The sequence below is a fragment of the Mangifera indica genome, chromosome 13, assembly GCF_011075055.1.
Source record: "Mangifera indica cultivar Alphonso chromosome 13, CATAS_Mindica_2.1, whole genome shotgun sequence".
Lineage (NCBI taxonomy): Eukaryota > Viridiplantae > Streptophyta > Magnoliopsida > Sapindales > Anacardiaceae > Mangifera > Mangifera indica.
Genome location: NC_058149.1, coordinates 6792471 through 6864559, shown reverse-complemented (window position 1 = coordinate 6864559; position 72089 = coordinate 6792471). Strand labels below are relative to the sequence as shown.

Genomic DNA, 72089 nt, shown 5'->3' with positions numbered 1-72089 from the left:
TATTATTTTATTAGTTTTATAAATAATAAATTAATAATAATGTAATAAGTAATATAAATGGTACTCTGATTACCATATCTAGTTTATGTATTAAAAGATTACTGAAAGAATTTTTATTTTATTATAATTATATCCTTATTTATTAATTTTTTTAGGTAAAAATATTCTTATTTGTAATTAATATAACAAATAACATAAAAAATATTTTAGAATAATTATACTCAAGTATATTTAAGTAAAATAATATATTAATACTCTTTTTTTACCTTTTATCAACACAATAATTATTTATACTTACCTAAGTTTATCAACTTTTATCAAATATAATAATAATTTATACTCAGTAATTTTTAAAGTAATGTATTTTTAAGATAATCTTCGAATTTTAACAATAAGATATTTCTCAAACCAAATGTCCTCTAAAGGGAATTAAGCAAATTGTTCAAGCACAAAAAAAATCAATTATTAAAAACAATTTCTAAAATATTCAACAAGTAGCAAACACATGTTAAAAATTTTCTGATGTGTGCTAACATTAATTATATTTTTCGTTTAATAAAATTGGATAATTGAATAGTCTAATGAGAGTTTACAAATAGACTTATATAATCAATAAAGATAAGTTCAATACACTTAAAAATTATTATCTGGGGTGGACAATATAAGTGTGGGCATTGAGATTTATTAAACTTTGATAAGAGGTCAATTAATCTACTACATATATTGGATAGACCCCCATTCCAAAATCTGATACAATATAACTATAGTATAGCTTGCCCCATTGAAAGTTTTCATCCAGGGAGATTTCTAAAATAAAAGATCAAGTCATATCGAAAGGTGATCTCGATAGATAATCTTAGCAACTTTGTGAATTCAAATTACATAATCATCTAGATATTCTTATAACTCTAAACTTTAATTCATTATTTTATAAGATGTGCATAAGTCTTGGAATTAGGGTTAATGGATTTATTTTATTAAGTTTGTGCAAAATAAATATGACATGTGGTATCACAGCAGTATGTATTAGATTATAGAATTTAAATTCAATAATTGAAATCAAGATTTGAAATTAGGGTTTGATTGAAAATCCAATTAGGTTTATTTCAACTAGGGTTTGAAATTTGATTTATAATTTAGGGTTTTCAATTTAGGAATCAAACCTTCGAATTGAAGAACAAAATTCAGAAATTATATGAATTATATATTAGAATTCATTCCAAGTGAATCAAATTTCGAAATAAGGATGAACTTTTCGCTCAATTGAGCCTAGAACTATCAATGAACGCCCTAAGCTATTAGTCGCAAAATTGCGGCAAATACAAGGGGAGAAAACGCCTTATCTACTGCCAACGAGAGACATAAGCTCACGCCTAATAATTCCCTCGTATCAGTAGTGACATAGGTGGCCAAGGATGGTTCTGGAAGTCCTTAACTTAGGTTTTCTTTATTGTCTTTGTCATGATTTCGTGGCTAAATTCTGACGTTAGAATGGACTATAATGCCATATATTTGGCTAGTAAAGGACAGTAATTGCAAGTGGTAGCAAAGGATAGCTCCATCCTATTTACAGTTTGGCTAGCAGACATTAGCCCATAGAGTTTTGTGGTGGTGTAAGGATTGGATCAGTTTAAACTGAGGAGTGGCAAGAGGCCATTAAGGAGGCTATGGGACATTTTGAGATGACAAACTGTGAGAAGGTCTAGTATGACAACTACTTGTTGAGGGCTAATGCCTAAATCTGGTGATGAATATTAAGTAATACCTGTCATACCAATGTGATGTCATGGGCCTAAGTTTAGAGAGGTCATTGAGAGGGAATATATGTCAACAGATATCTTTTATATTCGAACACAAGAGTACTTTAATCTGAGACAAGAGCACATGACAATTAAGGAGTTTTTTTTACTAAACTCAATGCATTTGCCCAATATACCCTTATTGTAGCCAATAATGATAAAGGTAAAATGAAGATCTTTATCAATTGGCTAAGATCAAATGTTACAAAAGATGTGTTGACTAGAGACAATCCTCCCAAATCTTATTCTAAGGGATTGAGCAAAACCTTTAAATCAGAGGTCATAAGATAAAGGATTATCAAAAAGAAAAGAGAACAACCCAGATCAGTAGCCCTAGCTTCGAGGTATGATCAGACAGTTTCAAAAAGTAGTCAAGATAATAAGGGCAAAAGGAACTTCTAGTCAAAAAATTTTCAGAAAAGGTTGAAAGAGTTAGAGGCCAAGGCATGATAAGTGGCCCTAAAGAGAAGAGCAACCGAGGCATGATGACTTTTCTACTTATAGTAAGTATGGGTTTAAGAATGTTGATAAGTGTGTTGCAAGACAAAAGGTTTGTTTCATATGCAAGCAGCTGAGAAATTTTGCCCTTGAATGCATAATAACAACACTAGCCCCTATTAAATAGAGTATCAGGGGAAGACAGGTGAGAGTATATGCAATGACCCAAACTTAGGTTAAGGTTAGTTCAACTTCTATTATAGGTCAATTATCTTTTCATTCTTGTTCATTATATGTTCGACTAGATTTTAGTGATACTCATAACTTTGTTGTTAGAAAAATAATTGAAAGGCTATGACTCTAGCCTAAACTTGTTGATAATATTAGCATTAAGATGCTTGATGGAGATAAAATATTGAGTAACCAGATATTGCTAGGTAAGACAATGTTCTTAAGAAACCGAGAGATGATCGTTGACTTAATTGTGTTTGACATGTTCAACTTTGATATTATTTTGGGTATAGACTTCCTGAGTCATTATGGAGTTAAGATTGACAGTAGGAAAAAAAAAGTTCGATTTCATTTGGATAATGGGGAGAAGTTCACTTTTAGTGAGGCCCATGTGTGGAGTATCATGGTCAGCAGTGTGAAGACAAGAAAAAATGTTGAGTAAAGGATGTATAAGATATTTGACATATATAGTGAGTAAAGTTGATGAGTTAGTCCCAAGCTTGAAAAATACTCCTATTGTACGTAAATTTTAGGATGTGTTTTCAGATAATCTATCAAATATTACAACTTGTAGTATCGAATGACTCTAATCTAAACAATATAGACAATAAATAGTTTCAATATAAAACATCGCTGATCATACAACACCAAGACTAGATCGAAGACAACCAAAGAGTTTTCTCAATGAACAATAAAACCTAGTAGAGAACAAAATAGAGCAAAATGAAGAGAAACAATTAGATAATGGAATTCTAGAGAATTCCAACGACATAGCTTGGTTTATATACCAAGGCCTAAAATATCTAATGCTTGTAACAACCATAATTCCAAAGTAAACAAAAAAAACTCTTATGCCTTTATATGACAATTACAAAACAACACAAAAGTGAGATTTTCATTTATGTTATGAACATTTTCACATACAAACTCTCCATACATGAATCTTTTAAGTTCTTTCTTAAGTTCTCTTTTAATAGATATATACAAAAAAGGTGGAAAGTTCTACATAATTATTTTTGTCTAAACAAAAGATGAGTAGGTCCGAATGCATTGTGAAAATTTGCAAAATCAAAATCAACCCCAGAATCAGAATCGACGATTTCTAAAATTGAAATTAGATCCTAGAACCTGGAACCTAGAATCTACAAAGTCAGACCGACCTTACAAATTTTGGTTAAGTTCCGGTTCCTATCTAAAACCTGTACTATGTTTCAAATTCCATTATTTAAAATATTAGAATTTTTTTACCTCTTTTAAATTTAATGAATATTTATAGATATAAACATAAGTATATCTATCTAGTTTTAAAAACCAAATATGTTATAGCTGACTATCTATTTCTTCTTACTGTTAAGGGGCAAACTTAGTATTTTTAATTGTAATACTTGAATAATAAAACTAAACTTGATGGGGTAATTATATTAACTAAGTTATTAAATAAAAGAGATACATTGTAACACTCATAGGTATGTTCAAGGTTATTTTTGTCTTTTTACTTTTTGAATTATGTTATATACATGCCTTGAAACACTCTGCATGCCTTGAAAAGACTATCAATAATTTTAATGTTATATACGTATTGATGAGGAAATTGAACATGTGTTGTAATGCAAATTGATATCTTATGGATTGTCATATTGAGTACCATAAAGCAGAAACATAGAGTAGGGATTTGGTAGTATATCAAGATAATTCAGATGTTGGTTTTGGTGTTTGGAATGTTGGAAAAAAAAAAAAAACATAAGAAGACTTAGTTTTGAAATCCACAGAACATGACACACGTCTATATAAGGTTACATAGGGGTGTTAATTTAGGAAATGAGACACATCTGTGTGGTATGAGACACAAGGTTGTGTGTGCTAGCTTAGGTTGCATGCTTGTGTATGATAGATGCATGGTTGTGTAATTATAATAATTACACCCTCGTTTATAGAAGATATAACCTCATGTATATTTGGGGAAATTTGGAGATAAAGTTAGTAATGCTTATGTAAAGTTGTAATGTTAGTAGACACGTTAATTGGGTCGGGCCTCTAGCACAATAAAGCCCGGCTCGGCACTGTAGAGTATCGTGCTAGGCCCATGGGCTTATCGGATCGAGCTTAGGGCTTTAATATTAGGCCCATGGGCTGGCCCAGCTCGGCCCGATACTATTCATAAAATTAAATTTTTTATTTTTTTTCTACTTCTGTCGCAAGGCAGCAGAAGCAAATGCCTTGCAACAGAAGCAGAAATCTGCTTCTGTTTCTGCCAGGCAATTGGCAGAGTGGCCTTTACTTTATTTTTTAATTAATTTATTTTTTTAAATAAATCTATTCTATTTTTCTCCATTTTCACTTTTATTTACAAATTTTTTAATCTCTCAATCTCAATTATTTCATTATATTTTCAATTTCATTTTTTCTCATTAACTCTCTTTCGAAAAATATCTGAATTCGTAAATAATAATTCTTTATATTTATAATTTTATTTTTATTTTAATTTTATCATTACAAAATATTATAAAATATCTAAATTCACAAATAATAATTCTTTATCTTTGATGAATTCAGAAATTTAGATAAAGAAGATGGGTAGATAAATATTATATAATAGATATATTTTATTTATGTTTTGTAATTTATACCGTATATAAATTAATTTATTTGTACTATGTTATCAATTTATAATATTTTTTATCATGTAACCACAGTATTTCTCTGTCACAAGTGAGGAATTATAAATAAAATATTTAGGATACTGTCATCGGTTTTAATAATTAAAAAATAATTTGTGTTTAAAAATTTTAATTAAATTTTTTTTAAAAATATTGATTAAGTGGGTCGAGCCGACCCGATTAAAGCCCGACCCGACCCAACCCGATTAAACCTCGTTATTTTATGGGTCGGGCTTTGGGCCTTTATATTTCAATGGGTCGGCCCGACCCGAAGGCCCATTACTGTTTAGGCCTTAGGCCCGGCCCGACCCATTGACATCTCTAAATGTTAGCATATGGTTATGAAAATGATTACTTTACCATTGTGAGGGATGAATATAGGGAAAATGAATACTAAAGCACTAACAAAGGCTAAAAAACTAATGGCAAATTAATCCTAGAAGGTGTGAATAGAATTATAAAAAAAAATTAAATATCAAATTTACCAAATGAGATTTTCACTCAAAATTCCACAAACAAAAAACAAATGAATAACCAAAGCATAAAGTGAAAGAGTATAGTTTAGAAAATGCTTAGGATTTTTAGAGTGGTTTAGAGTTTTTCGTCTCAAGCCTCTTACGTTCACTTCTTCAAGCAATTGACTTAAAGTTTCCATTCGAATCACTTTTGGATTATACTAGTTGAATTAAGATTGCACCCTTTTACATTAGTGATACGAGATTTTACCCAAATGTAATTAGAAGGAAGATTTGCAAGTAGAATGTGCTACTACGAAGCTAATTTTACTTAATTTGTACAAGTGTTTCTCTTAAATATATAAGTTTTTGGTTTCTAGAGAGAGATAAAGAGCTTAGAGATTGAGATGATGATTCTTGAATGCTTTAGAGATGTTTTCTAACTCTTTTAACTGTAATCCAACTTGTTTATATAGCTTTGAGACTTGAAAGATCCATTGGATTCATTTTAGTAGTTGTTGACTTGTGAAAATGACATTTTGGCCTTGAAAATATGATTGGATGAGTGTCTTATATTGAAGAATAGACGCCCTATATTGAAGAATAGGCATCCTCTTACATATTGGCAGCCGTGAAATAGTCGTTCAGTGTTTGAATTCTTGAAACACACCACTCAAGGGATAAGTGTCCCTTTTTCCAAGACAAACATCCTTTTTTTGCACCTTAAAATTCAAGAAAGCTTTAGACATGAGAGGACGAGTAATGGACATACAAAGGGATAGGCGTCTTAGCATGTTGACTTTGTTGATCATCTAAAATTTTCTTTTGAATGAATTAGAGAAGGACAGACATAACATGGTCATCTTCTAATATGGGATGGGTGTTTCTATTTATTTGGCAAAAATTCTCGAAAGCTCCAGACTTCTAAAGATGAGCATGAGAAAAGTAAATGAACTGGTGTGCCATTGGGGATTAGAGTTCCACTTATAGGGATAGGTGTCTCATACTAGAAAAACTAAACATCTACATTTTGCTCATATTTCAGTCATAAGAATTTTATACTATGGATTAATTAGCTTAATAAACATTGATTAATAACTTTAAATTTAGTTTTGACATAATCAAAACACTTAGGGATCTAAGAATCTCCTTATGATAAAACTTAAGTTTAAGTATTGAAAAATAGTTTAAAGAGTTTGAAAAACTCCAAAAAGAATTTAGAGTTCCCTCTCACTTGAAAAACTCTCCCTTACTTAGGCAATACAATGTAATTTGGTTCTTAGTTTGTCATAACTAAGATCAATCTTTCATAATCATTTAATCATATAATAAAATTAACCTTAACCTTTAAAAACTCAGTTTATCAACCATTTCAAAAATCATTTCCAATTCATTTTACTTAACCATTTAAAAAAGCTTTATAAAACTTAAACTTAACCAATCTATTCCCCTTTTTGTCATAAATAAAAAAAAAATCGATAGAGTTTCATCTATTTTTTAAAAATCTCATAATTACAAACAAAAGAAAAGTATTTCCAATATCAATCAACCCAACTCTTCAATAACATTATCAACAACAAATCCAATCCATAATATCCATAATGTTAATAATGTGAATTATAGCATAGCATTATCAAAAACATTTTCAATACTAATATGCTATTAAAGAAGAGATTTCATAGAATTGAGGCGATGATTATAACCTTGCTTATCAATACAAACCTCATGTAAATCACTTTGTAACCCATGCACGTCATGAAGCAACCCAAGTAGTGATTTATTTATAAAGCTCATTAACATGAGCATATGGTCTTGAAAAGTAGAGGACTCAATATCTGAAACTAACTCTTGGTAAGGACACATCCGTTTATGGCTAAAGATAAGCTAAAAATGACCCAAACGATAAGAGTGTGTTTCATCTTCTTAAGAAACAGTAGGTTGAGGATCCAGTTAAACAAGTGGGTCAGGCTAAGGCTAAGCAAGCTACCATCCACATTGAGGAAGGTGGTGGATCATGTTCATCTGAGAGAGGGTGTCAAAACCAATGTAGTCCCTCCCTAAAATCTTTTTACATATGGTTGATCATGTTCTTCCAAGAGAATTCGAAGACCCTTAGCAATCACAATAACAATAGTGCCAAATTCAATAACTCTCCCCACAACATCTTTAATCGAACTAATCTTGGCAATAACCTAATGAGTCGTATCCATCTGACGATCATGGAAGGTCAAATCCAATAATGCAAGATCTTTGTCACTTGACCATTGGATTGATCTCGTGCATTTAAGGTATATGCTATCATGCAATAAATAATTCGCATGGTAAGATTTTGCAATGCACTTGACTTAACATTTTTCTTATATCTCTCAACGCTGCCCAGTGTTTTCTAAGTGATTTGAGCATCAAAATCAGTAGGAATATTCAATAAACCCTCACAATCATAATCAAGTTATGATGTTAAATATTCTAATTTCACTTTAAAATACCTTCCCTTTAACTGAAATTTTAAAATGTAGTCAACGAGTTCACCCTAGGATTCTTTAGCTAATTTTAAGCTACTATAATATTCATATACCCATGATTCAACATATTAAATGTCGAGTCTAAACAATTTAGTCCACCTATGAACATAAATAAATTCAAATATTTCATCCCAAAAATTGAAAGCTTGTAGACTGGTTCATTGAAAACCTTAACTAAAAGAATGCATAACCTTTGAGCATAAGAATGATATCCTGATACATTGCATTTCAAATTATAGCTCCACAAAATTTGGTCTAGTGGCTTCCTTGGGACTAACTTTTTGGTGCCATGGTGGATAAGAGTAGCTTGAAAACAATTCAAAACTTGGATATCCCAACAAGCTTACACCAACAACAATAATGAATGACGATCAGATCTTGACCAAGTGAATGAAAGGCAAAATGTCATGCAAAATGTAAAGGGGATGATGATGATGCTATGTGAAATAATGATGTAGGCAAGATGTCATCAAAAAAATGGAGTTTAGCGATAGTTGACACCGAAAACATCAAAGAAATATGACGATTGAAGGAAATAATGGTCAAAAAAGACGCTAGGGTCAATGGTAATGCAAAGTGAGTAGATTTGGGGTGATGACAGTGGTCGAACAATGCTTTTTAGGTGATGAAAAGTATAAGGAGACAGGAGTCCTTGGATGAGGGTCCTTGGACAAGGGGTCTTTAGTTGAGGGTGGTCGGAAAAATGTGGAATAAAAATTAGGGTTTTCTTTTATATAACTTGAAGGATAATAGTTCCCTTATATGGGACGGGCATCCTACCTACTTTTTGTTTTTTTAAAAAACAACAGATGGGACAATTGTTACACAAAGTGGGACAAGCGTCCCAATATTGATATCCAATTTTTATAGAAATTTGTGTGCAAAACATATGCAATTATAATCAAAACACCTCAAGAAATAATTCTAGGATATTTTGATCATCTTGAAGATATTTTTAATGTGTTCCACTATTCAAATGACTTTGAACATGTGCTTGAATCATCAAAACTTGGATATTAATGAAAGTGCATAGTATAGCATATGTATCATAAACACATATTGCAACCCAAACATTTATACCTATATACAAAAATGCCAACACATTCAGAATCATCAAAATGATATATGACATGCAACTAAATGTCATAAATATGTAATATCATACAAATCCATATCAATATACACAAATATGTATTTACTCATGTCATGAGTATATATATAAATACACAAGTGCAAAGACATATCAATAACCACCAAAACCATCCAAACACATCATAAGCTACATGTTAAAATATACATGTATAAACAAACACAAAATCACAAATACTCATTTTTAAACATATTAAGTTTCACAACCCAATTACTTAACTCATGTAAATAAGCAAGTTCCATAGCTCTTGTAAAACATCATCATATCTAATAATCATAATAAAATCAAACAAATGTATTATCACAAATGTCATTTCAGTCATATTTCATCACAACTTAAAAGTTATGCGCTTACTTGACTTGCGTTGATCATGTCAAGCTCTCTTCAAATATAACAAAATCTTTCCTTATCAAAAGGTTTAGTTAAAATATCAACAAGTTGATGTTTAGTACTAATAAATTTGATTTGAATATCACCCTTACTAATATGATCGCACAAAAAATGATGTCTAATATCTATATTTTTTGTTCTAGAGTGCAAAATAAGGTTTTTGGAAAGTTGAATGACACTTACATTGTCACAAAATATAGGAATATTTTTCATTTCAAATGCAAAATCTAAAAGTTGTTTCATTCATAAAAGTTATATACAACAACTAGCCATGAAAACGTATTTGGCTTTTTTAGTAGATGTTGTCATCGAATTTTGTTTATTTGAAATATATGAAACAAACATATTTCCTAAAAATTGGTAAGTAGCACTTGTGCTTTTCCTATCTATTTGACATCTTCCAAAATCAACATCTGAAAATGCTCATAATTTAAACAAAGATACTTTAAGGTGCCATAAACCAATATTTAGGTTCCTTTTGGTATTTTAAGATTTGTTTCATGACATTTTGATGTGATTCCCTAAGATTAGCTTAAAAACATACACATATGCATACACTAAACATGATATTAGGTCTAGATGAGGTTAAATACAATAATACATCTATCATGTTTCTATATGCTTTGATTTTGGCACTTTTACCTCCCTTATCTACATTTAATTTTAGTGAAATATTCAAGGGAGTGGGTTAGCCCTTAGCTTCTTGCATGTTAAACCTTTTGAGAAGGTCTTTGACATACTTGGTTTGGTTAAGCAAAATTCCTCATTGTAATGCCTCATTTACTCATAGGTTATTCAACATAAGCCTCATTTTGAATAAAACCTTTTAAAAATGTACTTTTAACATTCATTTGAAAAAGTTTGAAATCAAAATAACATGTATATGCAAGTAAAATCCTAATTGCTTCTAATTTAGCTATGGGTGCATAAGTTTCATTGAAAGTACCTTTGAGGATTAACTTTGTTTTAAACAACAACTCTGGACTCATCGAAAAAGTTTTTTGTGCTTTTAGTTACTTCCCTGAACTAATCAAAATAGTCGCCTATTGCTAGCTCAACCCGAGCAAGTCTTACATTCAAGTCTGCCATGGTTTCCCTTGTCCTGCCCTATTGCTACTTCACACTTTTTTGAGCCCAATGCTCTTGCTTCTAACTCACGTGCATGGTTACTTTACTGGTGCCTAACATGTTTCTTGTTGCAATAATTGAACCTCGCAATTAACCTTCTGCTAGAATGAAAATAGAAATGCTGAAAATGTGTTGCCTCTTAGAATAACACAAACTCCTATTGGAATGTGAAAATCCCCTCAGATTAACACATAAATGCACATGGTCTTCTTCTTTGAAAAATTTGGCACCACAAGCAAACTCCCTTAAACCTGCTCTAAATAAACTAGAACCTGGAAAAGATATGAACCCTACTCCCTATGAACATAGGCTCTAAAAACACCTTACTCAAATGAAGAAATGAACTCCATTTTCGACAAATGTAACTCTGATACCACTTATCACAAGCCAAACAATCCTGTTGTTGACCCATATGACACTTAGCAACACCTTACGCTAAGTCAACCTTAACCCTAATACATTCGCCCAAACTTGGAAAAAACAAATTTAATAATGGAATAGTAGAAGCAATTTAAGAACACACGAAAATAGTCAACATAAAGATATATGACAAAGCAATATATTTGGGAATTATTAGTTGTATTCCTTGAATACTTACTTAAAGATTTCTTTTTATAGTGGGCTACCTTTATATAGGCATACAGTGATATTTTAAATTTAAATATATAATAGTTACAACTCAACTACACAACCACTACATGGACGCTCCACTACATATGCATTTCTGTATGTCTTCTCCATTCTGCACAATAACCTATGCATTCCTACATGGCTACTTTTTTTTAACACTGTTACCCCTTAGATGCATGCTCAACTTTTCCTGCACAAGGCTCTGTATGGCCTGACTTTTCTCTATCACTATTGCTCTCTGGCTACATAGCTCTTATTTCTTGTAGACTGCTACCCACCTAACTACATAACTCTGTATTGTTATTATGGTGTCCTACAAGTTAGCTCTTTGACACCTGGATTGTTTTCCATTTACTGGTATATTTGGATACTAAATTGGGTTGGCTCTCCTCCTAGCTTAGACCTTGCCTTAGCTGCTAAATGGTTGGGCTAGACTCCTCAACACTCTATTGCAAGCCTGTTATCTATTTGCCCTAGACTGGACCAAACCCCTTGGCTGGCCTATCTACTACTTATGTGTGTGTGCTCCCTTACTACATGTATAGATTGTTGTGTAGCACATACCCTATATGCTATTGTTATGGGTTTGAACCTATATTCCCATTGCATTTTAGATCGATATTCACATAATGATATGCTGAACCTATGTTCCTTCTGTGGTGCACCCAATTACTACGCTGTAACAACCTCATGTCGTGCCTACCAAAATTAGCCTATGACAAATGTCCCTTTTTGGTTTTACTTCCTCTTCCTTTGGTTTTCTCTTCATTTCATAGGTTAAGAGACATCCTATGAGCTCATCCATTTGCATCTCCGTAAAGTCTTTAGATTCCTCAATTATCATTACCTTTATGTTCCATGTCTTTGATAATGACCTTAACACCTTTTTTACTAATTCTATGGTTTTGAATCTCTTTCCAAGACCTTTCAAGTCATTTACCAAGTTTGAAAATCCTTTATACATGTTCGTCATGCTTTCTCTATCTTCATTTCAAACAACTTGTATTTACGAAAGAAAAGCTCGATTTTCGACTATTTGACTTGGTTTGTGCTTTCGTTTGTTGTTTGAAGGATGGTCTGAACTTCTTTTGTTGTTTCATAAGTATAAACTCTATTAAATTTGGTTAAGTCTAACACACAAAATTGTATGTTTATGGCTTTAGTATTCAAACTCAACAATTTTTCATCTTCATCATTATATTTTATTTAATCCTTAGACTAATTAGTTATGAGATTCCTAGGTACACAGTCACCATGTTCAATGATTTTCCATAACTTATAATCTATTGATCTAATGTGTAATCTCATTCTAATCTTTCATTGAGTGTAATTTACTCCACAAAATAATGGTAGTCTAGTAGTGCATTATCCTTCACTAAAAACAGGTGTAAAGATGTTTGTCATCATCAAATGATCTTAAACTCTAAAATTTGTTACAATTTATAAACTTAGAGTCCAAACTCTGATACCAATTGATACTAATTGAAAAACCTCTAATGGCAAATTAATCTTAGAAGGGGGTGAATAGAATTATAAACAAAAAGTTAAACACCAAGTTTACCAAATGAGATTTTTACTCAAAATTTCACAAACAATAATCAAATGAACAACCAAAGCATAAAGTAAAAGAGTAGAGTTTAGAGAATGCTTAGGATTTTTAGAGTGGTTCAAAGCTTCTTGTTTCAAGCACCCTATGTCCATTTATTCATGCAATCAGTTTGAATTTTTCACTCAAATTACTTTTGGATTGCATTAGTTGAATATAGATTGCACCCTTTTACAATAGTGATATGATATTTTGCCCAAGTGTAATTAGAAAAAAGATTTACAAGTAAAATATGCTTCTAATAGGCTGATTTTACTAATGTGTACAAGTGTTTCTATTAAAGATATGAGTTTTTGGTTTCTAGAGAAAGATTAAGAGCTTATAGATTAAGATGATGATTCTTAAAAGCTTTTGATATGTTTTCTAACCCTTTTAACTTCAATCCAACTTGTTTATATAGTTTTGAGACTTGAAAGATCCGTTAGATTCATTTTAGTAGTTGTTGACTTGTGAAAATAATGTTTTGGCCTTAAAGATACGACTAGATGGGGCGTCATATATTGAAGAATAGGTGTCCTTTTACACATTTAAACTTTGCCAGCCTTGAAATAGTTGTCCAATGGTCGAATTCTTGAAATATGCCACTTAAGGGATAGATGTCCCTTATTTTAAGATGGACATCTTTTTTTGCACCTTAAAATTCTAGAAAGCTTTAGATATGAAAAGACGGGTAAGGGATAGACAGAAGGATGAATATCCCACCATGTTGACTTTGTTAACCATCCCAAATATGCCTTTGAATGAATTGGAGAAGGGATAGACATCACATGATCATCTTCCAATATAGGACGAGAGTCCATTGATTAAGGACGAGCACCTTGTTCATTTGGTGAAAATTCTTGAGAGCTTTAGACTTCTAAGGACAGGTATAGGATGAGTAGAGGAATTAATGTCCTATTGGGGATGGGAGTCCCACTTATAATGATGGGTGTTCAATATTAGAAAAATTAAACATTTGTATTTCACCTATTTTTCGATCATAGAAATTTTGCGCTATAGATTTAATTAGCTCAATAAACATTGAATAATAACTTTAAACTTAATTATGACATAATCAAAATATATGGGGGTCTAACAAAGGCTAATATGAATATTATGACACTAACAAAGGTAGCATATGATGATGAGTATTTACAAGTGCTTGACTATGTAGATGATAGCACAGATCTATATCGGAGCAATTTTGAGTTGAAAACTAGAAATGATGTATACTTACTCTTATTCCATCGAGTTATGTGTAGTGTGGACACTCCATTGGACTTTGTGTAGTGTGATTTCACTACCAAGCTCTGTGTAGTGTGGTCTCTCTACTAAGTTTTGTGCAATGTGGTCTCACCATTGAGTTACATTTAGTGTGGCAATGAAAACATTATGACTATTCTATGTGACCAAAGTCTAACTGAAAATTGTATAAGGTGTATTATATATTTAACATATGAGATGTCACATACTTTTATCAGACGTGCAAACGTTGATATACATCATTTTAAGTTAGTCATTTGGGATGACGCATTACTGAAGTATTAGACACTAGATACCAAAATATTCAGATAAACATTCGGGATGCTGGTGAAACATTGGAAAATACCACAACGAGTTTGAATATGAAACACTATGGGATTATGGATATTATTTTTATTGTTGTGTGTTTGGTGCCAAGAGGTCACTTACTTATTAAGTGTGTCTCACACACTGTTTTATTTTTGTAGTTTTGCAAGTAGGTTTTTAGAGCAATGAGACAATAGGAGAGCCAGCAAGTCAACATAAGATGTTGCATGAGGCAAGGGCATTTTAATCATTTAGGACATGTGGATATTATTTGTGTCTAACCTTGTCTGTATTTTTACTTATGCAATTGAGATTTGTATTTGTGAGTTTTAAACATGTTATTTATGGACTTGAAATATTTCATTAATATATAATAAGAGTATCTTTTTGGTATGTGATGTACCATGCATTTATTTAGACTAGACAAGTCAATTGGGTCGGGTCAAATAGAGACTTGACTTGAAGCACAAATTTAAAGTCCAATCTGATAAGACCCGATTTGATACTGTAGCATGTCAGGACTAGCCTATAGGCTTTTCAGACTGGGCCATAAGCTTTAATATTAAGCCAATGGGCCGACCTAGTCTGACCTATTACTATTTAAAAAATGAAAATTAAAAAAAAAAAATCAGAAGGCAATGACTTTTGCCAAAGTAAAGTCGTTGGCTTTTGCCTTTGTGGCAGAATTTGGCTTCTACCACAAAGACAGAAGCCTTTAACTTTATTTATTTTTTTAAATTTATTTATTTTCCTTATATAAAGTAATTCAACTCTTCTTTAATTTTAATTTCTCTCAATCTCAATTCTTCTATTATATTTTTAATATCATTTTCTCTCATCAACTCTCTTTTAAAAACTATTTAAATTCACAAATAATAATTTTTTGTATTTATAATTTCATTTTCATTTCAATTTTATCATTATAAAATATTATAAATGAATTTAATGTCAAAGGAATTCAGAAATTTAGATGTTAAAAAAGAGTAGATAAATGGTATAGTATATATATTTTATTTATGTTTGTAATATATACAGTGTGTAAATTAATTTATTTGTATTATATTATAAATTTATAATATTTTTTATCATATAACTACAATATTCTTTCACTACAAGTGAGTAATTATAAATAAAATATTCGATGTATTGTCTTCGATTTTAATAATTGAAAAATAATTTGTATTTAAAGATTTTAATTAAAATTAAAAAAATTATTTAAATAGGTTGGGTCAGGAGGCCTTGTTGGCCTGACTTTATATATATAAGGTCGAGCCTTGGGCCTTCACATATTAATGGGTTGGTCGGACCTAGAGGCCCATTATTTTATGGGTCTCGGGCCTGATACAGCCCATTAGCTTGACGGGCCAAGCTAAAGCCGGTCCAGCCCGACCCGACCCAATGACACCTCCAATTTAGATTATAACAAAGGCTAATATGAATATTATGGCTTTAATGAAGGTTGTATATGATGATGAGTATTTAACAGTGGTCGACTATGTGGATGATAATACGAATCTAGACTAGAGCTATTCTGTGTTGAAAATTGGAAACGATGTATACTCTTACTCTCATTCCACCAAGCTATGTATAGTGTGGACACTCTGTTGAGCTTTGTGCAGTGTCATCTCACCACTAAGCTTGGTGTAGTATGGTCTCTCTATTGAGTTTTGTGTAATGTGGCCTTGCCACCGAGTTATGTGTAGTAAGATTGTGAAATAATTATGACTTGTCTATGTGGCTGAAGCCTAATTGACAAGTGTAAATGGTGCATTATATATTTGACATCTTTTATTAGATGTGCAAAATGTCGATATACATTATTTTAATTTAGTTATCTAGGATGACACCATTACTGAAAAATTAAACATTAGGTATTGAAATATTTGGATAAGTATTAAGGATGCTAGTGAAACATTAGAAAATTCCACAACAAGATTGAATATGAAACACTTTGGGATCATGGATATTGTTTTTATTGTTGTGTGCTTCATGCCAAAAGGTCATGTACTTATTGAGTGTGTCTCACTTATTGTGCTCTTTTTGTGGTTTTGTGGGTAGGTTCTTGGAATAGTGAGGTGGCAAGAGAGCTAGCAGGTCAATATGAGATGTTGCATAAGGTAAGAGACATTTTGGTCATTTGGGACCTCTAGATATTATTTATGTGTAATCTTGCCTATGTTTTTACTTTCGCACTTGAGATTTGTATTTTGTGAGTTTTAAACATGCTATTTATGAATTTGAAATATTTTATTAATATATTATAAGAGCTTTTTTTTTTGTATGTGAGAATTTAGTTGTACCATACGTTTATTATATTGTTATGTGTGTTTGAGAAAAGTTTAAATTAACGTCTCTTCGAATGCATATTATGGGTAATAGTATGTATTTGAAATGAGATGTTACACATATTCATTATATGTAAGACTTTCTTCTTTATGATAAATTTAGTCAACAACTAATTATCATGCTCTAAGTTAGTGCAAAATATATTTCTTCTTTAAATCTCCCCCTTTCATTAATTTTTCAAATGACATGTATATAAATGAATAGAGAAAACTAAAAGTCATGTCGTTATTCCTTCAATTTCTTTGCTTTTGCATTCCGTTTTCTTAGATATTTCTAAGGCCAAATGACTGTTTCACAACCACACAACCACAAAAACCACCCCCTCTCCCCCTTCCCCCCCACCCCCCAAAAGTTTAGGTGCATTCTTAGAATCATACTTATGAAATTTGAAATTTCAAAAGTCTCATCCATCCATTAAAAATTTCAATAATGGTTAGAGGTAAAAACGTTATTTAATAAAAAATTTTAAAAATCTAAAGTTTTATTTTTTGTCCCCCTCAACTTGAAAATCTCACAATTCTCTCACCTGAAGTTTGAAAAATCAAAATTTTTTCTCTTGAATTTGTAAACCATTGCTGGAGATGACCATCTCTGATGGCATTAGCTCTTCCTCTCGGCTTGCCTGCCGATCACTTTCTAGCCACCGATGAAGCCTATTTCCTCCAATGAAGATGAAATCTTCTTCGTCGAAGTGTCTTCATCTTAAAAGAAAATGATTTCATCTTCGTCTAAGATGAAGACGATCATTAGAGATCTCAAACGAAGACAATATGACCATCTAAGACCTTTGACAATCGTTTTTGTCTCGAACAAAGACAAAATCGTCTTCATCCGAGCCGAAGACAATTTTGTCTTTGTTGGAGGAAATAGACTTTGTCGATCGCTGAAAAGTGATCGGCAGGGAAAGTTAAGCTAAGAGGGAGTGAAAATTCACCATCTTCAACGACAGTTCGCAAACTCTAAGAGGGAAATTTGATTTTTCGAACTTCAAGTGAGGAGAATTATGAGATTTTCAAGCTGAGAGGGGCAAACTTAATAAAACTTTAGTTTTTGTTAAATAACAGTTTTACCTTTAACTATAATTGAAATTTTTAATGGATGAGTGAGAGTTTTGGATTTTCAAACCTCACGAATGTGACTTTAAAAACATACTTAAACTTGGGTGGAAAATAGTCTTTTGACCTTTTTCTAATCAAATGAACCTTACAACCCATTCCATATTTAGGTTCTGGTTCTGGTTCCGGTTTTTTTACAAGGTGAAATCAAAACTGAAAATGGAACTTATAGGGCTTACAAAATTAGAATAAAAACTTATCAACAGTAGACTAGGTTTGCATAAAAATAAGAATTAAAAGTTGAGTACCCGCGATTCCGATAGATGCTTTTGCACATCCCATCATAAACCTTTTAAAATATTAATTTTGATCAATATTGCTTCAATTTAAGTGAAAGAGAGGACTGACCTTAGGGATGACAACGGGGAGCGGATATCAATCCCCGTCCCCATTATGGGGATAACAAAGAATCATCGTCCCCTCACCGCGAAGGAAAATCCCCTCCCCATACTCATAAATATAAATTTTAATTTCTTCCTATATTTCAATAAATAAAATAAATCATATTTTCCCAAAATATCACTTGCTACAAGAGCTACAAAATATTCATTGTTATTTTAGTTCAAATACAAAGTTTTCATAAAATCTAACAATATGCAAAATCATAATGTAAAAGTTTCTAGAACTTAATAATTCAGAAATTATTATATTAATATATTAGATTTAGGAGGTGAGGTGGGGTGGGGAGGGGACGAGACAGGGCGGGGAGGGACGAGGACATATGTATCCCCGTCTCCGATTACGAGGATTTTTTTCGTCTCCATCCCTGCCCATTTCTTCATTTTTATTAGAAAATCTCCTCCTTGTTAGAGCCGGAGCCCATAAAATCAAGCCCAAATTGACATTCTTAACTGACTTTCACATTATTTATTTATAATGAGGTATTTCCCCCGACCGAATCACATCATTTCATTCCCCTTTGAGAAACCTATGGACTTAACACACTCCACTGTACCATGTTTGCTGAAACCGAAGCTAACTCCGAAGCCACTTCTTGAAGGCAATCCGTCTATGAGAAGGATAATGCGAGACGTTTCTAACTCAAAACCATCAGCATTTGGTAACGTTTTCACGAATTTAGTCGTCAAAGCGAGAAAAGAAACCGACTTTGAAACCGCTGTTATTGAGAAGCCGAAGCAGCGGTTTAAGGTATCACAGGGTGATCCGACGCCGTATGGAGCAACTTTTCGAGACGGTGGAGTCAATTTTTGTATATTTTCAAGTAATGCAGTTTCCGCTACTCTTTGCTTGATCACTCTCTCTGATTTGCAAGAGGTTATTATTTAACTTAATTTAATTACTAGTCATCTGATAATTAAGTTCATTTTCTTGTGATTAATTTTGTGTAATTATTTGATTTAGGGGAGAGTCACTGAAGAAATCTTCCTTGATCCTTTTATCAATAGAAGTGGAGATGTGTGGCATGTATTTGTCAAAGGTGATTTTAAAGACATGTTATATGGATACAAATTCGATGGCAAGTTTTCTCCTGAGCAAGGACATTACTATGACTCCTCTAAAATTGTGTTGGATCCTTATGCGAAAGTTAGTTGCCATTAATAAAGAGTTTTTTTAAACATTTTTTACGGTTTATCCATGGACTGATTTTTGTTTGATTTTTATAGGCAGTTATCAGTAGAGGGCAGTTTGGTGTTCTGGGGCCGGATGATAATTGCTGGCCTCAAATGGCCTGCATGGTGCCTAATTCTGAGGATGAGGTGGTTGCTTCATATACTTATATTATCTCTTAATAGAGATGTCTTGTGTTTCAGTTACAGTATAAGATTTTGGGACAATCTAATTGTGTCCATATCCCTGAGCTAAGACTAGAATAATGAGCTTATAAGCACTCAGACACTGTTTACTGTAAATATGTTCTTCTTATTCTTAGTTTGAGTTAGTTTTAGACTTTTAGTCCTTCAAATTTCTTCTTAGTGTAAATATGAAGTATTGATTTCTCATTCTGTGGTAAACTTATGTTTGAGTTTTAATCAGTTGTAACTTCTGATAAACATAGTTTGTATTTTAATCAATTGTAATAAATTATTTGGGCATTGTTCCAACATCCTTGTGGTTAATCAGCCATTTGATTTTCAGTTTGACTGGGAAGGAGATTTACCTTTGAAGCATCCACGGAGAGATCTTGTAATATATGAAATCCATGTTCGAGGATTTACAAGACATGAATCAAGCAGAACTGAATTTCCTGGCACATACCTTGGTGTAGTGGAGAAGCTTGATCACTTGAAGGTAGTGGTTAGAGCACTTTTTTAATTACTGTACACATTTTATATGAAGATTTATCTAAACTGAGATGAATAGTAGAATTCTTTCACTCTCACTATTTTGTGATTTGTACACATATGTTTTGTACAATGGCCTTGTGTGAAGAACCAAGAACTAGCGAAGAAGACAAGGGATTTTACCAGAGTCCAACCGTTGGGGTTGACATTCTGTCCCTTTTGAAATATGATCACTTAGTGGATGTTTGATCCACTATTGGTTCTTTTTTTTTTTAAATCTTTGTTATTATAAAGTCCTTTATTCTTTACTTATAAAACAAAGTACATCAGAATGCATTGATATAAACAGCCATGGTGGGAAACAGTTAGCAGATAAGTTATTATAATTGTGGTATCAACTCGCATCAAAAAAAGAATTTTTGTTTTTTGACATTAGAATCTTTGGGTGCTATGCGGTCCTCGTTGCAACTAGAAATGTCATAATATAATATTTGCTTTGTGTGAATGTTATCTACTGCCTTTCATTCTAATCTTACATGGTTATGATCGTAGTTAATTTTCAATTTGGCATGGCTTTTAGTTAGACAAACATGATACCACTGAGCTAAATAATTTTATCAATGCTGAGTTATCTTTTGTAAGCATTACGAATTTTATTTTGGATTATTGACTTTGTTGATTAATGTTGGAACAAATGTTTGGGGAAGTTTCTTATAGGGAGATTGAATGAAAACTATAACTATTGAGTTGTTTCATAAATTGTTTATGGATTGAATTGAAAATCTCAAACCTAATTTTCTTGAGTGATAAACAAGATAAAGTCATTGTATATTTATCACTTTTTTCTAGTGCATGATTAATATTATCTCATCCAAACAATTTGCTGCCCAGGAATTTTTTATTATTTCCTTTCACTGGACTACTAAGATCCATAAACTTGTTTATATTTATTTGTTGTGATCCACCTTACTACAACTTATCTCTCTAATTATGCTCAAGTTCCACTTTCACAATATGTTAAATATGCAACTATTTCTTCACAGTTGTGATGATCTTTTTCAAGACCTAAAACAGTGTATGGTTAGCTTTTTTAAGCACCATAAAGTTTGTGAATGGTCAAATTTTATTTTTGTAATCTTATGTTATTGATTCTTGTAAAGTAATCAGTATCATCTATTTATTTTACAGGACCTTGGAGTTAACTGTATAGAGTTGATGCCATGTCATGAATTCAATGAGCTGGAGTATTTCAGCTACAATTCTTTCTTGGGCGATTATAAGTATGAATTTTCACCTTTTTTGTTGAACTTATTTTGGTATTATGCAAAAATTTAAAAAGATTTATGATAGGAATCTAGAACATAATAAACTAATTGACTGCAGGAAAATTCGTTTTATTTCAAATAGAATTGGGGGACTTGAAAGGTTCCTATCACACAGGAAATTATAAAACAGAAAACACAATTTTCTGGTAGTTTGATGAGCAATAACACTCTAAAATCCAATACCTTTAGCTGTGTGTTTACATATAACTTTATCGTTTGAATGTTATAACTTTCATGTTGGAATTTTAAAATATAATGTTGCTAGTTGGTTTATCAAAATGTTACTAGTTTATTGTTCAGTAATACAAACTTGTCATTGTTATAGGACATTATGACATGGTCACACGCGCACATAATAAAACAAATTTTTAAGTATGGATGTCTATGATAGAACTTCAGGAATTGAAATAAATTTGTAGAAGATATGAAGTGAATATTGAGAAAAAATTTATTTTGATGCATTCGATTAATAATAATGAGTGGTTGAGTTCTAGGTGCTACGTTTGGATTGAATATTGGTAGTGCTACTCTGTATACAAGATTTCCTGAAAAGCCAAATAATCTTTCCCCTCTACACAAGATTGTTTAAATAGATAACTTCCTAATCTAACATATATTTATGTCTTTTTTTAGCCTTTAGCTTCTAATCTAATAGGTAAATCCTTGGTTAACCTTATTTCTTATCACCTCATAAGTAGAATTGGTGTCTTGCTTTTTTGCTAAGTCTTCTTGTCCTCTTATTGGAAACCTTCAGCACCTTCACTTTCTACAGCCTTTTATGGTATGTTGCCACAATTGAGAGCCTAACAATACCTCCTTCCTCAGCAACTGTATTGATCTCAAGACAAAATGAAGGAATTACTACTAAAATCAACTTTGTCTCCCCTTCCAACCTCTTCTAGTTGTAGCCCCTTCCATTGGATTAATACCTGTGGAGAAGCTAACTCATCATTCAGTTTATCTGCTGAAGTGAGCATGAATGTTGATTCCAAGATTGTGGGAAATTCCTCCTTCCAACTTGATGGGTAGTTGCTTTGTTTGGAAGTTATCTTTTATCGCCTTTTTAAGCAAAGAAACATGGAAAATTGGATGTACACAGGAACTTTCAAGGAGCTGAAGGCAGTAAGCAATAGGTCCAAGCTTGGCCATGATTTGAAATGGTCTATAAAAGTAGGGGGATGGTTTCGAGTGTATACAATGAGCCATAGATTGCTTGTGTAAAGGCCTAAGTTTCACATTAGCCTAGTGACCTACGTTTATAGAAAATAAACATTGTCTGGAATCAACTTGCTACTTCCTTTGATTTTGTTTTCGTTCCAGGTTATAACATAATTATTTCAATATCTCATCATGATCTTCCAATTCTAAAGCCATTGCATCCACTGATGACTCACTTGGAAGAGTGTCAGTGATGGCCGATTGTACACAATTTGGAAAGGAGCTATCTTCATTGTTGATTGGACGATGTTTTATATACCAATATTCTACCCAATGAACTCATCAACTATGTTTCAATACACCTATATATCACCTTAGTCTAGCCATTGATTTTTGGGTGCTACGCAGAGCTCATGCATAAGATTGTCCTTTGGAGTTTGAAGAATTCAAAACAGTGGGGTCTTGATCACTCACCATCCCATGGAAGTTGGCGATTTCCTTGGCATAGATTTTTGCCTACTTTTTGGCTATATAGGGGTGTTTTAGCAAGATGAAGTCCATACTTTGAAAATTTGTCAATGATCATGAGCACTGTATCAAATCCTTGTGACTTGGATAATCTGAAAACGAAATCTAATGAGACATTCCCCCACACAACAGTTAGCAAGGCTAGAGGTTGGAGTAGGCTTGCTGGTGTCGTTGTTTGATACTTCTGTTGCTGGCAAACCTCACAATTAGCCACATAATCCATCATATCTTTCTTCAATCCTATCCAAGACAAGCTATGGGCTATCCACTTCTTTTTTTTTGGGGTAAATTATGGGCTATCTAGTTATGCACCCAAAGGAATCGCAAAGGGCCACTGTGGGCATGGCATGAAATTCATAGACAATTTGCTGAATCCATGGAGACTTTCTTGAAATTACTAAATGGCCTTTGTAAATAAGCTGATTGTGAGAGAGTAGCATGAAATAGTTGGTGGGTTGTTCTCAAGAATTGTTAAGACGGTTGATAATGTGCGGTCATTTCTGATTATTGTTGCTAAGAAGTCTACATCCATCCACTACATAATATTACTGTGATCAATTCTGTATTTGCTGATTTGGACTCTATATTTGCTGATTTGGAGGCTAATTCTGTGTCTTGATAAGTTCCTTTGCTAGAAAAGGCATCTACTATTTTGTTGTTTGCTCCTAGCTTATGGTCAAATTTGTATCCTAATAATTTTGTCGATTACTTTTATTGATTGGGCATAGATTCATTGATTAAGCAAGTACTTGAGGCCTTTTTGGTTTGTTTGGACGGAAAATGGTTTGCCTAAGAGATATGGTCTCCAACGTTGTATTGCCAACACCCAAGCTAGTAATTCCTTCTTGTTCGTGGATTTGCTTGTTGCTTGCTCCGAGAGGGCCTTGCTAATGTTGTATCAATACAATGACTCCTTTTTCCAAATGCATCATGTTCAACCAAAAATGACAATGAGAAGTCCGACATGGCTAAAACAGAGTCGATTGTGACAACCTTCTTGAACTCTTCATATTTGATAGGGGCTTCAACATTCCACTCAAAGGAATTCATTTTGAGTATATTTGTCAAAGGACAAACTTATACACCATAGCCCTAGATAAACTTGAGAAGATATGTAGTCAACCCCAAAACCCTCTAACTACCCTAACATTCCTTGGAATTGGCCATCTTACTAACCCCTTAACCTAGGTAGGATCTATGGCCACTGTTGTGGTTAATATGAAGTGGCCCAAGTATTCTATTTGTTATTGACTGAAGCTACACTTCTTGTTGGCAGAGAACTTGCTTGTTTGCAAGGCTTCTAACACTTCTAGAAAATGAATAATGTGTTGTTCCTTGTTATTAATGTAAACTAATATGTCTTCAAATATTACCAATATGAATCTTCATAAGAAAGGCTGTAATAAATCATTCATGACATCTTGAAAGATTGTTTGGAATGGTTGCGTCGTTTAGGACTCTGTAGTTGACATAAAGCCTCAAACTATTTTCTTTTTCACTTGAATCACTGAGCTAAAAAATGGCCTACAACTAGTTTGTATGATCTTTATGATTAGCATTTCATGGACTAGAAGGTTACACATTTACCACTTCAGTGCTCAAATTGAACTTTATGGTAAGTTGAGGTGGAGGTAGCCTTATTGGTTTTGGAATATTGACTATTATTACTGCAATGCCATTCTCGATTCAACCTTTTGCTGTGACATCAGGTGTTGGTGTGTGGCCAATTCTTCTTCTTTGGTTCCATGGTTCATAGACAAGTACAATTTTTTTGATCATCGACTTTTCAAATTGATTTGAATAAAGCATGTGATTTGCTTCAAGTTGGATCTGCTCACAATTGTTGAGTGACACCCTGGGCTTCAAAGGACATTGTCAATTTTGCTGATATACTCAAGGTTTCCAACAAAGTGATTCCTAAAATAAAGTTCACTACTAGTGGAAATGGATAGCAATTGATAGTGATATGAAGGCCTTATACATTGAGTTTGACTTCAGAACACACCCCACGACATACAATTTGGTGATCATCTCCCAAATTTACCCAAAATCCCCATATGAGTGGAATTACTAACTCTGGGGCTTGTACTACATCAACCAAGATGAAGTTATGATTGGCTCTATAGTCAATTAGGATCACCATTGGAGTTCCTCGCAGTTCACCATGAAGCTTCATGGTGCTAGGTTGTGTAATTCCTATTGTAGAGTGAAGATGCAACTCCATGGTGTGACATTCCATTGGTTTGACTTCCTTCTCTCCTTTTCAGCTTTAAACGACTTTGTTTCTGTATTCTTAACAATGATTAAAACTCTTCGATGTCCATTTGAACATGCATGATTGGGTGAGTATTGTTCATCCCATCTGAAGCATTGGTTTCGAGCTTGTTGAGCTCACATTTTGATTGGTGATAAATGTTTAGCTCTTGTTGGAGGCAAACGAGCTAGGTTAGGTGGTGGTAGGAGAGCAATTAGGGATTTCATTTCTTTCAATTAAAAATTTTGGGTATTAGTTGATAGGCCTTAGGTCAATCGGCATACCCGTGGACCTATGGATCTCAAGTCATTGGGTCAGAGCACCTAAGAAGCAATTTGATCCTACGTCTTCCCTTTTATTTCTTCTCCCATGTCTTTGGCTAATGCCATTGTTCGAACAAGATCTTACATATTGTGCACCCACATCCTTCGTTTAATCTCTTTTTTGACTCTGTTGATTAAATTTCCCAAATAAGCTTATTTGGCCAATCCAAGTACCATCCCAACCATGTATTTGAACTGTTGGATGTATTCCTCCATGGTGGTCGCTTACTAGGAGTTGCCATCTTTTGAATTGGGTTCCCAGATTTTCCTCCAAATTGCCGCATCAACTCAGTCATCAATGTTTTTTTATAACTCTATTATTAGAATGTTCTCGGTTCCTGTATTGGAATGTTAATTTTAATTTAATTTTATAATTCTAAGCTCTATTTATAGAGTTGCTTGGAGTAAAAAGCAAAAGATAGTTTTATAACCAATTTTTACATAAAAGAGTTATGGTCCAAAATTTACGGGGATGTAAATTTTTAACAGAAGAATAAATGTTGTCAAATATTTTTTCTCTAGTCCATTTCTTTTTATAACTCTATTATTAGAATGTTCTTTTACATGGGAATATAGATTTCGATGTTAAATGTTTAGTGTGAGGCTCAAAAGCTTTCTAGACTAAAATCATAGTTTCTTTCTTCTCTAAAAAGGAGTGATAGCTGAAAAGAAAGGATTTTTTAACTTTTGGGCATGACTATAGTAAGGGCTGTGTTGGATCAGACCAGCTATGTTTCTGATGTCACAAATTAATTAAGTCAAATGAATAGACCAATTTATTTTAAAAATATGATCTTCTCAAATTTGAGGAAGTTGTTGATGCATTGTTGACATATCTTGTCTGATTATTATTTCTTGCCAGGGTTAATTTTTGGGGGTATTCCACTGTCAATTACTTTTCTCCTATGATTAGATATTCATCTAATGGCACACATAATTGTGGCCGTGATGCGATTAATGAATTCAAGCTTCTTGTCAAGGAAGCACATAAACGAGGAATTGAGGTGATATCTAGTCTCAGTAAGAAAGAGCATTTCTTTTCGGTGATTAAAAGTTTTCCTTATCTAATTTTCTTTATCAGGTCTTCATGGATGTTGTGTTTAATCACACAGCTGAGGGCAATGAGAAAGGTCCTTCTTTGTCATTTAGAGGTGTTGACAACAGTGTTTATTACATGTTGGCTCCTAAGGTACAATTTTTGACACATTGCCCCAATATATACACCTTCACTTGATTCGGGTGTTGTTTTATTTATTGTCATTCCATTTGAAGTGTATGTTAGTTCCTAAATAAGCAGGGTTAATTTAAATGGAAGATATTCTTTTAATATTTTCATAAAAACTGATGATTTCTTTACTTGATTCTTTGATGTTTTGTGAGTTTTCCTATTTTTTTACTTAATGTAAGGCTGATGTAGAATGGTTGGACAAAAGATAAAATAGATGAAGAAATGCAGAAAAATATTGAGAAAGAGGAAGGGTGATTAAGTTAGAATAACCGGAGAAGGGAGAGAGCCTAATTTTTAACAATCTATTGCTAATAATATCTGGCTGAAAATCAACCTCCATTGTTAATGTTCCATCTAAGGTTTCGCAAAAATATGAGGCCCTATATGTGGTGACCGATTACACTATAATAAAACCTAATCACACTAACATAAACAAATAATAGAAGTATGAATATGAAATCCAATTCAGTTAAAAATAAGATTTTTATATCTTAATGCAAAGTACTCACTAACATGATTATAAAATTAAATCATTGAATTCTCTTCATTGTCCCTATACAAAAATAAAATAAAATGAAATAAAATTTGACTTTTGGGGAGTTTAGTAGGATTGAAAGGGAGAAGATGAAACTTCGTCATATTAGATGGACAATTTATTTATTAGTAGAAAAATAAAACTTTGTTGGACAAAAAGGTGGAAATTTAATAGATTTAAACATTAATTGATGTAAAATAAAGATTATAATTAATTTTTTATTTGACATATCATTTTTGGTCAATACAAATGGTATTTTGGTTTGATTTAATCAGTTTTTTGGTTTGAACATTTCTGCACATTCTATTTAGGAGCTTGTGGGGGATTACTTTAGGTTTTAGGAAGCATTTGAAAGTTATTCAATGGGAGTTTGGGCTCTAAAACCAAATTGAAGTTGTACAAGCAAGAATAAAACTGAGATGCATAAGGGATATATAGAAATAGGTCAGAAAGAAGACATGGATATAAGTTAGAAGTACTCATGAGTGGAGGAAAGGAATTAGGTAAAAAAAAAGGGAAAAGACTTAATTTTCTTTTTTTTTTTTTTTAAATTTTCTTACTAACAAATTTAAACCATACCCTTTCCTAACTTGATGTGTGTAGGATTTGATCCCAAGATCTCTTTTATGATTCTATGACATCCAATCAACTAAATTATCTAGTACTCATAAGAGAGAAAGTAAAGAGATATAATATGAGATTTGAAGCCAGTGTTCATTGTTGACTATCCACTTAATTCTAGAGGAGTAATTTTTAACTTAAGTAGACAATCATAATAGAATGGTTGCCTTCATTCAATATAGCTTATATTGACTTACTAGTTTCTGGGCTTTGGTGACTTCTAGTATTATAGTCAAAGTTGTTTGATAGGGAAGAAAGTAAGAGCATGACCCCTCTTCTTTGTTTCTAGGGTTTTGTTATGTTCATCAAATCCAATAATTTGAGAACTTGTTGGTGTAATTTTGTTTTTTACCATTTCCACAATTAAAGCTTTAGATTGAGATCATACCAAGTATCTTCCTGTTTTACTGTCTGCTTGCTACAATTTAACTCATGAATTTTGTTGCTCTGGAATTTGTGGTTATTGTTCTATGCAACTGAGATAATATGATCACATATTAATAGCGACCCTTCTGCCATTTAATTTCAATGCCTCTTTTCATTGTTAATGCTATTAACTTTCATCATTAATGCTTAGCCTTCACATCTAGTTATACATGTAAACCAAATTATCAACCAAATGGTTGACGTTACCATACTAAATGTGACAAAGAGTGTTTGCTTTAAGCTAGTAGTTTAGTTTTTTTACTTGTCTTTGATATTGTATTCAGCTAGTCCAGGTTAGATTTCTGTTTAAAAACTAAAATTACAATTTTATGGTTGTATGTTATCCTACTTCCACATTTCTTCAGATATCAAGCACGATGAATGAATTTTGCATTATGATTTTACAGGGAGAATTTTATAATTATTCAGGCTGTGGGAATACATTCAATTGCAACCATCCTGTTGTGCGTCAATTTATAGTTGATTGTTTGAGGTCAGATTCATTATTTTCTACACTGATTATCAATCTTCCATCTAAAAAAAGTTTTACAGTTTGATATACCTACAAATGCTGTAAAATCGAGCATAATTTTTTTTAGCAAATTCCTTTAAAGTTTTTCGAGGCAAGAATGTTGATTATGTAGCTATTTAGATTCTTAATAACTCATGGATTTAGCAATTCAATAGTATTTGGGAAACATCTTATGGGATTTGTCAAAGCTTATACATAGGACAAGGACAAGGATTCAAGACGCACTTTTAATGTATGTTGTTGACTGTTGTGTTGTAAAAAGGCAAGTATAGGCAGGCTATTTATTCCTAGGAGAGTAGTTGACTTTTATTGTATGTAGTCGACGTTTATGTGAGCAATTGGTAGTTAGAACTCGTCAAAATTCTTGGTATTTGTTTTGCTTTTTTACTTGTATCATATACAAGAGAATAATGAAAAGTGAAGAATAAAAGTTCTCTCAATGTACATCGTATCAGAGATCCAATCCAACAAATAGTCAATTTTCCAGGCTCTCCAACAAAGGACAAACTACTCATAAGGTTCTCAACATAGGAGCAGGAAAATCTTGGTGGGATCATGACTTCATTGTTAATATTGTGATATTGTCGGCGATTTGTTCCACAACTTTTATTTGTGACATTGTGACCTTGTTAGTGATTTGTTTTGAAGCTTGGATCTTGTTGGCGATATTGTGATCATCATTAGGAACTGAGGAGACTTTGTCATCCTATTGGTGAAACCCTAACCTTATAAGTCAGATAAAAACTTGTTGGCGACATTGCAATCTTATCGGTGATCTTCTCCACATTTTACAACTTGCTGGTGAGACCATGAGCTTGCCGACAATCCTTTCAACACCTTTCCCACATCATGGATTTGTCAGTGAGACCGAGAATTCATTGGCACCCTTCCCAGACCTTAATTTTATTAGTGACGTTGCGTATCTAGTCCAAACTTGCTCATGATACTAAAATTGTATTGGTAACAATCCCTATTAAACTTGTGAATGATATGAGGGTTGGATTCAAGTCGTGTTCTTTGAGCTCGAAAACAAACTTGGCTCGAACGAGCTTGAAACAAGCACAACTCAAACAAACTCAAGCTCGAGTCTGAGAGTTAAATATTTCCAACTCAAGCTTGAAAGGTGTTCAGTTCGCCAAGCACGTAGACCTGGAAAAATTCGATACAACTCAACTAAAGTGATTTCGTTTTGACCAATATACATAAAAAAAGTGTTGTTTTAGTCATTTATTGTTCAGTTACAATACCAAACCAAGTTTAAAGCTCAACATAGCTCGGTTGGCTCAAACTCGAGCTCAACACCTCTCAAACTGAGTCGAGCTTGAGTTTAGACAAGCTCAAGTTCAACTCAGCTTGAATCCAACTCTAAATGATACCATGAACTCAATAATTCTTCCTAGACCTCAATTTTGTCAGGTACATCGCAAATCTTGCCGATGACTATCCCTACAAGAGATTTATGCTATTGTAAGTGCTTAACCATAGATCTTCTTTTAGATAGTGATGACAATCTTTCTCTTCTTATTTGTTTGGAGAAAAAAATGTGGAGGGAAAAAATGATTCTTGATCATAAAAAATTTGTTTGGAGTGAATAAATAAAAGACTAGAAATAGGATTGATGATCTGGTTTTTTCAAAGGATGAATTCCTTACTCTTCAACAAGTCATTGCCAAAGTCAAGGTGGAATCATCTTCCTCCACTCCTAATATTGTCCAAAAAGGTTTTTTGACATTGCTCTTAGTAGTTTATGTAAAGATCAATTTTGTTCTTGGATCATTCATTCTGGAGCCTAAAATCATATGACAAGTTTCTCTTCCATTTTTCCTCATATTTTTCTTGTTTCAAAAGAGATGAAGTTCGTGTGGCTGGTGGAACACTTTTTGTAATATTTAGAAAGGGTTCTACTAGCTGCACTCCACTATTAAAAATATCATTTGCACTTAATGTCCCAATTTTTTAATAATTTTTTATTTGCTGGCTCACTTACAAAAATCTCATTTGTAAAGTGTTTTTTTTTCTCCCAACTCATGTAATTTAGGATCTGAATTTTGGAGCAATGATTGCCAAAAATCAAGGTGGAATCATCTTCCTCCACTTCTGATATTTTCCAAAAAGGTTTTTCGCAATTGCTCTTGGTAGTTCATGTAAAGATCAATTTTGTTCTTGGATCATTCATTCCAGAGCCTAAAATCATATGACAAGTTTCTCTTCCATTTTTTCCTCATATTTTTCTTGTTTCAAAAGGGATGAAGTTCGTGTGGCTGGTGGAACACTTTTTGTCTAACTGCTCTCCACAATGAAAACTATCATTTGCATTTAATGTCCCAATTTTCCTAATAATTTGTTATTTGCTAGCTCACCTACAAAAATCTGATTTGTGAAGTGTTTTTTTTCTCAACTCTGTAATTTAGGATCTAATTTGGGAGCAATGGTTGGCTATGGTAGAGTCCAAAATGGGTTGTATTTGCTTTAACTAAGTTGTGGGAAGATGAATATATTCAAACTCAAGCAGAAGATGAGACGAAAATGGAAATTGCTAGATTGCGTGAAAGGCTAGGACATTTTTTTTTTCTGTTCTTGAGGAATTGTATCTTAGCATGGCTAGAGTGTCTAATGTTAAGAATCTGTTTTGTGATGCTTGTGAGCTAACGAAACTTACCTGAACTTATTATCCTTCAATCAATATTTAAAGTTTGACTTGTGATAATTCATTTAGATGTATAGTTTGTGATAATTCATTTAGTTGTGAGTTTGGATGGATTTACATAGTTTGTTAGCTTTATGAACTGCTTAGTTTGAAACACTTTAGTGTACTTAATAAACTCCAAGAGTGAAGTGGTAATTCTTATAAAATGTTTCACAAGCTGATCACAACCCAATCTTATTTGAAAATCTATACCTTGAGAAGTTATATTGAATTGGAGTATAAGGAAAAAAACTTTTAAGGCTATTAGATGGAAAATTAAATTGTTCATCAAATGAGTTGTGTAGATACTCGTGGTCAAGGGGAGAAGGAAGAAAATTAGGGATTTTTGGGTAACCTTAGGGTTGCGGTGGCCAGTCTTAAGGTTGATTGTGGAGGTTTCTGTCTCCTCAAATGGTTGAAATGAGAGGCTTTGACTCCTCAAATTATCTGGTTTATCCATGCTATTACCCTTTGATGAATAAAATAGCTTTTGTTAATGTTTTTTTATTACTGTTTATGTTGAAATTGGGATGGCCTGGGTTCCTAATAGAGATCTGATTTCTTTATTTTACCACAGATACTGGGTAACAGAAATGCATGTGGATGGCTTTCGCTTTGATCTTGCTTCTATAATGACTAGGGGCAGCTGGTTCTTCCTTGAGCTATCTACTAGATATTCTATGTCTTTTAAATTTATTTGTGAAGCTGATTTTGATATCTGACTTATGATTTTCCTGTTATGGCAAAGCCTTTGGGATGCAGTCAATGTATATGGGATTCCGGTAGAAGGTGATTTGTTGACTACTGGCAGCCCTCTCAGCAGTCCACCACTAATTAGCATGATTAGTAATGATCCAGTACTCCGTGGAGTGAAGGTATTCTCCTTAAATTTTCTAATTAACCTTTACAGATGCTCACGGGTGTTCCTTCATGGAGTGAGGGTCGTACTAAATCCTAGAAGGGTTCTTCTGAGACTTGTTGTTTCAAATTCCCCTTCGAATTACTTCTTTTAGATTTAGACTTGCCCACAAAGATCTAACAATCCAGATCTTTCACTGCTGTCCTATAATCTCTTAAAATTTTTAACTTGTTGGGAGTAGTACTTGTGATATTGTTGAATATCATGAGGCTATGGCATTTACAAGTGCCTTACTACCAGTGATGTCTTAACTACACGATATTTGTATGCGTTCCAACTTCCTAGAACATTTCTGCTCTCTTTGTATTTATTATTATTATTAAATTAAATTAATCTCCCCAGCTTATCTTATGCTTTTGATTACTTGCTTTTCTGTGTTATATATAACAGATTAACCGGCTAGTTTTTTTTCATTTTTTATTAGCTTATAGCAGAAGCATGGGATGCAGGGGGTCTATATCAAGTTGGCATGTTTCCACGCTGGGGTATTTGGTCAGAATGGAATGGGAAGGTCAGTCAGATTTTAAGCTTTCTAAGTTCATATAGAGAATTGTGAGGCTTGTGACTGGCTCATGGATTAGTAATCATACACAATGCCATGGCCATGTTATTCATCGACCTGATGCTAATTCCTAAGTATGTTGTAGGAAGGTTTACCTTAAGAGTCTTGAATCTTCTTGTAACTGGCCTTCTATATGTGTGTATCTATTCTACAAGCTGATGGAATAGATAATTATGGATTGATTGATATAGTATGTATTAGCTTCTAGTTTTATTTAGTTTTGGTGTGAGGTCTACAGCTGTAAATATCAGTGCCTTCTCTCCTTTGCTTTGTTAAAGCCCTACATTCATGTACTCTTACATGTTTAGTTGAGTAATCTTATAGGTCCTAGGAAGAAACCTACTTGCATTAATGTGTCTTGATTTATATTTCTTCTAGCAAAGGGCTTCAATTAATTTATTATCATTTTAATTTCAGTATCGTGACATAGTGCGACAATTTATTAAGGGTACTGATGGCTTTTCTGGTGCTTTTGCTGAGTGCCTGTGTGGGAGCCCCAATTTATACCAGGTATATCTTCTGTTGTGTGCTTCTTTTGAATGCTGAGAGCCTGAGACCTTATAACCTTTTATGTGGTATTTTTTAGTTTCAAGTTTTGCAGGCAATCTCTTTTTTTTCCTTTTTCTTTTGACAACTAAAGTGTTGGATCTTTCTGATTCCATGCTATTTTATGAATGCTGAATTGTGAGTCACATTTTAAAGCCTCTTAAATATATGCTTAGATCTGATATTTCGAAATGTTTTATTAAGTCAGGATGGAGGAGGAAAGCCGTGGAACAGTGTCAACTTTATATGTGCACATGATGGTTTTTCCTTGGCTGATTTAGTGACCTATAACCACAAACATAATTTGGCAAATGGGGAGAACAACAATGATGGAGAGATTCATAATAATAGCTGGAACTGTGGACAGGTAGATTAATATTTTATTTTACTTTGATACTTGCTCTTTTTATTAAGTAACCTTATAGATAAACTACAATATCTAATCTTCATTATAAATGTACAATAATTTCTCATGAATTATGAGATTCTTTCACTAACATTTTCCCTATAGTAGGCTGCTGTGAAATCTCCCAGATTTTTTTCTCTGCCTGTATTAATAAATTAATTTCTGAGTCAAAAAAATATCTTAATTAACTGATTGATGTTTCAAAGAGCAAAGAATCTTGAAGGATCTTGTCTATCCCACCGTAGTCAATAAATTTTGCTGTCTTGACTCTTGATCACTAACCAAATATTTTGGCATTTTCATCCAATTTAATCAATATACAAACAAAAATAAAGAAATTCTGAGGAATGATTTATGTATTTGATAATCTTCACAGTTGTAACTTTAGCTACACAATATCTTTATCGAATGCAAATTATCTTCCAATTTATTTTCAGTTAAAACTTTTTCCTGAATAAATTCCAATTTATCAAGATAGACTTCTTCCATGTGCGTCTCAACTAGGTTGTTTATACTAATTTGCTACACTAGAAATTGATGTCTAGGCTTGTGTGGGAGAGAGATATAACTTTTTCCACAAGGCATTGATACATACCCATGAAGCACTTCTAAATTCTTCTTTTGTTTGTGATTGTTAGGTGTGTCTGTAGGTTTACTGCCAATCATTCCTATTTCTTTTAGTAAAGCAATCACTTACTTTTGTTGAGAAATTGTGGTTCCCATTTTTGAATGAGCTACTTCCATTCCCATGGAGTATTTAAGATTTTCCCTAGTCCTTGGTCCCAAACTCATGAGCAAGTAATCTCTTAGGCTTGCTTATCTCATCCTCATTAACTCAATCGACAGACTTTATCAATGTTCATTTTGTTTTCCAAACTTAAGAAGATCTCCATGTATACTTATTCTTCTAAATTGTTATTAAGAAAGACATTTTACCATCCAATTGTTATAGTTGCTACACTCGGTTAATTGCCTGTAACAAAAGTGCATGGACGGTGTTTAATTCAACAACTGGGGTCAAAATCTTCTAATAGTCGATTCCATAGGATTGTGTAAATCCTTTAGCTACTAGTCGAGCTTTGAATTTGTCAATGTCTCTAATAGCTTTGTACTTGATAGTGAAAGCCCATTTACACCTATCTTCCTTTCTAGTTGATTAGTAAGTTTTCATGTGCTATTCTTTTCAAGGGCATGAATTTCATCTTCAATGGCTTTCCTTCACTCGGGTTTTTGCAAAGCTTCATGGACTATAAGGAATTTGCATATGAGTGAGCCTTGAAGCATATGTTCAGCATCTATGAGATAGATTCTCATAGGAGATAAAGTTATAAATGGGATCTTTTGTGCATGAACGAACTCCTTTTGTAAGGCTATTGGGATATCAAGTTCATCTAACTCAAGATTAGAATTTGTGTTACCCGAGAGAGTTTCTATTGGAGTTTAGTTTGAATCTGATTCTTGAGTAAGTTTTGAATGTGTTTGGTGCTTTTTATCCTCAATTGTTTTGTTGCTTTTTTTTTTTTTTGTGTAGACGATGAACGTATTATCATTAACAGTCTAAGAATAAATTAGAGATGAAGGGTTATTTTGTTTAGCATTGTTAGGGAAAGGATTCACGAAGAGGAAATAGGTTGGAGTATTATGTGAAGTCATGGATTTGTTTAAGACATGGATTGTGTTTGAGGTCTAGACAACTAATCTGATGTGTCCTAAAATTGAAGATTTGGATTTGTCTGAGGGTTTGATAGTATTGGAATCTAGGCAACCGATCCCAATGTGTCCCAAAATTGATATTCGACAATGTGATTCTCCCCTTAATTATCAGTTTTGGGGTAATAGGGTTAAATTTCAAAATATGTTACTTATTTTGAATTGTAGAATTATTTTTTTTTGGTGATAGGAGAGACATTGACAACCCTTTTGATTTGGGGAATCCTAAGAAGATGCGTTTGTTGGCCTTGGAAATCAAACTTATTTCAATGTTGTTGGGATATATGGAGAAATAAGGAACAACTAAACACTTTGGGCGGAAGAGAGGAGATGAGTGAGATAAGATTTAAGGAAGAGTTGGCTTGATATTTGGAAGTTCAAGACACGGGAAGACATTCTATTGATAAGGTAAGTTGCTATGAGAACTTTTATCCAAAAAATATTGGAATATTGGCGGAGAACATGAGGGCTCTTACTACCACTTCAAGCAAGTGTTTGTTTTTCATTTCAGCCACCCATTTTGTTGAGGGGTATCAACACTCAAGCTTTGATGAATTATTCCCTGTTTTTGCTAAAGTTCCTTGTGAAGAATTGAAGTAATTTCCTGCATTATCTATTCTTAATATTTGGATTTTGGTTGGAGTTGGGTATGAATCATGTTATTGAATTTTCTTAAAGATTTGGCTCACTTCTTGTTTTTCTCTTATGAGGAAAATCCAAGAGATTCTAAAGTGATCGTCTACAAAAGACACAAATCATCAAGTTCCTGTTATAATTTTTAATATAGATGACACCCAAATTTCGCTATGTATCATGGAAAAGGGATGAGAAGGTTTATATGGTTAGATTAGATAAAAAGGGGTTGCTTCCTAATTTGTTGCATTCGTGGAGACAAAAAGAGGTAACAAGACTTTGCAAGTTTTCTTCCTAGTCCTTGTTAAGTTAGAGTTTTCTATTATAATTAGGTTAATTATGACACAAACTTTTTGTAAACTTCATTCATTGGTAGTCATTCAACTATAACAATATTTTTTTATCTCCTTGAATTATTGCTTTTGTATTCTTGTTTTTGGTCCTGTGTTGAATGAGATCAACATCCTATTTTTTATGTAAAAGGTATCACGACCCGTTCGATGCTTGTCCTGCATCACATTGGAAGCAAACATTAGTGACCTAGCAATCTCTAGTAGATGGCTATTCTTTTTTCCAACTAAACCATTATGTTGAGTTGTGTATGCACGAAATATCTGATGAAATATGCCATGATTGGAGACATGTTTTTGAAAGTCATTTGAAATATATTCGTGTCCATTACTACTGTGAAGAATTTGAATAGATTTTTAAAACATGTATAAATTTGTAAAATTAATGAAAGATATAATTTTTTTGAAATTTTTCTTTCAAAGGTATAAATATCTAATAAACTAGTCTGTGATCATTTATAAATGTAATGAATAAGTCCCCAAATGTCACTATGAATGAGATGAAATGGTTTTGCTGATTGATATGAGTGCAAAGGGTAAGAATGTCTAGACTGTTTAGCATGAATACAATCTTCAAATTGAAAAACTTTTATGTCATTATTAATGAAGAAATTTCGATGCAAATGTTTCTAAACTACTAAAACAAGGGTGTCCAAGTTATTGATGTTAAAGAAATACCTAATTATTAGATATAATAGAATAGAAAAAAGTTGGAAATTTTCTTAACCTAAAGGAGATGTAACACCGTTGAAATAATATAGTTCATTGCATTCCTTAGCACTGCCAATCATCATCCCCAAGGACTGGTTTTGAAATTCATAATGAGAATGAAAAATGTTACTACATAATTAAAGTCTGTAGACAATGTACTGATAGATAGTGAATTACGAAAGAAATTGGTAGCATAAAGAGTTGAGTCCAACTCCAAATTAGACACTTTGATAGTCCCACAACCAACTGCATAGCAAATGGTTCCATTTTTATTATACTTTAAAATCAGCAGTACAAGGAGAAAAGTGAACGTATAAACAAAATTAGTCAAATGATTTGAGACACCAGTATCAACAATCCATACTTCTTGTGTCAATGTGTGAGACACGAGGGTGGAATTAAGAATACCTCTATGAGCAACTGATTCTGTAGAAGTAGGAGGATTGGATGTTGTTGGTAGCTTAATTTGACTCAGAATAGCTTGTAGTAGTTCAACTCGTGAGGTTGAAAGTTGAAGATTTTGAGTAGGAATAAGAGTATCAACAACAGAGGCAACAACGGGTCGAATAACAAAGGAATCGGGAATGGTGGCAAAGGAACTAGTTGTTGAGCTTTAGAAACTGGTAGTATTGGAGGAAGAAGGAACTGCTCAAATAAATTGGAGAGAGAGAACAGGTGAAGACATCTGATGAAATAACTGGCTGATTTCCTAGAAGATTTTTTGGTTGATCTGATGAGATCTAAAACTTCAGATTGCAGATTTTCAACTTTCAATGACTTATAATAGTAGATTGGTAGCTTTCAACAGCTTCTGACAGTAGATTGGCAACTTCTAACCTTTTGCAACGAGATTGGAGGTTTTGATGGTGTCTTTGCTTTTTCGGTAGTTAGTGTAGACTTGTGGTGACTTTTGTGATGTCTAAGAACTCTGGTGGCATCTAAGGTCTATAATGCTTTCCAGTATGGTTCTAGCAATGCTTTAGCAGAGTACACCCTTTTTTCCTCTGAAAGTGTAAAAAAAGTTTTTAGAGTCTGTGCTCTGATACCATGAATTAAGAACTGAAAGAGATTGATGAATTCTTATTTCATTTTATTCAATAGTGAATAGGTGAATTTATATTTAGTTTACAGCAACAAACTTGGAAAGCAATTAGAACTAATTCAGCCTAATCTAGGGAAAAAAAAAAAAGGAATATGCAATAACTAAATTGGAATATTAATTTTAGAGTTTAAGGATCTTTTCCTGGTTTCCTATAGTGACAAATCACTAAGCTTACCACTAAATAAACGTTGCACTAGTTTAATGACTATTTTATTTGAAACTTGAATAGATGTGCATTTATTTGTTTTTGTGGATTTTGGGTATGCAATTTTTGACATTGCATGTTTTCATATCCAATTTTGGATTTCTTCTAAACCTTTTTAAACATAATAGAAATAACTACTGATGTACCTGAATATTTTACCATTTTAAGTGATAATGTGGACTGTCAGTTATTTTTTAGAAACAAGTATTCATACTGTTATGCCAAAATATATATAGGAGGGAGAGTTTGCAGACATTGCGGTGAAGAAACTGAGAAAACGACAAATGCGGAATTTCTTCCTCTGCCTCATGGTTTCCCAAGTAAGATTTGGCATAGTTTTTGCATTATCTTTGGACCATATGACTTTTGGCATAACCAGCAATTGTTAAGCCTGAGCACCAAGCAGCATAAATAGCAAGTGGTTTGCGGTAAATATTCAAGATATGTATTCTTTTGTGATTTGGTAATGTGTTGTGCTCTTGTACACACTAAGATTGAAATTATTTTATGAATATGTTAAGTAAAACAAAATTTGCTATAGAAGTTTATTTCCACTTGATGAATTAGGGAGCAACTTGGACAATTTACCTCAAACCAAACCTGACTTAAGGAAGTTAGGGGTAGGGAATGTCAACTGTGGTTGGGCATAGGTTGGATACACCAGCCTAGACCAATGTGAAACTTGAGTTATTCATACATATGGAGATATATTATTTTTATGCTTACTGAATTTTTTACTTATATTGTTAAATCTATAAAATTAGCAAATTTGATGTCTCTTTTGCTTAATATGTTATCTTTTGGTGTATTATAGAAGTAGCTTGAATGAAAGACAATAATTGTGTTATTGTCTAATTTTATGAAATGAAAAAAGAGTATCATTATGAGAGGATTAAAAAATAATGGAATTGAAATCAAAATAAAGATTATGATAATATTATGACTGAATTAGCTTGAGAGATTTAAGGAATTTAATAAATTTAAATTAGGATAAGATTTTAGAATATGAGAGGATAAAGGGGGAACAATAAAAAGGAATAGTGGAGGAGGAAAATATGGTTTTTGGGTAGCTTAGGCTGTGGGCAGCCCTTTAGGCCTACTGGGAGGGGGAAGACACCTTTAATTGTCTTTGGGAAGAGTTGACACTTCTTGTTACCAACATTATTTTTTTTCAATATTAATAAAATCTAAGTAGTCTCCTATTCAATGGTATCAAAGTGGTGAGATCCTTGGCAAGGGAGAAGGCAAATTGGCAAGATATGGTGCTAAGAAGACAAATTGTTATAAGAGGAAGCATAGAAGTATAAAGGAAAGGGAAAGGGAAAAAATGAAGGGGAAGAAAAAAATTACTTTCCAACTTACCCACCTTGAGGATAAGGTGGTTCCCAAAGGGGCGGATAATGATAGGATTATGAAATAATTATAATAAAATTATGATAGGATTAGAAAATAATTAAATTGAAATTAAAATAAAGATTATCATAATATTATGATTGAATTAGCTTGAGAGATATAAGGAATTTAATAAATTTAAATTAGGATAAGATTTTAGGATATGAAAGAATAAAAAGAATAGGGGAGGAGAAAAATATGGTTTACAACTTAGGTTATGGGCAGCCCCTTAGGGCTGATTGGGAGGGGGAAAACACCTCTAATTGTCTTTGGGAGGAGTTAGAACCTTTTGTTGCCAACACTATTTTGTTTCAACATTAATAAAATCTAAGTAGGTTCCTATCACATTACCTGATCTTTTCTTTTTTGGTTATTACGGTTTTGGACTTAATGTTATAATCAACTCTATGTTAGATTTCAAATTTGGCCATTTTTTAATTTACATTTTAATTATTATTGTCTTCTGCTATAAAAAATGAAAACAAAAGTCATTGATGATATTAAATGTTTTTGATCTTCAGTTCATTTATAGTTTTACTTATCTTGATTTTGTGTGAAATATTATGTGATATTATTCTTTGCTAGATTAACTTAGTAGTTTTTGTTCTTATCTAAGATGAAATAATGGCTTTTAATGAAGGGCAATACTATGTGTTCCTATTTTGGATATACAATTGTGTATACACTTATATGTGTTATCATATGATTGAATGTTACTCTATCTTTAATTTAAAATCACCAAATCATGTGATGATATATATAAGTATGTACATATTTGTGTATTTAAAATGGGTATACATAGTTTTATTGTTTAACAAAACACCATATAGCATACATATATCATATAACAATTATCTAACAACGACCTATATAATTATTGCAAATGTATTAACAAACACCCACCTATATCAAATATTTTAGTTCCAAGTGTCTAGAAAAGTTTTATCTATTTAATGCTCAATATTTTAACCATGGGATGTTAGCAGTGTCACCTTATATATCTTACCAGCATTTTGTTTCATTTTTCTTCTTTTTTGCATCATCTGACTACAGAGTGATATATATCTTACCAGGGTGTGCCAATGATTTATATGGGCGATGAATATGGACACGCAAAAGGAGGAAATAACAATACATATTGCCATGATAACTATGTGATCTTCTACACCCTGCTGATGTCTGGCACTTCTATTGATCCCAGTTGTTGATTGTGGTGACTAATTGTCAGTCATGGTGCAGATAAACTATTTTCGTTGGGATAAAAAGGAAGGCTTATCATCAGACTTCTTCAGATTTTGCCAACTTATGACCAAGTTCCGCCAGTAAGTGCTAACATCTTCATTATGGTTATTTTTCTTGTGTGTAATATGTATATTTTGTTTCATCTCTGGTCATTTTTATGTTTGATCTTTCAGTGAATGTGAGTCACTTGGTTTAGATGACTTCCCAACAGCGGAGAGGCTTCAGTGGCATGGCTATGCTCCTGGGATGCCAGATTGGTCAGACGCAAGCCGTTTTGTGGCTTTCACATTGGTAACTTTTTTACTGTATATTCAACCTCATTTAAATACTTAAATGCTTATGTTCATAAGTGGATTAGTTCTTTACTGAGATATATATTTATTTTATCTTTCATGACTATATCAAGGCTTCTTAGGATTGCCTTTGTAGTTTTAAAAGCAAGTTAATGTGGATAAATTGGTAGGATACTCCATTTTCCTGCAATAATATGCTCTGAATCATTCAAAGCAGATATGTAACATTGTATGTGTGGGTATGGAATTCTCAGGTTACCTCATTTGTTTAAAACATATTTTACATGCATGCCCTTGTGAAGAGGGAATATATAAATGGAAAGAAAACTCCATTTTTTTCTACTTTAACACAAGATGCTTACTAATCTTGTGAATGTTACTTTTTGGGAAATTTGAGTGAAGAGATTGTTATAGTTAACAATTAAAGTAGGAAACACAATCACACTAAAGGGGTTTTTGTTTTGGGTAATTTTTTATTACTCTGATAATCTATCTTTTATTATTATCATTACCTTGTTTGTTTTATAAAATAATAAAAAATTTCAATAATCTTCTATTACCAATAGTAATATGACAAGTAATAAAAGAGATAATCTGATTACTAAGTTAATTTTAATTTTGTTACTATTGTATTCTTACTTATCAAACTTTTAGGATAAAAATAACTTTAATTTTCAATCAAAATAATAAGTAATATAAAAAATATTTTTTTAAAAAATATATTGACAAAAAGATGACAACTAAAAAATAATTTTATTTATTTATTTCATGATTTGACAACATGAAAAAAATTCTAATATATTATTAACATGGAGAATATTTTAAAAATTACACAAATCAAATATTTTCACGTAAGGCATGTTAGTTTAACTAAATACAATGCTAAGTTAATAGAGTAATCTTTTAAGCTTATTTAAGTAAAATACTATGTTAGTATTTTTTTTATTACTTCCAATGAAGTATAATAATTATTTATATGCACAAATTTTACTACACATAGTAATAAATTTATTTTTAATAATCTTTCAAGTAATCTACTTTGTGAAAATCTTTCTTTTTTAATATTAAAATATTACCTGAATGACACGCAACCTAAATGTTTGTTTAGGGTGTAGAGAGAAAAATTTCAATCTCAAGTATTTTTAATTTAAAGGCAAGGTGTGCCATTATTGAAGTATTTTTTATTGGACCTTGAATGTTGGAAATCAACTATTTGACAGGAAAGGATATAATGATCTATCTTTTCATCATAATGAAATTCAATGGCATTATTCCCAAAATTTTCAACCATATAACTCTGCAGTAAACTACCTTGGGTTTTTTGACTATGAATGTTTAACGTTTGAGATTAGAGAGGAAGAAGTTGATATTATGGTTAATGTTTGTCCTTTGCATCGAATTTATTGTGTTCTTTGGGGTGCTTTTGTTTTAAGTCTCTCATTTGTGTGTATAAATATATTGTAGTTCTCCAGTTAGACATTCTGATATAAATTGTCAAGACCATGCTTAAGTATCATCATAATCATCCATATTCAGGATGTCCTAAAATTAATTTTGTCAGAACAATACACTTCTTATAATTAAATTTCGGCTTGCATTACACTTTTTATGTAAAAAATAATGATATTTATAAACCATTTAATGATTTACAATGGTGCAGAAAATGATGTTTGTAATTAAAACATATCAGTCTGATCGTTTGATGGGTTGCCTATCAATTCTTTTTTTATCCCACATTTGCTTGCTTCAAACTTTCACATTATGTTAGCATGTTTCTAAACCTTCAAATGTTTCATCTTTGGAACTTTTTTACTGCAGAAAATATAGGTTACTCATGGATAGGAAGACTTGTCTTTTTACATAGCTGATATAAGCAAATACAGTTAATATAGGAGTAATAAGCTATTATTTTGCCTTGCAATTCTCAGTTATTTCATTGACTTGTAATCCAAACGTCCGGAGTGTCATTGACTCTTGCTTCGTTTGTTTCACTTCCATTGATTTGATTGGTCCTTACTGGTTTAAATTTGAAACCAGATTGACTCTGTTAAGGGAGAAATCTATGTTGCCTTCAACACCAGTCACTTGGCTGTAACTGTTGCACTGCCTGAGCGGCCTGGATATAGGTGGGAGCCGTTGGTAGACACCAGCAAGTCTGCACCATTTGACTTCCTCTCTAGTGATCTTCCAGAAAGGGAAACAGCAATAAAACAGTATTCTCACTTCCTTGATTCCAATCTTTATCCTATGCTTAGTTATTCTTCTATCATTTTATTATTATCACCACATGAAAATCCTTAAGCCAAAAACCCTAATAAGGAGTGGAGCAGGGCAAATCCCATTTCAAATTCATGTAAATATGTAAAGATTGAGTTTGAGATAAGTGCATGGAAACATCCCTTGTTTCTTGTAATTATTTGCTGCATTTCACTACTTTTTCGTCATTTAGATGATTAGCCATTGAAACTGTGCACCTTATTTTCAATTCCCTAAGTGATAGTGCCTGTCCATGCCCCTAGATGATTAACCCATTCATACTATTAAAATGCCTTCTTACCTTTGAACACATATTATAGATTCTAGAATTTAGTAAATATAAATTTTGTTAAACATGATATAATATTAGCCTTTTATGCCTTTTTAAAATTTATTGTATTTTTGTGTGTGTGTGTGTATAAATTGTATATAAAGTTTGTATTAGTTATAGGATTTTGTGGATGAATGTTGTGTTTCTGTACAATAATGTCTTTCTAACAGATTAAAAGCCATATATAGGGACATACCAAAAAAATCCATTGAGCTAGTGAAGAACATATTTTTCTCGAGTAGATATTACTTATTCTGAAATTTATCTGAAGTTGTGAATTTGAGATGATTTGTTACCATATGTAACATTAATACTTTATTTGATGAATCATGATTTTATTGACTTTCAAATGTGATATTGTTGTTTGTAATGATATTAATAAGATAATATAAAATGGGGGTATAAAAAAAATAATTAATCAGTTTCTTTTATACTTGTATAATCTCTACATATAAACTCTAATTTCAATCATTCTCCACATTTTATGTGATATACGTGATTATCACCCTCGTAATCTTTGATTTATTTTTTGGTTAGAATCGTAGTAATTTGAGGTTCGGATATTTGGAGATGGAGAATTTTTAACCGCTTAGTATTTTCTTTGTTGCATTTCTTCAATTTTTACTTTGTTTAACACATTTCTTCACCATTCAATGTTCATTCCTTTGCCTACATTATTTACCCAAAAAAAAAAACAAAAAACAAAAAATCCTTTGCATACGTTGTATTTAAGTCTACAAAATGGGAGAGAAAGTTTTAGTTTTGATACTATCTACCAATTCATTCCCAAATGTTGCTTTGAATGCGTGTGTGGTTAAGTGTGTTTTTTTTTTTAATGTAAGGGTTTGAAGATTGACTCATGGATTTTACAGTTCTTTGGTTTGTGAATGTTGTTGAGGTGGGGGAGAATAGAAGTGTTTTGTTGAGGTGTCATTTCTCAGCATACATTAAAGGCATGATTATTTCATATTATTCAATTAGACCGTCATTTTGAGATTAAATCAATCACGTTAAATATGTGAAATCTCGAGTTTAGTGAGTAGTCTTATAATTATTGTATTAAATAAATCAAGAGTTTAATTGTGAAATATTATCAAAAGATTGAAACTTTTACTTTTATATTTGAAATTTTATTATTTTGTTATTCAAACTATTCCTTAAGAGCAAGATACTCTTTTCTTCTTGTTTGGATGAGCCAAGGAAAAGATAAGATAATGGATTTCAAGGTGGGTCAGTATTTGATTAGTCATGGTGGACTCTTTCGGATATTCATTTTTGTGTCGTCGATATCGCCAAGACATGGTGTGTGTTGGATAGGCTACCTTTTAGAATATGAATGTTGATTAACCATAAAATAGCTCACAATTCAAATTTTATTTTTCTTGATACCTATCTTGGCAGTTGGTCCGTATAGACATCGGGTAGGGTCATCTTGTGATACGGTTTACTTATGGCACGATTCATTCCCCCTCAATTTTGGCACAATTGCGAGGTACAACTTGCAAAATTATAGGTTGTGCTAGACTCTGGACTCTGTAGTTAGTGCCCAACGACTGCATAACTTTTTTTTATTAATTCATAGCTGCATAACGTATAGACTCTGGCCTTAAGGTTTAGTCGGGCAAAAAAAATTAATTTTTTCTATTTAATTATTGGGTACACGGAGTTGTCAAATGGCTCCCCTTCTTAGACCCAACGACTGCATAACTTTTTTTTTATTTACTATAAATACCCCTTTCTCCCTAAATTAGTAATTTCACACAACAATTCTCTCACCACTCTCTTTGACTCTCTCAATCTCAATCTTAATCTTACTATATGCCAAGTTTGGGGGAAAATATAAGTGATAAATTGGTTTGATTGGTAGTGTACAAGTATTGTGGTTCATGCTTAACATGTGTGAGGTTAGGGGCAATGGACATCTCTGTTGGCATACTACTAGACATTGTAGAATAATACCACAGCATTAGAAAGGGCAAAAATAATTTGTCTTCACAAGACCAAGATTAGTTTGTAAATCTTCTTCAAATAATTTATCTAGTTTAGTCATGGGAGAAATGTCGAATTTCATATACATCAGTAAGTAATGTAAGTATTCAAGAGTTATTGTATATTTGTGCAACTATTTATTTTTAAATTCTAAATGGCAATAAGCAAAAAAAAAAAAAAAATAGTACATTTAAAGTGTTAGAATATCTTCATACATTAACTAATACCTTGAATGAATAAAAAATAAATAAATCTTTTTTTTTTTAAACATTTGATAATGCAAAATCTAATGATGAAATTGTTGAAATAATGATGAAACAATTAAGTTTACTGTTTGATGGAAAATTATTTCCTATTAGATGCTATTGTTATATAGTGAATTTAATAGCACAAGAAAGAATAAGTTTTGCAAAAAATAAAACAGAAACAATTATGCATGTTATTACTTATATTTCATTATCTTCTACATGTCTAAAAGCATGTCATAACATGTACAAATAAATGTGATTAAAAAGGAAAAATTAAAAATTGATATTAAAACTTGATGGAATTTAATTTATGTATCACTAAAATCTTGTGATAGATACGAAATAACATTAACCCAATTTTTCAATCAGGTTATTAAATAATTGCCCTAAACATTAGGGGTTTAAACAAAATTGTCCAATTTTTTTTTGACTTAAACAAAAATGTCTCATTTACATGAAATGACCAAAATGTCATCATATATAAACAAAAAAAATTCATATCCCCACCCATATTTTCCCTGATTCACTATTCCCAAAATTAGAGAATTCTCGAGGCTTCCATAGAGTAACGACGACAACAAGATTTTCAGCTTTTTGGACTGCATTTTTTACCTTTTTTGATGATGAAAATGACAAAAAAGATGAGTAAATCGTCTCTTATCTTATTTGAATCATTTTGATGTTTAAATTTTATTGATTAGATGAAGATTTTGGGCATTTCTAGTTTATGGTTTTCCGATTTGAACAACTAATTTTGTGGTTTGATTTTTGCTTGTTTTGGATGAATTAGTTTATATTTATTGTGTTTTAGTATGTGTAGAATCATTTATTATTGAAATGGTAGTCGAAAAATATAGATTTTTCATACTGATGTATCACCTTGGGGGAAACATTTTCAACTTGAGGAATCCCGGGCTTGATAAATATCTTTTGAGTTGAATGGACATCACGACAAAAGGGGAAAAATGCGATTTTTTAAACAGTAATCACATCGAAGGTACACGAGGGAACCTTAGAGGAGGGGAAATTGTGCTTTTGTGAACAGTATCCCATGGAGGAACCTCAGGGGAGGGAAAAAATTTTGATTTTTTTAAATAGTGCAACCCTACGGGAGAGGAGAATTTTGGTTTTTCAAACATTTTGGATCTGTGGGAGAGAAATTTTTTTTTTTCTCTTTAAGGGATTATCAAACGTAGTTTTCGAATTTTATGTCTATTTTTTCTTATACCAGGGTATTTCGACATGTGGTTTTCGAATTTCATGTGAGTTTTTTTAATTTTTATCATTTTATGGTTTTTCGATGTGTAATTTTTGAATTTTAGATCGATTTTTAATTTTTCTTATTCTAGGATTTTCGACATATAGTTTTCGAATTTTAAATTGGTTATTCTATTTTAGTATTCTAGGGTATTTTTACATTTTTGAATTTCTAATCGATTTTTTTATTTTTGTCATTCTAAGATATTTTTATGTATAGTTTTCAAATTTGAGGTTGATTTTTCAATTTTTATCATTATAGGGTTTTTTAATATATAGTTCTTGAATTTTAGGTTTGTTTTTTTATTTTTTTTATTTTAGGGTTTTTTGACTTATATTGTTCCAATTTTAGGTCTATTTTTTTATTGTTATCATACTAAGATATTTAGACATGTAATTATCAAATTTCAGGTCAGTTTTTCAATTTTTATCATTCTAAGATATTTCGATGTATTGTTTTCGAATTTCAAGTCAATTTTTATCATTTTCAAATAAATTTTTTAAATATTCAGTATTCCTCTAATTTTTTTAATGCATATGATAGATATATTAGATATGCTTTTCATATTAATTTTATATTTTATGTGTTATTTTTCTAAAATTCTTATCAAATTTGTCATGATAATAATTTTTTTTTTTTTACAACAAGTTTCCCAAAAAAGAAAACATGAAAACCCCAGTGGTGAATTGAGAATCCTAGATGAGATATGACACTTTCGGGTAGAGGTGACTTTGTTAGTATAGCAAAAAACATAAATAACTCTTATGGTAAGCCCTTCAATAACTGTTATACCCAATTTTTTGTTAATGAATCCTGTGAATATGATATATTAATTTTATACTTATTGACGATATCGATAATGATCTCTTTAGGTCAATAAATACAATCAATCAACACGAATTTTGACTTCATTAATTGACCTAAAGCTTAAGCCCTAGCTTGTCTATGATGTCGCTTTATCTAATTTATTGAATATGTGTGTGTGGAATTCATTTTATGGATTTGAAATACTTGACTAGGTTTTACTCTTCTTCTTGATAGAAACCATTTGCATTTCTTATCAGAGCACTTAATCTTCCATCTCACTATGTCGAGCTTGACCACTTTGTACTGGAATCTTTTCTCCAACACAAATTGAGCCATTACATCTTACAAGTGTTTTTTATCATTAAAAATGTTACTAAATTTTACAACATTCCTCTCTCATATCGATCTTGCACTACTTGATTTTGTTGAAGGCTATGGAGAAAAATTGGGTAGCCACTTAAATGGATCAATGTGTCATATGTCATTATCAAAAAATGGTCCAAAATAATTTCTGTCACCTTGAAGAGGTTCTTTAAGCTAGAGACTATTTATATCACAGTCAACAAGTGATGTATTCCCAAAGTTTAACTCATCAAGAGGAACATCAATCATCTCATTCCTATCAAAGTTACCCAAATTTGGAACTTTCTCTTTGTTTTCATGAACCCATTCTGCAATAATATAAAATGCATCATTTTGAAAATCAGTCAAGTATTCCCCATCAGATTCTTTTTTCACTTCACCATTATCGTTGCCATCTATTTCTTCCTCTTTTGTCCTTCGATAGTTGTACATATAACCAAAATTGGAATACATTTTTGGAAGTATTGTGACATGTCAATAGAGCCCCCCACATCTTCATCATTTTTTATTTTTACAATAGAGTTGAGCTTGATACTTTTTGGTTTTATGCATATCAAAATGTAGTTATAGATCAAATCGATACCATACTTTTCACTTAACAGTTAAATAAAATCCCTCAAATGTTATTCTAGATGAAATTTTAACCAATTTTTAAAACCTCTAATATATTTCATTGTGTTCTGATCACGTTGAATCCCTTTTCCTTCGAAATGAAAAACAACATAACTAGTCATTTCAATTATTAATTCTACAATGAATAATTTTGGTTAAAAAAACATTTGTCATAAAAAAATCCATATTAAACATTTACCAATATCAAAATGACCCTTATAGTTTTCTACAATTTCTTACCCCCTCATATATGGTCAAATATCAATATACCCCATCTAATTTTCTTATATTTTATTTAACACCCTTATACATTATCTGATACCAAAATGTATGTTTCATATATTGATTAATTTCAAAATACCCTTTATATTTTTTTAACATTTCATTTAACCCCTTAATATATTGAAAAAAATTAAAATGCCTTCTATATTTTCATAACATATACGAACTTGATATTGTTATAATATCAAAATGCTTTCTCATTTTAGGCATATTTCATTTAGCATTATCATATTTTGTCTAATTTCAAAATCTTTCCTATATTTATTTAACATTTCTTTTTAATACCTTCATACATTGTCTTGTATCCAAATGCTCGTATATTTTTATTAAAATGTCCCTATATTTTCTTCACATTTCATTTAAAACCTTCATACATGGTATAATATCAAAATACCCTCATATTTTTCTAACATTTTTAACCCCCTATTATATTATCAACTATCTAAATGCCCATTTTATATAATATACAAACTTCATTTAACAAATAAAATTAAGTTTTAGGTTAAAACTCATATAAATACCCCGTTCTCATAAATTGATCTTTTCGATTCAAATTTAAAAATACGAATTTTCTTTCTTCCAAACAAACCCACAATATCAAATATTGAGTAAAATGAAGATGAGAGTGAAAGTTTGAATGCTGTGAGAAAAGTATGAGAGTGAGTTTATATAAAAGTGGTGAAGGGTAGTATTGATATTTAAAAAAAATTTGGGGCTTTTTTGCTTAAGAAATGGAAAAAGGGGCACTTTTGCTTAGTTTAGGGTAGGATGGGGCATTTAATTTAATTTTCCTTTTTCAATATACAACCAAAAAATCTTGAGAATTCTTTTTTAAATTTAATATAACTTAAAATTGGCAGTGTTTTAATTAATAAGTTATAACTCTTGAAAAATGCTATTGACCAATGTTTAGGAGTTTACTATCCGACAATTTGTTAAGTTTTATATTTATGATGAACATTAGTTTTATTTTTAAAGAATATAAATATCATGATTTTTTTTTACATTTTTTTTAAACAAATGGACGATAAATATAAAAATATTAAAAAGATATACTTTTATTGTTTATTGTAGCTATTGAATTAGATCATAGGGCCAAAATATTAGGAGATCAAAATTTGTTTTAGTTATAAGTGAAATTTCGTTTGAATTTTCTCTTTTGGAGTAGATGCTATGGATTTTTTTTGTTTGAAATGTATATTGTGTATAGACCTAAATGTGAAAACACTTTGCACATTTCGGAACAATGGGTAAATTCAAGTGGTTCATCTAATGGCAAGATGTATTTGTGGTTTATCCTACAAAAAAGTAAACAAATAGTAGGTTTAATTTCAAAATTTGTTGAATTTTCTAATAATTCTAATATTGATAATTTTTCTAAAATTATAATTGAAAATGAAAATTTCGATATCCTAGCATGGTGGAAAGCACATAAAAAATCTAATCTTGTGTTTGTTGATTCAATGAGTCATTATATTCTTATTTTGATGATAACAAACTAATTTATCCCTAATCATATTGACTAATAACTTTACTTGAGTGTGACTTTAGATTGTAAAAATTTATCTATTGCACTTGAAAGAGTATCAAGATGGAAACTAAAGGCAAGATTCAAAATCAAGAATTCTTGAAGATTTAAAGAAAAGTTAAAGTTTAGGTAGATGGTTTTTGTATCTTAAAACATTAGTTTCGATTAGAAAATTTGTTTGCATGTAAAAGCTTACTCAAAAATTTGTTTTCATATATTTTACATTTTAAGGTTAAAGTGTCGTTTTTCAAACTTTATGAGTTAAACTGATTTTTATCAAATTCCAATGACTTATTTAAAATTATAAAGTTTTCTGAATTAAAATATCATATCTCAAATTTGGGTTTGAATAATTTTTTCGAAAATATGTTAAATTGACATTTTCCATATCTTTCAAATTTTTGGGTTAAAATGTCATTTTTCAAACTTTTGAATAAGCCAAATTTTTTATCAAATTTCATAAACTCATTGGCAATTATGAAGTTTTGTGGAATAAAATTTTATATCTCAAAGTTGGTTTTGAAAGAGTTTTCTAAAATGTGTTAAAGTGTCACTTTTCAAAGTTTTAAATTTTTAAAATTTAGGGGGTAATATACAATAAAATTTGGTTGACCAAATTTAACTAGTTGAATTTTTGAATAGGGGCTATCAGATCATCCAAAAGCCTTGTAATTTGGCTTTTAGAAATCTGATTATCAGAATTTCTTTTAATTGACTAAATTATGCTATGAATTTTCTAACAGCTAGTGTCATGTGGATGTCATAGAAGTGTCATGTCATGTTTGGTTGACCGAATTACATATGGTTGATTGAATTATGTGTTTTTTAGGAAAATTAAAATGACTAATTTTGTGTACAATGATAACTTTTTTTTATTTAATCGTATATAAACTCAATCAAAATCATTGGGGAAAGACTTTTGCAACCAATAACTTTCATACATTTGTAAGCAAATTGTTATTGAGCTATTCACTTACAAAACTCTTATTCTTAATCAAAACCCTTATTTATTTTATTGAATACACTTTTGTTGGGTTGTATCAAACTAGAACTTTTATATTCACTTTTTGAGAGAGTTTCAAACTTAATTTTCTTATAAAATTCATATTACAAAAGAGTGAGGTTCACTTTTGAAGAGCTAGAGAATTCTAGTGAGAGAAAATGAGTTATTACACTTGTAAAAGTTAATAACACTTTGAAAGCTATTTATACTGTGAACAAAGCTTGATTGGGGTTTTGTCAATAAAAAATTAGTGGAATACTCTAAAAGCAAACAAATAATAGATCAGGTTGTGCCAAATTACTATACATCACTTGTTTGATTTTCTCTTCCCTTAAACTTATAATTTATGTTATGTTGTTTTAATTGCATTGATTATTTGAAATATATCTTGACATACTTACAAATTGCATTAAAAATAATTGTCATTGATTAAGTTGCATAATTGGTTTAATTCTTTAATTTTGTAAAGATTATTTTAATTTGCCTAATTCACCATTTCTTAGGTTATTCAATCCTTTAGTGTTTTATGTCATGTCACGTGATTTACTATTGTCTTTGATATCTACAACAACATTGAAATTAACTTTTAGTATAAGTAGATGCATTTTGGATGACCGATTGTCCAACATACATCCAAAAAATGGTTTAGACTATTATGTGTATAAAGGATTGAGTGGCTGGAAATTGCAAGTTGTAAAATCAAGTGGTCAAAAATATTTTTGAAGACTTTAAGAATTAGGTATTCAAGATGTCTAAAAAAGTATAGATAGATTTTGATACTTATAACTTTTATGATTGAGTTTAATTTTTATGTATGACTTATATTATTTTTCTATAATGTAACTATGATTTTCTCTCATCATAAGTGAAACATTTTCAATAAAATTTTGGAGTTACCATCCTCATTTTGCTTAATTTGAAAGGGTTATAAATTATTAATTTAGGAAATAAGAAAATAAAAATGTATGTGATATGATGGGCCAACCCATTAAAGCACGCAAGTTGACTTGCTAGAGGCTTATAGAGGCATGACCTAGGAGGCCTTTGGTTATGCCTCAAGCCATGCAATGTCGTCGGTTGACACAACTTACAAGGTCTACCATTTGGTAGGCCATAGAGTAGCACCACCTATTGGCATGACGGGCCACATTGAATACAACCCGATACAACCCATTATTGTGTCTCGGTCAAAAGATAATTAGTCAAGAAAAGATGTAGAATTTCCCGTTTATTAAGACAAGATAGAACTAATTTTTTGCTTTCATCCTAATTAAACCATGTCTTGTGGTAGGAGGTAGCCTGTTTAGGCTATCGTATATTTATTTTCTTATATACAAATATTACAAAGATTGTTTACCAAAAAAAAAAATTTTGAGTGCTTGAGAGCTTTTTTTTTTTGGTCAAGTGGAGGTGAAGAAGACCAAAGCAAAGGTTACTTTGGAAGAGGTTTGTGTACTTGGTTTTTAATAGAAAGATTGTTTAAAGGTAAAAAGCTTAATTGCATTTCATGGGCTTGATTGCATCCTTGATGTTGTGGATGAGAAGTGGAGGCATTTCATTTGGACATATCATCTTGCATCTAGTATGACTTGGCTAAAAGTCTTGGGTGCATTCTATCACAGATTGGTTGTCCCATCATCAAACTTATGCGATGCTTAGTGGCACCCTTTTGACTAAGTCAACCTAATTTTTCAAATGCTACTCAAAATCACCCAAAGGTAACCGAAACAATTCAAGAACGCATAAATATAACACACACAAAGTATAAGAGATAGTGAAGTTACTGGTGTTAAGGTAGTGTCCTAGAGCAAATCATCACAAATATATTTTATGTAATATTTTATATTTAATTAATAACCATGTTAGTTATATTATCATTATTTTATTCAAAATACATAATTGTCCTAAGAATAGTTGAACCATGATGAAAGTATCAGTGCTCAACACTTGAATATAAGAACCTTATATGCATATTAGGTAGCTATTCTTAAAACGTTAATAACTCTAATATTACCATGATTAAGGTTATGGGTAATCGTGATAGAGTTATCAAAGTTTTGAACAACTTCATCGAAAGATAATGATAGTTGTTATATGTCAAAGTTGTTTGTTGACAACTTGGTACAATATATGAATTCAAATTATATATGTGTTCACTGGACTAACCCATTAGAGGATTCCATGTGGGTGGTTGCTTTTTGAATTACATAGACTAACTTCTTTTAATGATAAAATAATATTAAATCACATATTAATTCAATCTCATTATGACTAGCCAAGAGGATTGGTACATGCTGTCGTTGACACCCAAATTAAATCCTAAATTCCTGCAACAAAAATGTAGTAAAGGAAAGTAGGGATCGTTCCCTCGAAGAGCTTTGATTAGTATGTCGTCACAAATAAATCGAAACAAATAAATAAAAGGGGGGTTTTGAAGTGAATGCAAATTATAATGAAAAACGCTAATTAAAAATTCAGTAAAATAATCTAAAAGGAATAAATCGATTTAACAAACCTTGGTCTTCGGTCACATCCACCATTGGAACTACGATTGATCATCGAAACCAAAAATATCAAATTAATTATTCAAATATTCGTTGTGGTATTAAATTTACCTATCATTCCTTACGATTAGTTAACCAAAAACATGTATTCCAATTAACCCTTATTGATTAATAATTCGGATACGATCTCGAATTTAATTAAACAATAGCATTACGAATTAGAAAGACCAACGAAGCAAGACAACACAAACGTACGACGTTGCATTTAATCTAGTTGATTATTTTCCTAGGATTTAAAGTTTCTGACGCAGCAAACGATAAACCTAGTTGTCACTTCGATTAGGTAGATTGAACAATTACGGATTCAACACCTAAACTAGCAATAGATTATATTAATTGATAAACTAATTGCGCACCTTAGAAATCAACCAACACAATCATGAAAAAAATAATTCAGAAAGATAACCAATACTCAAATAATTAAAAGATGCATTAAAGAACAAAAATAAATCTCACAATCATTGTAGTTCCATGGTTTCAGATCCCTTCAACCAAGATAAATTATTCAGCCACTGTAGACCATGTTTTTTTCTCTAATTCTCTAATTACAATGGTTGATTATTTCAAATAAAAGTAAGAGTATATATATTATCTTCCTACTAAAAATCTGGAAATTGAAAGTCAATCCTAATCTCCTAATCCAACCAAGCAAAATGATACATATCTCCCAAAAAGAAGGGAAAATATATGTATCTTTAATGTAAATCCTTCAACCAAAAATATACTTCCTTATTTATCTCTATTAATCCTTTTTCCAATTGGTAATTATCCTTTTTCTAGGAAGCAAATCTTGATATTTAGTGGACCCTTGCAACAGATCTGGACGTCCAGATTTTATTTCTGCATTCTGTTGTCGTCTTTCACGTGCCCACGCCTAGTCAGCATCATGAAATTTCCAGTTTAATAGATCTGCTCCAGTTTTTCATCTTTTTGGCCCAACTTATTCCACAAATGCTCAAAGCTTCATAAATGCAAAAAGATAAGTAATTCCATTAGATTGAATCAAATTTCCACACAACACAAGGGAATTATAAATCAAAATAGTAACAATTAATGACGTTATCAAGGATTCTATATGAGTGGTTACTTTAATGTTTATGAAAAATATCATTTTAGTGAATAAAGGTACATGTGATCTTTAGAATTGAGGTTATTAGACCGTCTTGTATAAAGATTAATATGGTTTAACACCAATCTAACATAGTCTAATGAATGGATTACTGGAAAATATATGTTGTATTCTTTAAAGATTGCTTGAAAAAGATCTATAGAAAGAAGCCTTTATATAAGCACATAAAAATAAATGTAGCCCTAACTACCAATGCCTAAAAATCTATATTACACTTAATGATTTTCTCTTCCCTATGTCAAGCCACCCATGGCTAGTATTTTCAATATGATAAGGATAAAATTCATGCACAAGTGGCTATCAGAACTCTTAAACTCCCTTGGCTCCACTAGCTGTAATATTTTACTAAGGGTTTGGAACTTCGATTGTTTCCTCACTTGGCCTGCCTTCCTTGGTTATTGGATAATAAGCTTAACACAACCCTATTACTATTGCTTACATACTAGATGTTGGCTTGGAATCGTGTTCACATTGTTGTGTGCCTGTAAGCTCACTACAATGACCTCTTGATGCGCTCACACCTATCAGCCTGTGACAATTCTCATTAGCATTGCTTTGGCATAAGCATTTTAGTGATCTCAATTCTAAGGATACCATGCACCACCTTCAAGTAGAAAATTTATTCTACAAACACTAAGGTCACCATGGAATCCTCTTTACAAGTTGACCCACAAATGAACATGCAGTCAACATGCACCCACATGTTGCATTAGATTGACACCAACAGCCTTGCATTATTTTGTGCTTTTGGTTAAAATAATAATGAGGCTATGAATGCTTCTAAATTAACCACTATATGTGCTTATGGAGTTCTCAAAATTAGGTTACTCATCATGATTCTACCAATCTAAAGTCATTCATAATTTATATAAGTACATACACATGTGATAACGAATGAATAATTGATAATTTATTATTATTAAAGTATGATACATCGTTTGGATGAAATTACAAAATAGCCCTTGGTGATTGACTTTAAAGCACATACTTTAACAAAATATGGCTATAGTGCAGGTGGGAGATTAGTAAAATAGGCGCTTTAAAGCTAACTATCTGGATGATGTATCTATATTTTTTTTATATATGTATCATGTGTATATCAATAAAATGGCAATTTTTCATCATTATTTTATTTTTATAGTATGATAAATGTTCTTAGGATGGTAGAACTATAGGTAGAGAATTAATGTGTACTATTGATTATGAGAACCCTATGAACACATACGATGGTTATTCTAAAAATGTTTATAGTCTTAATATTATTATGATCAAGGTATTGATAATACGGTTAGAATTATCATAGTATTGAATAATCATACAAAAATGTAGTGACATGTTTCATGTGTCAAGGTTGCTTACTAACAATTTGACGCAATATATGGGTGTATGTTTTATATACATGTTCATCAAGCTGACCCACCAAAAGGATTCCTATTTTAATTTAACTAAAATAGAATATTAAATTAAGAGTTTGATCTCGATTTGGTAGAAAAAAATAATTTTCCCTTGTGTACATGAGGGAGATTAGGAAATTAATTTTTGAAAATGTTGAATAAATCTACTGTCATGTGAAGTTCTTTTCGTAGTCTCTAAGTAAAAGGTTTCTTTGTGCTCTTGAAAGATTGACTGATAAGAGATGTGTTTATTCATTGTTACTATAGTTAGTCACTTATCATAACTTGTTTGATGTTACATATAAAAATTTGGATAAAATGGGCTTTCACCATGTAATAGTATATGAATAAGTGACAAATTTACAATTAGGAATAGATTTTTCTTAAAAAATATAAGCGATAAAAACCCATGGAGATACTGAACTGTAATTTTTTTAATGAAGAGACCTAACTTTGTTTTTATCCTATTAAAGAGACGAAACTTTTTAATTTCTTTTTAAAGAGATTAAACATTTCAATATTCTTATAAAAAGGATCATACTTTCACTAGTTTTCATTAAAGGTAGCAAATCATCAATTGCCCCGTATGTATGTATGTATGTATGTATGTATGTATATGTGTATCATATCTTCTCTCTTCACAAATTATAGGTACTTGAAAATACAAGTTAAACATGAAACACTTGATATTGGTTATGCATAAAACATGGATTCTTATGTTACTTGTAAAAGTATTTTAATTTTGATTGTAGGGAGATAGTTTTTTCCTTTAAAATTATAATTGTGGATCACTTGGACAACTTTAAGATAATTGTAATTAATCCATAATCAATGTCAATAATCATATTTTTATTATTAATATTCCTTTTACATAATGATAAATTTTTTATTGGTATTTAAATGACCAATAAAATAATTACAACGACAAGAATATTCATTATTGTTACAATTTTTAATGATTTGTAAATATAATTATAACAACGAAAATATTTATTATCAGTATCATGTTTAGTGACCAATGAATTTACTAAAATGATAAATATTTTCATCATTGATATTATATTTAATGATCAGTAAATTTACTTATAACAACGAAAATATGTATAGTTGATATTATGTAAGTGGGAGATTGTTAAAATAAGTGCTCTAATACTAATCATTTGGATTATGTGTCTATATCGTTTTTTGTTGTATATGTATCATGTTTATATCAAAAAAATGACAAAATTTCATCATTGTTTTATATTTATAATATGATGAATCTCTATAGGAGGTAGAATAATGAGTAGAGAATCAATGCACATATGGTGGTCTTCCTAAAAATATATGTAGTCCTAATATTATTATGATTTAAGGTAACAATAATACGGTTAGAACTATCATAGTGTTGAATGATGCTACCAAAAGATAGTGATAGATCTCATGTGTCAAAATTGCTTACTAATAATCTGACGCAATATATGTGTGCATGTTGTATAAATATATTCACTAGACTACCTTACCAAAATGATTCCTATTTTAATTGAACTAAAATAGAATATTACATTAAGAACATGATCCTAATTTGGTGGAAAAAGGTAGTTTTCCCTCGTGGACACAAGTGAGAATATGAAAAAACAATTAGAGATGTTGAAGAGATCTACTATCTTGTGAAGTTCTTTCGTAGTTTCTAAGTAAAAGGTTTCTCCATGCTTTTGGACGATTGACAAATAACATATGTATTTATTCGTCGATATTGTAGTTAGTCACTTATAGTAACTCACTAGATGTTACATAAAAAAATTTGGACTAGAGTTTTAAAGTGTAATAGTATATAAATAAGTAACAAATTTAAAATTAGGAATAAATATTTCTTCAAAACTATATGAGATAGGTACTGTACTATCATAGACATTTTATGCAATGATGTGGATAATTTGTATACTAACATGGACATTTGCAGTTTACAAAAATCTTAAATTATATTCTTTCCCCAAATTTATTTATACAAAAAATAGAAAGCACACCCGAAATAGACAAACACATATGGTTGTTTTAGTTTTGATATTAGGACTTTTTTGGTTGAAAGTTTGAAGTTTTTTTATTATTTGGGCTAAATAAGAAACTCAGGAACAGTTTCAATAAAAACATCATTTTGATTAAAAGAATTGAAATTATCAATATGAATTAAAAAATAAAAAGAACTAAGGTTTAACATCAATAAATATAGGGAAATTGAAATTTTTACCTCTTTTTTTAACCATGTATACATATATGCCACTCATCTCAAAGCCTCCAAAATACCCTCGTTGATGTAACTCATGCATGCTGAAAGAGAGAATACCATCTTTCTTTTTTCTCAGCCTTCCAATGAGGAAGGAATCTCTGTAGCATGGGAAAAATACTTCTTCAACAAAGAAGACATGTGATTGAACAATAAAACCCGTAAGAAAGTCAATATAAAGAATTCAAATTGGACACAATGGAGGAGAGACGAAAATTGCTAAATTTATTTAGAAAATTAATATTTGTTATAAAGATTTCACAGCAAAATCATTCATATTCAGGTCAGTCTTGATTCAAGCCCATATGTTATATGTTTTCTTTATGAACAATTGAAAATCAAATAATGTATGATAGATTCATGTTCATGATTTCATGTGAAATTTAATTTATTTGTGATTTCATGTCGTTAGATTGTCTAATATTGTTTTTATTTTTTAAAGTTATTATAATGTTGTTTAATATTATATTGATGGTTATAAAATACAAAAATTCAAGTTTAAAAAATTTTCAGACGAAGAATGGGTTGGCGTCACCAACCCACCCCTTGGCATTAAGGGTTGGATTTTGCCAACCTTTGAATTGATTTTTCTTCCTATTTTCTTCCATTTCACTCAATTTCATGTTGTTTAATGTTATTATTTCATATTGTTTTTATTGTTTAAAGTTGTTATAATATTGTTTAATGTTGTATTAATGGTTATTAAATACAAAAATTCAGGTCTTAAAAATTTCCAAACGAAGAACAGGTTAACATTGCCAACCCCTTTGATTTTTTTCCTATTTTCTTCTATTCCACTCAATTTCATATTGTTTAATATTGTTATTTCATGTTGTTTTTATTATTTAATGTTGTTTAATGTTGTATTGATGGTTATAGAATACAAAAATTTAACTCTGAAAAGTTTTCAGACGAAGAACGGGTTGGCGTCACCAACCCCATGAATTTATTTTTTTTCTGTTTTCTTCCATTTTACTCAATTTCTTTATTCCATTCTCTAGACCTAAGGTTGTTTGTGTGAGCTAACTGTGATTCTCTTCATTTCAAAGTTACTGTTCTTCACCGAAAGTTACTGTTCATCGATGGTTACTATTTACAGTACATAAACTTTGCCTAAACATAAGTGTTTTTATGTTTTAGGGCTATTCGTAATCAAGATGGAAAAAACTGCATTTAAGATTCGCTCTGGAGGCCAGTGGATCGAAAGTGATGATAATGTGACAAGATATATTAGTGGGAATGAGAGAGTGATGTGTATTGACACAAGTGTTGATTTTGAAGGATTCATTGTGAGAATAAGCTATCCTCTAAGACTCGATCGAAGTCAATCAAATGTGCGCGTATTTATCCTAAGTGATGTGGGTCTAATGAAGATTGTAGACGATAATGATGTGGAGTTTATGATGGTTGTAGTAAGAAGTTCACAAGGATGTACAAAACTTTCTATTGCCAAGAATCCAATTGACGAAAGGGACAATCAACAAGTCGAAGATGTTCATGAGGAAGAAAGGGAAAATTATCCTACAGATGAGTGGACACATCTGCAAAGTTTCCAAGAGTTTGATGAGAATTATGGTGTTGATGATGATAATAATGATGACATGGATGAGGATTATGAAGTAGCAGGTAACGAGGATGATGATAATGATAATGATGAAGAATTCTCAGGATTTGATGAGGATATGTATAGTGTTCCAAGCCACGACGTTAACAAAAGTCAAAATCATGCTTGTAATGAAGGGGTTGAATGTAGCGCGAGACGTCATGACTTTATGAATATTGAAGCATATCTAAGTCACATCCATAATCCAAATCCATTTCAAAAATACTATTGCAAAAATAATTGCATTATCTCTTTTCTGCAAGCATTTGAAATTAAAATTATTTCCCACAAGCTTGTTGTACATTTATATGAATGAAGGAAACAAACAATATTTAGAGAGATAAAATCAAGTGAGTTTATAATTTTTGTAGATTTAATATAAAAAATTTAAACTCAAAAATTTTAAATTCACTTGATCTTATTTAACACATATATAAAAATCTTGTTTCAAATATTGATACTAAATATCTACACATATTTTTTCTCTGCAGTGCATTAAAAAAAAGTAATAATGTAAACTTTGTTCTGATTTCTCAAGGTTGAAGATATGGATAATTTAGGTATTCTAACATAAAAAGTGATAAAAATGTTTAGAGTATAAAAAATATGATATAAATGTATACGTAGGCCTAAATGAGGCTAACAATTTTAATTTTTCGTAAATATAATTTTAATTAAAAGATTCCAAACATATATGATATATAATAGAAAAGTAGTAGAAAAAGATGTTATAGTTACTTTTGTGTGGTAAATGACAAGTTTGTTTGAAAATTCAATCATTTTAATAAAAAAAATTAACTCAGTCAATAATTGTCCATATCAGCCTACAATTATCCCACTTATCATTTTTTAATTTAAAAAATCAATTACATTAATTTTTAATAGTGTTTGAAATTGGATTCGTTTTTGTATGATAAAATATAAATTGAATCGTTTCAGTAAGAAAATTTGAAAAAAACAAAATTCAATCTCTTGGTTAAGAGCAAGATGATAGTGTAATGCCATATTACCTCAAAGTATAAATAAAATGAATTAAATTGGATTGTCTAAAAATAAAATCAATTAATGAGGCCAGATTGGCGCTTAGCTTAGGGCCAGCAGGAAGTGAAAGAGAAGAAGTTAATTTTGTCAAGTTGTGAAGTTGGCCACGCAAGCCCCTCACTATACGCTCTTGCACAACTTTCTAACAAACGTCATGCATTTGCTTTATGCACCTCCTCCGGACCAGCCTTTATATATTTATTCTGCTCTTAACGTAATTTAACACCGCATCTTTCTTTCCCTTTCTGTCTTGGGTTAATTACTTGGCTTTTGCTTTCTTTGTAAAGATGATGTACGAACAGCAACATCTCCAAATGAGATTGGATGCCAGGAAAACAGCAGCAGAGAGTAGAAGGTCCATCGAAGAGGAAAGGCTTGAGGTTATTGATTTGAGTGGCAAGTCTTTGGATTCTCTCCCTAACCCTTGTCTCAATTTGGCTTCTATCTGCAAACTAGACCTCTCCAATAACAATCTTCAGGTATATATTTAGAGCAACACCATGTGTACCGAAAATTTAAAAAAAAATTATGCATACCCGTTTCAAATATATACTTATATGTGTTATTATATGATTGTTTTATTTTATCATTTATTTAAAATTATTTAATCATATGATAACATATATTAAATGAATATATATAGTTTTATTAATGTATAAAAGGTATTGCATTGTAATTTCCTTTTTTTTTTCTCTTCTTATTAATATGCCTGATGAAGTGCTCAAAGTTAAAACATGTCACATAGATAATTTAGCCACGTAATATTGTTTTAAACTTGACAGAATATTTCAGAGTCCTTAATCACAAGGCTGGTAAATGTGTTGGTGTTTGACGTGCACTCTAATCAGCTAAAATCTCTACCCACCTCCATTGGCTGTCTCTCCAAGCTGAAGGTTCTAAATGTTTCTGGCAATCTTCTTGAATCTCTCCCCAAATCTATTGAGAATTGCAGGTTTAATTACTTTTGTCACATGGTTTCAATTTCTTATGGCTGATTTTTTTCCCATGTTAAATTGGCATGGTTAAAGCTTTTTCTGGTATTGTGCAGGTCACTGGAAGAATTGAGTGTCAACTTCAATAAGCTAAAGGTGCTACCAGAAAACATTGGATTTGCGCTGTTGAACCTAAAAAAGCTCTCCATCAACTCGAATAAATTGGTTTTCCTTCCACAATCCACCACTCACCTCACTTCTCTACGCATATTAGATGCACGTCTTAACTGCCTCACATCTCTTCCTGAAGACATAGATAATTTATTCAATCTTCAAGTTCTAAACGTGAGTCAAAATTTCCAATACCTTGACAACCTACCTTATTCAGTTGGTTTTCTCCAGTCGCTTGTGGAATTGGATGTGAGTTATAACAAGATTACAATTTTGCCTGATTCCATTGGATGCCTCAAGAAGCTGCAGAAGCTTCGTGTAGAAGGAAACCCTCTTGTTTCGCCTCCAATGGAGGTGGTAATTTGGCAAAGCATACATGCAGTCAAAGAGTACTTGAGTGAGAAGATGAATGCAGAACACAAAACTCAAACTAAGAAAAAATCATGGGTTGGAAAGTTGGTGAAATATAGAACCTTCAACGCTCAAATTAGAAGTAATAATATCTCTAACAGTGAGGAGAATGAGGGTTTCATTATGCCTGAATATCGCTCCATTGATGGCCTTGCTTCACCAGGGTATATGGGAATGTTCTCACCTCGCCGTCTCTTCTCCTCTCGCACCTATTTTACAAGTTGACTTGTGATACATAAGTAATTTGCATAAGTTTACAAACTTTTTATTTATTTTTCATTAAGGAAACCCTAAATATTAAATCAATAAAATCATATTTGTTGATCTTGAGTGTTAGTGAGGTTTCAATGTGTGAAATCCAGAAATGATTGAACCTTGGAAGATCTAATTTTTCTGTGTGTGAAATCCAGTAATTAATTTGCATAAGTTTACAAACTCTTATTTAGATTTTTGTTAACTATACATATTACGAAATTTTTCAATCCAATAAATTAACAAAATTTGCATACCTAAATTTTATTAATTAGCTTGCTGAAAAAAGAAAATCATCATAAATATTGTTTCCAGTAGTCATCCGAAATGGTGTAATTCACCTCTGGTTAAAGCTTTGAAGTTCATTCTTGGCCTTCACCAACTTCAACATTTGTTAAACAACCTTTGTCAAATATGTGATGACAAATCCTACAATCACTTTTCCTATTTCGTCCACACACACATATAATTTGTTTTGTTTGATATGTGTGATAACATGCCTTGAAAGAGCCTAAGTTGTTTTTTTTTTTTGCATTATCATTAAATGGAAAGGTGTTTAATTGTTCTAATTACATACATATGAGATTTTTTGTTAGAGTAGTTGTTTTGAAATTAATTATTCAATCAATATTTATAATTTTATTCGAGTGATGTATCAAATTTTAATAACAATAATAATAATAATAATAATAATAATAATTGATATTTGATAAATCTATATATGTTTGATAAATGCCCTTGAATTTATAGAAAATAACAAGAAGATTGACATATAAATTGATCACGAGGACTCTATGAGCACATATAGTGACTAAACTAAAAACGTCTATAGCCTCAACATCGTCCTACTCAAGAGCACATATAATGTAATAAAACTATTATTATTTTGAATGACTTCACTAGAAAGTAAAGACAAATCTTATAGGTCAAAGTTGTTTGTGACAACTCAATGTAATAAATGGGTGCATATTGGTTGCATTTTCGTTAGACTGACCCACTAAAAAATTTCACATAGATAATAATTCTAATATCTATGAAACAAATCTTCTAATGGATGGTGCTATTAGAGTTGATGTGCTAGAGTCAATTTTATCAATGATATAAATCCATAATAGTGACTCATATTCAAATATTCGAGTGACAATCTTTATTTATAAGTACATATATTTACAGGTATGTCTAGATAAATATCCTTAGTTTGATAGAATCATGACAAAGAGATCAATTATGAGCAACCTATGAACACATTTGGTGATTGATCTAAAAGCGTCTATAACTTCAATATTATCTTGACATAGGGGACGTATAATATTATAAGACTATTGTAATATTAAACGATCTTATCAAAAGCTGTGATAAATATTATGGGTCGATATTGTTAGTACCAACCTAGTCCAATACATGGATGCATGTTGACTACATGTTTAATAGCTAAATCGACCAAACAAAGAATTTCACACTGATGGTAATCTCAGTGCTTGTGTAACAAATTCTCTAATAGATGGTAATATTGGACTTGGTGGTCTAGACTCTAGAACCAATTTTTTTGATGATATAAATTCATAATATGTCATATTCAAAAATTCGAGTGGCACTTTTTATCTATAAGTACATATATTTACACATTTATTTGGATAAACATCCTTAGGTTTGTAGAACTATGACAAGGAAATCAAAGTGTAGCTTGATCGTGAACATCCTATTAGCATATATGGTGGTCAATCTAAAATTATATGTAGCCTTAGTATTATACTAACTTGAGGCACAGATAATACGTTAAGGGTATAATAATATTGAACAATTCTATAAAAATGTAATAACATATCTCATGTGTCGAGGTTGTTGGTGTTAACCTGATGCAACACATTGTTGCATGTAGACAGCAAGCTCACTACATTGACACACCAAGAGGATTCCACATAGATCCTCTAATGGACAATGGTGTATGTGGCCTATAAACTTGAGATTATTATTAGAACATAACCTCTTTTAAGGCCATGTCAAGAAGTGTAGTAAAATTATAGTGGATAAACAAAGGAAAGGGTTAGTCCCAATCCAGTGTTAACTTAATTAGTGTTTGAACTAACCAAACATTAGTATATCATAGATAACCTTAGGTAGACACTATTTTTATACCTCAACTTTGATGAGTTATTGGTTGATGAAAGGATTAGAATGCACAATAAGTGTACCATTTAAACATTACATATGTTAATGCTAATTCTCAATATGTTCAGTTGTTAAGATGCCTTACAAGAGGCCACTCATGGTAGATGAATAAGAGAGATTATTAATTTTAGATTAATCACAAATTTTATTTACTACTAACATATTAAGGGACCTATGGATTACACACATAAGGTTGTAATACGTTAAGAGTAAATCACCTCAAGATCTCTTAAAATTGGTGTTGGACCCTTAAGTGTTTTAATGATAATAAAAACCATGTTAGAATAACTAAAAATTTCCAAAGAAAGTCTTAAAATATTACAAAATTGACAAAAACTAAAAAATGCACATACAGATATGATGAATGACCATGCAAACTTGATTCACACTCGTCCCTAAAGCAAAAGTGATCTGTACACAAAGGCAAACATGATTGTACGTGTCCTCATTCACGCTTCTGTGATTTTGGCATACTTCAGATAGATAATGCAAACTTGTTCTTCAAATATAGGTACTCGTTCATGACCACTTTCAAACCAGTCATAAGGAAGATGTCCCTATCTATAATGCTCATTCAAATTCTAGTATAGTCAATGCAACAAAAAGTCAAAAGTTTGAGTAATGCCCGTTCACCCGATGTACACATGCCCAGGGGTCTTTAGCAAAATGAGTGACGAGGAGATTTCCTCGTTCCTAAAAAAGTCTCTCATTCAAATAATTCTAAGGCAATGCTCATGCGCACCCTTAATGAAGCTGGTGGTGCCCATTTGAAGGCTAAATTCCAACTGTTCAAGTTTTCGTTCATACTCATTATACACAACTTTAGAATTTCAAAAAACTTTGAGATATAGAAAGAGTAACAATTGTGCATAGAAAAGGCATGCCCATGCAGGCACGGTGGAATAAGAAAACACGGAAGAGAAATTAAAGAAACATAGGAAAGGTAGAGTGTATTAGGAAACTAAAGTTTGTAACACATAAGGAATACAAGGCCTACATAGGAATTGAATACAGATACTAGGATGAAAGTAGATTTGACACAGATTTTGAGATCCCTAAAAATTCGAAACTCCTAAATTTACACAAGCTACCAACCCTAGATATAAAAGGAGTACTTTGTGATATTAAGGGAAAGCTTTTTTTTTTTACAACAATTTTAGCGAGCAGCTCACTCTTGTTTTCTGAATTTTTTCAAACCACCACAATTCATTTAAAACATAGAAACACAACGAATGTAATCAGAACTTAGGATAGGAAAGAAGATTCAAATAAATTAAATTGCTTGATATTGGGAATTTTTGAACTTAATTCTTGAATTAATTATGAGTTTTTGGTAATATTTTTGTTGTGATTTTGCAACGACTACGAATGGCTAAACTTATTATCTAGAGATTAAGAGGGATCCTTAAATACCCATAAACTTATAGTATTTTTATTTTTAATATATTTTTTTGTTGATATTTTGATTTAATGGATGGGCAATTCATATCTTGCATTGAGTCAAGGGCCCGACTTCATGCATATGTGTAGGTTCACGTAGATTATCGAGAGATAGATATGGGATTAGTTCATGCATTCATTAAAACTGGATACTTAACTCCAGAAATAGATTAAATTTTTGTGGAGTAATTGGTTGCCAAAAAGCTTAAAGGTTTTATATTAATCGAGTGCCAACAAAAGCTTAAAGGTTTTGTATTAACCGAGTGCCACAAGAGTAGGCATCTATTTAATGCTTACATGTCTAATCAACCTTGAAAGAGATATTAAGGTAAAATAAGATAACCGATCATTATTGCGTCATGAGCATATAAAGAGCATACAGTTAACTACAAGTTTATATGTGATTGTCAGTGAAATTTTAACCACTTTTATCTGTTATTATTGAAGTTCAGTCATCGGTAGAGAGATAGCATTAATAAAATAGATTAGCAAGTAGTTAATTAGTTGTTTTAGTTTAATATTTTCTTAGCATCAATTAGGTTGCCTAGCTAACTTAGGTTGTGAAAGGAATTAGTAGTTAGCTCCCAATCCCTATGGAATTGATATCTTAAGAATGACTTGACAATTAGTGCACTTTCAAGCAAGATGCAGCATGATGCCACAACCATATCTTAGACTCGTTTTCTCCCCCTTAGTATGAGCCATAGTTAAAGTTTGTTGAAGTTTGTTTAAATCGTTTGACTTCAAATCTAAGTAATACAACTTCTCTCGTTTAACACCATAACCAATTGTTTGTCTTGTTTGGACGTCCTTAATCACACAAAAATCAAGCCAAAAATTAACAACACAAGATAAGGTGTTCATTAGTTGAGAAATTGACACAAGATTATAATCTAAAGATGACATAATTAAAATGGACTCTAAATTTAGACTATTAGTGAGGGTTATGGATCTTTTCCCAATAACTGGGGTTGTGTTACCATTGGCAATGGACACAATTTTATAAGAAAATGGTTTAAGATGTGAGATATGTCTATAATCAAATATTATATGATTTGTAGTACAAAAATCAATTAGAAACTAGTGTAGAGATATTTAAAACCATACCTCCATTATTTGTAGTTGTGACAATCAGTTTCAATATCATCAAAACTCAAATAGTTATTTTTGGTAGATGTTATTTTGACGGCGCGAAGGTATTACTAAACTCTGATACCAACTTTGATTTTGAATAAATAATTATTATTTTTAAATGTTTTATGGAGATTGATTATGAATGAATTTACCTATAATAGATAGATACAAAACACAATCATAGATTTGATTTATAATCGATGACTTCCTAATCTGTCTCGTCGGAATAGAAAGATAGAAAGAAATCGGAGAATAATAAACGATAATAAATTATGAGAATATTCAAATAATCAATTTCAATTTTTAACATAAAGGAAATATTCACTCAATCAGTGTTAATCTTCAACATTCCCACACCACCATGGGTTTTTATCCAAACAAAATCTTAAAGCAAGCAAATCAGCCCTTGGCTACACAATTCCGATTGGTTATTATTATTATTATTTTTTCATTTTCATTTAATTTATTTTGGATAGTATAAAAAATGGAAACCCAAACTTGATTCCCAACAATTACAAGGAAATGTGTACTCATATCCGATACAATCAGTCAAAATAACAAAAATTCAAACAAGACCATTCACGAAATAAAAACCCCGTCAACTTTAGAAACAGTTTCCCACAATTCAGTATGTGAATATATATGACATTGCGGGTCCAATATCATCAAAACCTGAGCAAGATCTTATGAACAGATCTGCTATTATGATCTCATTCATACTGGAGGAAAATGTGTGGTAAAGGCGGTGCAGTTTGAAATTGATAATGGAATCAGTTGACTATTCATAATAAGAAAATTATATAATTTCAAATTTGTATTTTGTTTTTATTTTAACAAGCGAATATTAATGTAGGCAATCTTGGAAAATGAACTCATGTTGAAACAATTAAAAGTAATCCCCAGTCCCCACATGGGCGGGCTCTCGATGTCATTGAATGTACATTGTCGGCTTTTGAGGTTACAGATATTCTTCAATTAATTTTGTCCATTGAAGAGTTGTCTGATAGACAGCAGGTACTTGTGGGAGTTTCATGTGCATTGCAGAGTCGTTTCAAGCTTTCTAATTTTAATACAAACTACTCTTTCGTCTGCCCACGTGACTCTTACAAAATAATACAGAACAAAACTGGATTTTAGTGCAAATAAAATCAATTTTATATTGTTTTGTAAGCTTCTTATTAATTTAATATCTTTATCATATTCCGATTTCAATGATAAAATTTGGACGGAAACACAAACAATGTTTGGTATTTTGATTCAATTCTATCGTTTCTGTGTTTCATGCTACGCTTGGATGAATTTTAGTTTGTTTTTATTCTACGGATCCAAATCTAGTTGCCTTTAGCTTTTTTTTTTTAATATAAAAATTTTATTTAAGCCAAATTATTTATTTGGGATCGAATAAATCATTCAAATAGGTGAAATGAAATCACTTTAATATTGATATGTCGTGACTGGACTTAAACTCATATACCTAACTTCTCTCGTTTACTATTTAAGTTATTTAAAAGGGCAGTTGCCCTAATTCTTTGCAAAGCCCGTCTGGATAATTGTACAGAGTATAATTTTGCTAGAAAATGGAATTAAATTCTAATAATTAGACAGGTCATGTTATTGGAAATTGAAACCCTGCCGAATCAGTTGTAGGATTTTTCCAATATTCAAGCTGACAAAGACCATTGAAATTAATATTGTTCTACTGTTCAGAAACTGTGGGATGAGATTTGTCTTCTCATTTTGTTACTTTGATCGATGACTACAGTAATTATATGGGGCAAATATATGGCCGATTTATTGTTTCCCATAACAACTTTGATGAAACCACTGCCTCCCCTCCCATCATTTAAGTTAATGGAAGGTATCTTAAACCACCTCATTTCTACTAAAACATAACTCAAAGCTAACAACTGAAATGATCTTCTCCCAAAAAATTATATAAAATATGAAACGAAAGGGCCAATGTGCATTTGTCTATTTATGGGAAAACTAGAACTGTAATCGTTCTCTCACTTTACTTCAACTGGTAGAATTTCTTTTTTATATGAATTAATATTAATTATAATTTTGATTTAATAACATCAATTAATTGAATACTTGAATAACAATTTATATAAGAGTTTAAGTGATATATACAAATAAAAATAATACATTAAAAAATTATGAGACACATAACATAAGTGTGGACATTAAAATATATTCAACTTTTTCACATAATAGTTTTATCTATTAAAAATCGTCGTTCAAGGAGGTTTGAAAGGAGCAAAACTAATCACTCTAATACAAATAATTTTAAGGGTTTTACATATCCAAAAAATAGCTCTTCAGGTATTTCTATAAATATAAAAGTTTTCAATTTAATACTTTATAAATTATGTGTAGATCATACATATTAGAAAAAATTATATTTAGTTCACGTAAATTAACCTTACATGGACACACTAAGAGAGCATTATTTTTTTCTTTTTGTGTTCTTTAAAAGTAAGATTGATAAAAAAAGATGTGTGGTAATGCCATTGTTTCCAACTGCATTGATTTGAAGCATGACCAAAAATCTACATCGAAAATCTTGTAGTTGGAACTTGACACCATTTGAGGAGTTTGATCGAGTGGTACAACGGCTTGGGATTCAATGTGACGATGAACTGTAAGAAAGAGAGGAGGGAGAGGACGAAAAAAGAGAAGAAGAAGGGGAATCGGGCAACTGTAAGTCAGAGGTGGAGGGAGAGAGAGAAGAAAAGGAAAGAAAGGTAAAAGTAGTTTTTGAATTGCCTTTCTAAGGTTTACGTAAAAAAGGGAAATTATATTGAATGACCTAAATTAAGGGGGTCTAAGGAAATTATCTAAAACAATCAAGTTTAAATAAAAATATCCCTTTTATGAAATGACCAAACTACCCCTATATATAAACCAAGGATTTTACATATTTTCTCCTTTATTTTCCCACGGTTTTCATTGTGTAAATTC

At 31.3% G+C, this 72089-nt stretch overlaps 2 protein-coding genes across 2 annotated transcripts; both read left to right on the top strand.

The window, feature by feature from the left end:
• The first annotated feature begins 18915 nt into the window (after positions 1–18915).
• On the top strand, positions 18916–44358 carry LOC123195103 (isoamylase 1, chloroplastic). Its single transcript, XM_044608707.1, has 18 exons — positions 18916–19290; positions 19378–19560; positions 19641–19733; positions 20113–20265; positions 21447–21538; positions 26709–26850; positions 26928–27035; positions 29064–29149; positions 32452–32523; positions 32623–32749; positions 33218–33304; positions 33773–33865; positions 34110–34268; positions 39255–39338; positions 41484–41564; positions 41650–41732; positions 41826–41943; positions 43983–44358. The coding sequence occupies exons 1-18, from the start codon at positions 18946–18948 to the stop codon at positions 44244–44246; spliced, it is 2370 nt and encodes a 789-aa protein (XP_044464642.1). The 5' UTR covers positions 18916–18945; the 3' UTR covers positions 44247–44358.
• An 18539-nt stretch (positions 44359–62897) lies between these two features.
• LOC123193840 (plant intracellular Ras-group-related LRR protein 6-like) lies at positions 62898–64452 on the top strand. Its single transcript, XM_044606907.1, has 3 exons — positions 62898–63095; positions 63399–63568; positions 63665–64452. The coding sequence occupies exons 1-3, from the start codon at positions 62904–62906 to the stop codon at positions 64353–64355; spliced, it is 1053 nt and encodes a 350-aa protein (XP_044462842.1). The 5' UTR covers positions 62898–62903; the 3' UTR covers positions 64356–64452.
• Positions 64453–72089: the final 7637 nt, after the last annotated feature.

Coding starts and splice junctions, on each gene's coding strand:
- LOC123193840 (XM_044606907.1), top strand. CDS start 62,904: ATGATGTACGAACAGCAACATCTCCAAATGAGATTGGATGCCAGGAAA. Junction 63,096..63,398: donor TCTCCAATAACAATCTTCAG/GTATATATTTAG, acceptor TAAACTTGACAG/AATATTTCAGAGTCCTTAAT. Junction 63,569..63,664: donor AAATCTATTGAGAATTGCAG/GTTTAATTACTT, acceptor GGTATTGTGCAG/GTCACTGGAAGAATTGAGTG.
- LOC123195103 (XM_044608707.1), top strand. CDS start 18,946: ATGGACTTAACACACTCCACTGTACCATGTTTGCTGAAACCGAAGCTA. Junction 19,291..19,377: donor CTCTCTCTGATTTGCAAGAG/GTTATTATTTAA, acceptor TATTTGATTTAG/GGGAGAGTCACTGAAGAAAT. Junction 41,733..41,825: donor CTTATGACCAAGTTCCGCCA/GTAAGTGCTAAC, acceptor TTGATCTTTCAG/TGAATGTGAGTCACTTGGTT.